At 36.3% G+C, this 72,089-nt stretch overlaps 3 protein-coding genes across 6 annotated transcripts; 2 read left to right on the forward strand and 1 right to left on the reverse strand.

The window, feature by feature from the left end:
• Window positions 1-414: 414 nt before the first annotated feature.
• Window positions 415-44,284, forward strand: LOC109074873 (cyclin-Y-like). 4 transcript variants are annotated; one of them, XM_042714071.1, is made up of 12 exons: window positions 415-878; window positions 28,587-28,661; window positions 29,069-29,089; window positions 32,341-32,375; window positions 33,490-33,513; window positions 33,841-33,944; window positions 34,995-35,030; window positions 35,396-35,453; window positions 35,543-35,662; window positions 39,549-39,715; window positions 40,888-41,050; window positions 42,352-44,284. In XM_042714071.1, the coding sequence occupies exons 1-12, from the start codon at window positions 725-727 to the stop codon at window positions 42,466-42,468; spliced, it is 1,074 nt and encodes a 357-aa protein (XP_042570005.1). In that variant the 5' UTR covers window positions 415-724; the 3' UTR covers window positions 42,469-44,284. The 4 variants fall into 4 exon arrangements, with proteins under 4 accessions (XP_042570005.1, XP_042570007.1, XP_042570006.1 ...); XM_042714073.1 differs by lacking the exon at window positions 33,490-33,513; XM_042714072.1 differs by lacking the exon at window positions 29,069-29,089.
• A 6,925-nt stretch (window positions 44,285-51,209) lies between these two features.
• LOC109049534 (gap junction delta-4 protein-like) lies at window positions 51,210-55,837 on the forward strand. The gene is made up of 2 exons (XM_019067211.2): window positions 51,210-51,524; window positions 52,235-55,837. The coding sequence occupies exons 1-2, from the start codon at window positions 51,461-51,463 to the stop codon at window positions 53,425-53,427; spliced, it is 1,257 nt and encodes a 418-aa protein (XP_018922756.2). The 5' UTR covers window positions 51,210-51,460; the 3' UTR covers window positions 53,428-55,837.
• A 1,997-nt stretch (window positions 55,838-57,834) lies between these two features.
• On the reverse strand, window positions 57,835-60,446 carry LOC122135318 (frizzled-8-like). Its single transcript, XM_042714075.1, has one exon. The coding sequence runs from the start codon at window positions 60,120-60,122 to the stop codon at window positions 58,317-58,319; it is 1,806 nt and encodes a 601-aa protein (XP_042570009.1). The 5' UTR covers window positions 60,123-60,446; the 3' UTR covers window positions 57,835-58,316.
• Window positions 60,447-72,089: the final 11,643 nt, after the last annotated feature.

The following is a 72,089-nucleotide window of genomic DNA, read 5'->3' on the forward strand; positions in this document are numbered from 1 at the left end:
AAAAAAAAACTGAAACCTCGTGTAATCTTATTTACCTTCTAAATGGCCATGTCTTGTTTATATATATGTGTTAAACAAATGTATATTTTTGTGTATATGTGTATACAGTACTTTATATACTGCATATAAACCTACAAAATATAAACATAGTCTATAATATGTTAACATTCAACACCAAAATACACTGTTTACATAATACCAAGTGTATTGTTGTATATTAAAATACTTAGTTTCATGAATACAACACAAACAGAAAGGTTCCATTCATTGATAATAGCTATGTAACCAAATCAACGTGGTTTAATTCAACCAATAAAAAGAGACAGATATGCCAGATAAAATCTATCAGGCACGCATCCATATCGTATTAATATTACAATCTCTTGCAAACAGATACAAAATGTAGCGTTCTGCGTGACGTCATGCCCTGAACCGGAAGCTGTTCCGTCTTCTCTGTCTGTGTTTGTGATTGTGAGCTCGGTGATACACTGACAGCTGAGCGATACGATGTAACAGTGAGCTCCGCGAGAGCAGTCCGCGTGGATTATGTGTTGATTTGACGAGGACGCTCGTGATCGTAGCACGCTGATGTCTCCACGCGAGTGTTGCGCGCGGGAGTGATCTTCTCGTGTTTCATCCCGTCGTCCGCGGCTGTTACGCCCATCATCTGCGGCGGGGCTCCGTCGAACAGTGGCCGTTTGTTTGTCCGCACACCGCGGGACTCATGGGGAACAGCACGTCGTGCTGCGTGTCGTCGAGCCCGAAGCTCCGGCGCAACGCGCACTCGAGGCTGGAGCCGTACCGGCCCGAACCGGAGCTGAGCCGAGAGGACACGGGCTGCAACCTGCAGCACATCAGCGACAGAGAGAACATCGACGGTGGGTGTGATCCAGCATCATCCACACACTCAGATAGCGTGCATTTATGTCCATTAATGACCATGTCGGTGGAATAACGGCGCATGAGGGTTATGTGTTCAAAAAGTATGGTGCTTTTTGGCGAGTTTACCATACTACTTTTGTTTCAAGCCAACTTTGGGTCAAGTATGGACTAACCACCAACGTTTGGGTTAAAAAATGTAATGCATTTTTTTTTTTTTTTGGAGTGTATTAGGTAAAGTACCACGTAATTTCCATCATTCACACAGTAAGGTGAAAGTACCACGGTATTAGCCCACTGTATTTCGGTAACGCCCTTACATTTTGTTAAGGAAACCACACATTGTTATATGAATAGCACTAATGCGTCTTGTCAGTGTGTTACAAAAATACCATAGTTACTGCAGTAACACTCTCGTAACTTTGTTTTAACCATCATGTCGTGCATTGATATAGTCTACAACGTGGTCTACAAAAAGTAAGGACTTTACTATGCTTGTTACCATAGTATTTAGTCTACTACATGATACATCACTATCACCACAGTGTACAATCTTGGACATGTGTCATGTACTAATGCAGGTCCCACTTTAAATTAACTGGCTGTCCTTAACCTGCATTTAAATTAATCATTTGGTACAATGCATTTATTGTGTGCATACATGTTTTTACATTGTGTGTGTGTATATATATATATATATATATATATATATATATATATATATATATATATATATATATATATATATATATATATATATATACCTGCATGTAATTACATCTGTAATTAATTTTTATAGATTTATAATTACACTATTGACCCATCCCATACACCTTAACCCACCCTTAAACCTACCCATACCACCAAACCTGTCCCTCAGTGTTAAAATCTTTCAAATGCACCATGTAATAATAATGCATGATTATCCTATTCATATACTCTAGCATTTATATTTTACTTCATAGAATTCTGTGAGATTACCATGGTACTGTAGTGTTTCTTTTTGGTTTGTTGTACTCATTTGTACCATGATAGTACCTGTTGTAATTATTTGTGATTTGTTTGTATCTATATTTAAATTTCTTTTTTGTTTGTTTTTGTAATTTCTTTACATATCATGGCACTTGAGTATGGTAATCATTCTGCATATATAACATTTTAATGTTGTTTTTCTATGTTACTTTGGGATAGTACCACTATGGTGCTAAATCGGGTGGTCTTTGATTCTTATAGTGGATTTAAAGGTGAATGCTCATTACTACAGATAGAGTTCACATGTTTATTCACTTACTGATTCTGGCAGTAGATCTGATCTGCTGGAGTGGAGAGTGGACCCAGCTATGTTCTAATGTAATTGAACATCTAGCAGAAGATAGAGGCTGATGAGAGTGTCATGTGATCACAGACAGAGCTCATGTGTACGAGGCATAGCTGATCCAGGAACAGTTATGCTCACTGCCACATGATATTCATCTAGACGTGCAGCATGTAAAATCAATAACCAACATATGATCATACTGTAGGTTGGCGCCATGGAAAGTCTTTATGTATTGGTTTGATTGAATTGTTAGATTTGTTGATTTCATGACATTGCCATCATTTAATAAAGGAACAATTAACACTTAATTCATGCATTAAAACAAACAACAACAAAAAAAAAACTAGAAATTGGTCTTTGTGATGACAAACTTTTTTTTTTTTTTTTTTTTTTTTGGTTTATATTTTTTTTTTTTTTTTTTTTTTTTTTTATTTTTTTTTTTTTTTATTAATATTTTATTTTTTTTTTATTTTTTTAGTTGTTTTTTTTTTTGTTTATATCTTTTATATATATATATTATTTGTATATATATATATATCTATTATATATATATATATATATATATATATATATATATAATAATTATTTATTTATTTATTTATTTATTTAATATTTTTTCAGGTTTAGTTTTATTTATTTTAGTACATCAAGTTAAACTAAATGAAACCTATTTTCTTTTGGGTTGGATGAAATTATTTTTTTTGGTTTAGTTTTTGTTTCAAGTAGCAAAGTGTATTATTTAATTTATTATTATTATTATTATTATTATTATTATTATTATTATTATTTTATTTTATTTTTGATGGTTTTAGTTTAAGATAACTATAATGCACTGTTTAGCTCTAAAATATCCCGTTGCCCCAGAAATTTCATTCTATTAAATAATTATCCAGTAATTACAAATGTCTGTCCATGTGCGCCCTTCTAAATTTATCTCAGGTACACTTCTGAGGATGATTTAAAGATGCATAAGTACATCCTTAAGTACACTGACACAAATACTTTTATTGCACACTCCTATGATACACTGCACATTGAGGAAGTCCCATATTTCAGAGCTAGCCCACCCATGGCAGCCTAGCTGTTGTGCCGTGATGGTTCGGGGTCAGTCTGTGCCAGTCTCCTGTGATGGGAGAGGAGCTGTACTATGATTAACACTGTCCAATGTGATTCAGACAGCTGCTGTGTGAATCAGCTTTATCCCACAGAATAATCAATATCAGAGCACCATGCAAATATAAACTGATATGCAAATATTTTATTCACTGATTAGTGTTTGTGATATTATGTATTTTGAATGTTAAATGGGAAATGGGAAATGAAATGGAAATGAAAAGTCATTTTATAGACTTGGGACTGTTTTGATGAATGAGCATACTGTAGCTGTGAGTGTTGGACATATTAAAACCAAACTGCAGTGTTGCTACTATTACCAGGTCATTTAATTAATTGGCCCCTGGTCACCCCACATGAATCATGAGCTATGAAATATAAATGTCATTTGTTACGCCTTTCAACATGCCTTTACTCATTAATATGATTCTGTACATGTCCTGCAATGCAATGTGACTCTGGCATGATTGAGAGTGCAGTACAGTAGGGCATTTGTGTTTAGAACCGTGACCCTCCAAATGTGTGACTTGAAGTCAGACATTACAGGACTCTACAGTCGACTACTTCAGTCGCATTTGTGAATGAAAACTACCGCGACTATGAAAGAATATTAGGAGAACCAGCACGATTGTCCTGATTAGTGTATTTTGCATTTCTACTGTTTTGCGAGCGTATTTTGCTTTTCTACTAGCATGTTTTGCAGCGTTGAGTATGAATCACAGACATAACTGTGGATTCCTTGAACGCAGTGTTAATCAGAATCCACTCATCGTTCAGTGAGTTCTGCAAGCTCACGAATCCTCTCATTATAGCAAACAAATTGTAGACAGGATGTAAATAAGAGATTCAGTGTGCAGTGTAGGGAGATTGGTTGATTATAATGGAATTTTGTGAGATTGTGATGAACTAAGGAGAGTGATAGCTTTTAATGATTATTAAGGGAGATTAAAATGGGATATTGATTTAATACAACAGTTCAATTAACAAGAAGTTAATATTAAGTGACTTATATTGCCTGACTATAACACTGTTGCCTGAATTTCATCAGCGAAAATAGTTTAAAACAAAGTCACAGCTGAGCCGCTGGGCATCTCCAAACACAGTGCTGCTTGGTTTATGAATGAACGTGCGTTTTTAAAGTGCCCCATTATGGATTTTTGAAAATTACCTTTCATGCAGTTTGTTACACAGCTCTAAGTGAATGAAAACACCCTGCAAAGTTTTAAATCTGAAAGTGCACCGTGTATAAAGTTATTGTCTCTCAAAAGAAAGAGTCGACTCTGAATTATTGCAAGAGTCTTTTTTTTAAACGAATCCTAAGTAGTTTCATATTGACATCAACTTGAAATATTAGCATATTGCCCGCCCACTTGTTGGTCTTTTCCTGTTGGTCAGAATGAAAATGCAGATTCATTCTTTGCCACTAGGTGCTGCTTTAGGAGCGGTAAAAATAGTGGTTTCACCGGTAACGCTGTAAACAAAGCAGCACTGCGCTCACAAACGCTGCTTTATCAGGCATTACAGACATGATGAAATAAAATTGAGACCAATCACCACAGATTAGCATCATGCAAATGAGGTGTTTGGAAAAATGAATTGTTGAACTAATTGTTTGGGAGTCGTTGAGTAAGTAAGGTAAAAATAAATGAAACTTTATTTTAGAATGATTATAATGATTTCTGAGGATCATGTGACACTGAAGTGTAATGATGCTGAAAATTCAAGAATAAATTAGATTTTACTGTATATTAAAATAGAAAAACTTTATTTTACATCATAATAATATTTCACAATATATATTTTTGATCAAATAAATGCAGCCTTGATGAGCAGAAGAAACCCCTTTAAAAACTTTAATATTGTTATTATTTCAAAATATATATTTTTTTTAATGTTAGTGTATATGTATGTATGTATATATGTATGTACGTACGCATACATAAAATACATAAGCATAGATTCAGGAACTTGATGGGTGATTTTTATAAAAATGTATTCTCAGTTGTTTAAAATATTCATGCTATTATCAAATTTTGATAAAATTATGTTTAATTTTACAATTACATCAGCAACAGGGACACATCTCAAGATGACTTATTTAACAGTTTTTTTTTTGAATATGCAAATCCGGAATGTAGGAATCAGAGTCTAAATGCATAGTTTGGGCATAAAAAAAGTCAGTCAAAACCAACACGTGTTGGATGATGTTAACTAACCCAGCAAAGTTTTCAGCTGGATGGGAGTTTATTCTCTTTACCATGCAGTGTGAAGTATTTCACTGTGTCTCCTAATCATTCCAATTGTTTGATTTTAGGGTAATTATTATATGTGCTGGAAATGTTATAATTTCAAACAATCAGGAAACACAGAGAAATACTTCACACTGCATGGTAAAGAGAATAAACTCCCATCGAGTTGAAAACCTTTGTACACACACACACACAAAAAAAAAAAGAAGGAATGAATGACACTGAAATATTTGGCTTGTCAAAAAAAAAACAAAAAAAAAAAACTTACATTCGTTGACTTACATTTGTTAACATTTGTTGACTTTTGAAAATCAATTCATATACTGACGCCAAAATAGCTGAAAGGAAACCAACATAAAAATACTCAACTCCAGAAGGTGACAATAGAGAAGTGACAAACACATTCTATTTGAAGATTCTGTTCTTAATCATCTGATGTCACATGATGGGAGTGAGCTCAAACGAGGCTAATTTTAGCCAACATTCAGGGCTCATATTTGCTCTGGCAGAAATGATATGGAGATTTGTGTTAATTCCTGCTATTGCACCAGAGCACAGGTCTGGAGATTAGTAGTGTTTTAAAATCCCTCTGGATTAGCACAGAGACACAGGCAGTTTGGGATGCACCATACAGGAAGAGAACAATGGGAGTGTTTCGATGCAAACTCTAACATGGACATTCAAAACATTTTAAAGCATATAAAAATGGCATGCAATGAATATTATGTACGTTTGTGATGACAAACATTAGTTTATTGAAAATAGACTATTTTGAAAATATATATATATCTATATGAATTTAAAAGTCTTTGCACATTTTTGCTACTGAGGTTAAAACAGAGAAGTTGACCAAATCTTAAAATTGAAATCTTATATTGCAGATGAAACATTGAATATACTCAGTGTTTTAATCCAGCCCAAGTCCAGTGTGAGATTTTGTTGCAGTTTCCTTAAAAATGCTTCAAAAGCAAATTAATTTGGGGGAGGAAAGTATGGAAGCCCGTTTCCGCCACTGAATAAAAAAAAAAAAAAAGGTAATTGTGACTTTATCTCACAGTTCTGACTTTTCTTCTCAGAATTCCATGATTAAGTCATAATTCTGAGATATAAACTCACAATTCTGAGAAATAAAGTCACAACTCGTGATATGAATTGGGAGACATTTGGTAGAAATTATGTGGAAATTATGAGATATGAACTGCGAGATATAAACTCACAATTATGACTTGTTAGCTCGGAATTGCGAGTTCATATCAGGCAATTCTGAGAAAAAAGTCAGAATTGTGAGATAAAAAGCCGCAATTACCTTTTTTATTTTTTATTCAGTGGTGGAAACAGGCTTCCATACTTTCCTCCCCCAAATTAATTTGCTTTAGAAGCATTGTAAGGAAACTGCAGTCTCGTAATTCTGACTTTATAACTCGCAATTGCATGTTATTAAGTCAGAATTGCAAGAAAAAAAAGTCAGAATTGCGAGATATAAACTCGCAATTTGCGAGAAAAGTCAGAAATGTGAGTTTTTATCTAGCAATTATGACTTTATAACTGACAATTCTAACTTAACTCGCAATTGTGAGTTTATATCATGCATTTCTGAGAAAAAAAAGTCAGAATTCTGAGTTTATATCTCACAATTGTGACTTTTCTATCTCGCGGTTCTGACTTTTTAAACTCGCAATTGTGAGTTTATATCATGCAATTCTGAGAAAAAAAGTCAACTTTCAACTTGCAATTGCGAGTTTATACAGTATCTCACAATTCTGTAAAAAAAAAAAAAAAATCAGAATTGTGAGATAAAATGATGTGTTCCCAGAGAACACGTTAGGTAAAAAAATGTTAGCCTGAATGCACTGTAAGTCACTTTGGATAAAAGCGTCTGATAAATGTAAATATAAAATGTAAATATAAAAAGTCACAATAATTTAATAATTTATTTATTTTTTTCAGTGGCAGAAACGAGCTTCCATAGGAAAGTATGAGTGTGCCTAAGCTAGACGAGAGTGAATATGAGACGCGGCGTGATTGTGGAAAGACTGCTGAGCTGCACTGCTGATGACAAACCTCAGCAGAAATTAAAGTGCATCTACATAAAATGTGTCAGCTGTGAAAACACTCTCTAATTGTTCTTAGTCACTGTCAGGCTCAGTCAAGAATGAACCCAACTCATGTTTGACATTTGACATTTTCTCACTGTGATTTTTGTCCTCTGAAGGAAATGACACACAGGAAGTGCATTGGTTTCCCTTCCTCAGGCGCGTCCGTGTGTTGTGTGCTAAATTGTTACATGTAGGAGCTGCAGAAATGTGCGGTTTGATGGGGTTTTGTGATATATTCGAAAGTCCTCCTCACTAGGACTGAGCCATTGAGCCAAAAAATTCATATGTGCGGTTTGATGGGGTTTTGTGATATATTCGAAAGATATATCTATATATCAGAATCTAATATATATATATATATATATATATATTTTTTTTTTTTTTTTAGTTTTTTTTTTTTTTTTTTTTTTTTTCTTAAATGTAATTAAAAACAGTATTATTAAAAACAGTAAAATTATGGGATATTATTACAATTTGAAACAATCTAAAAAGGTTCTCCATATTCAAAACATAAGTGGCTGAAGGAGTGATTGCAAACTTTGAGAAGTTTAATGGCCAAATAAAAAGTGTATTAAAATCATGCATGGTGTAGGTTAATGTTGTAATAATTCACAAGTCATAAATCACACACTTCTTCTTCCCCCACAGCTTTGCTTTGTATCTCTTTGCTGGTGTTTTTTCATAAATTGGTTCTCTTGTGTTTCATGTGGAGTCGGTTCTACCCACATCCTTGCTTTTATTTCTTTGCTTAATTTTGTAAGTAGGTCTGTAGACGGTCTGGCCTGAACTTATCTGCATACACATTGGCAGCTGACCTCTTTCTAAACCACTTTTCTCAGATTCACTCTTGTAGGTCAGTGGATGCCCCTCTTTCTTTACCTCCAGTTTTGTGTGAGTGAATCATGCCATACTGTATCACAGTCCTCACTATCACATGTCCTCTATAATTTTACCATACTTTTGATGCGATTAGGTTTTGCTGCAGGAAAGCAACTGATTTACTGCTCTTAGAAAACATCAAAGTTGAGCGTGACCGAGACGTGTGATGTGGCTGACATAGATTTCTGCTTTATTACGTATTGTAGCCCTGGAAACCACCTGCAATGCCAGCAAGGTGCTCTGAATGCTTTGATGACATCTGGAGTGTATTAGTTCATCAGCGTAATCCTTCCCTGTCAATGCTGATTTGTAAAATATTCTTTATATGAGTGGAAAATAGGCTACATGATCGACCAGTTAGTGACTATTTTAAGTAAGGTTTTTAATATTTTTGAAGGACTCTTCTGCTCACCAAGGCTGCCTTTGTCATAAAAAATACAGTAAAATCAGTAATATTGTGAAATAGTATTCTGATTTGAAATAACTGCTTTCTATTGTAATATATTTTAAAATGTAATTTATTCCTTTGAGTCAAAACTGGATTTTCAGCATCATTACTCCAGTCTTCAGTGTCACATGATCCTTCAGAAATCATTCTAATATGCTGATCAAGCAACATTTCTTATTATTAATGAATGTAATTTATTCCTTTGAGTCAAGTCGCATTTGCGACCATAAATATTAATTTGCGAGTGACGTTTTTGCTGAGGTCGCCAGTGGCGACTACCCGCCGAAAAGCTCCTCAGGATTTAACCGCTAAAAAAGTTTTCTCCGGCGGATGATTTGCTTCATTCTAGCAGCGCCCTGTCTGTGATAAAAACGAACTCGGACCGAAGGGTTAATACACACAACTACACCGAGTGTGGACCTGCCGCGTGTACAGCAGCTTTCAACCCGAGATCGGCCCCCATAGAGAAAAAGCCGTCTGTCAGCCAGAAGTGTTTTGTAGAGTCGGCGTGGCTCTGGCCCATTATCTTCTCACCGATGCCGAGACTGAACCGACAGAGACGCATTTCAGCCAGAATCAGCCCGAGTGTTATTGCTATCTGGGTATATATTTACAACTTATAAATTTGAATGTAATGCCTTTTTTCCTAATTGTTTTGCGATCAAATCTTTTTTGTTATGTTCACGTATTAAACTGAGACGATGCGCATCAAAGTTTTAGAGGAAAAGAGAGTTTCAGACAGTCCTCATCTCTGACGCACACAGTCTGATAAACGCAGCTCCGCTGTGCAGCGAGAGAGAAATGACGGAGACGGAAGAAGGGAAAGTGCAGAAAATACAACGTCTGTTTCGTGCACAACTTGAACAAACTAGAACAGGTAAAGCTGTCAGCTGTGTGGATATTGGCAACATCGTTAACAATTCTCGTTTATAATAATTACTAATATGGCTTCTTCTAAACAAGATCTTTGTCTGTGTTCTTTTAATGCGTGAACTTTATTATTTGAAGTGCAACTGCCGTCCAGTAACCGCAAAAAAAAAAAGCTCTGTGCTTTGTCACTTTTTAATAAAAAGTACCAGCTTTAAAATTATTCCGAAATTCATAACGAAATTAAAACAATACAGTTTTGGCGCTCCTTAATGGGGCAGGCGCGGTCGCTTTATCTCCTCATTTCAAGGGCAAGTTAACCCATTTAATCTTTCTCTTTACCAATATAGTACATAGTGAACATGAATTAACATCAAAAGGTAGGCTATTTTATAAGAGATCCTAAAGTACAACTTACTGAAATGTCGCATGTAGGAGGAGCCCAAGTGATGCTTATGCTCCATGATACTGGTACAGATTCTGTGTAATGAACAATTCTTTGTGACTGTAGATTTCAAGCTGGAAAAAGACATTTAGGTCCTACTTTAAGTGAACCTTAGTTCCCAGGTCATCTACAAGATGGATTAAAATGCTGATAAAGTCAAGAAAAGATGAGACATAAACACATGACATTATGATTGAAATGTTAAAATGTAAAATAAATAAATAATAGTCAAGAAAAGATGAGACATAAACACATGACATTTCTAAAAAAAATTTTTTGGCTCCTAAGTTTTTTCTTATAGGAGCCAATGGCTCCTTACTCAATTTTTTTGTTTAGAGCCCTGTAATGTTAATTATTAATGTTAAAAATTGTTGTACTGCTTACTATTTTTTTGGAAATACAGGACACTTTTCAGGACACTGATGCATAGAAAATTAAAAAGATCATTATTTATTTAAAATGGAAATATATTTTTAACATTGTATGTGGTTTTTTTTTAATTTTTGTCTATTTTTTTTTTTTTTTTTGTGTATAAGTGTTTTTTTTTATATATTATCTCACCCCAAACTTTTACATATTTTTTCTTGTGTAAATGACATTCACATTACATGTTGTATTTATTCATATGCTTGCACGTATTGAACTCAATTGACTAGTTTCCAGATAAATGTTGGGAAAAGATTAAAAGTTGCCCTTTACAGGAAACACATACAACTTCAGCATTGGAAAATGATTGTGGAAATGGATATGCATTGTAAAAGTGGGATCAGCAGGAGGAGGGAAGCCTGGGGCGCTGGGCAGCTCTGTTAAAAACTCGTCATTGTGCTGTACTTTCAAAGGATGAGTTTGTGAGGTTCTCTTGTAAAGCCATCTTGGGAAGATCAGTGGGTGTGGGAGAGGGTCTGCACACGTGGATATATTTCTCAGACGTAAGACAAGTCTTTCAGGCTAACCTAGATCCTGCTTTGAGGAGTTTGTCTCTTGAAATACTGCCAAATAATCAAATGTTTGTAATTTCAGTGTTTGATCTTTTGTGGGAAACCTTGTGGTCACAACAGACACTATGATAATATCAGCTGTCAAATCCATATTTGAGATTTTACCAAGGTTAGAGATCTCACTAAATAATGTTTTTCAGTGTTTGATCTTTTTTTTTAGAGCTTAGTATTTTTTTTTATTTTTTTTTAAATTGTCTTTATTGTTAATTTTGGCATTTTTTTTTATTTTTTATTATGCATCTGTTTTTCAAACAATGTTATACTCTCTCTCTCTCTCTCAAGAGAATAGCGTTTTATTTTATTTTAATGCTATTCTCTTGAGTGAAGAATCCTGAAAAAGTGTGCTGTAAAAATATTAAGCAGAACTGAAGAATCTTTTTTCAGTATTGATTTGAGTAGTGATGCTGACAATTCAGCGCTGCATCACAGGAATAAATCACAAAGTTATTGTAAAATGTAATAAATAAATCTCAATATAAATGTTTTTACTGTATTTTTAATAAAATTAAATAATAATAATTTGCTGTCCAAACATTTGAGCATTATATTATATTATATTATTATATTATATTATATTATATTAAATTATATTATATTATATTGTTTGTTAGCCCAATGTAGGTGATGTGGTTGATATGTATAGTTTCAGCACATCAAACACTGCGTCTTTTTTTTTTCAGGGTTTTTCCTGGGTCAAAATTGGTCTTCGGTTGGTGGCTGACCGACATGGTCATCCACACACAGCAAAGAGTACCCTATACCCACATGATCCGCAAGCCCAATATTGACAATAAATGTTAAATTTAAAATAAATACAAAGAAACAGTTTGTGATTTTTTTTTTTCTTATCCTATTTATTCATGAAAAAAACGATCACTGTCAGGCTAGATAGTAAAATAAAGCGATTACAACTTATTTTACATGTAAAAATCATCGATACCAAAGTATATTTGAAATGTCAAAGGTATCACAATTTATCTATTTACAAATTTATGCAATTATCAGACACAGATATTACCTGTCACTCTCACTGTCATCCTTTCTTGCACTCTTTGCAAAAAAGCTGTGATTTTTTCCACCACTGGCTTTCATAGTTTTTGAAAGATAAAACCCTTTTTTGATAGATCTGATAATTATTTTAGTATAATCATATCAATTAAAAGTAGCATTAAAACTATAGCGTTAAAAGGTGTAATAGTGTAATTTTTTTACCATATAAAAATTTAATACAATTAGCAGCTAGCTAGCAACAGCTTGCTTTGTGCTTTAATCTAGTTTCATCTCACTCCAGTCTAACTTTAAACTAAATGATTTTATAGGTAATTTACTACACATTGTCTTAGGCCTATACATACTGTGGATTATTAAGGCTAATTTTTACTAACCACTCTTCCTAAATGGGGTAAAGCACACTTACTTTCTCATTTCAGATGTGTATGTTCTTCTAAGAAGTAATGATTTTGTTATACATCGACACTGAGGGGCAGACCGATCACTTTAACCATTCGTTATAATGAATCGGCTCAAAGGAGTCATTTTGGTCGCGAATCGGACTTTAGCGGACGTGTTGTGTGGGAATCCTGGCTGTTAGGACATCGCGAAAGATTTGTCAACACACACACACACACACACACACACAACACTTTATAACTGGATAGATTTTTTTTGCGTTTATTTAAAGTTATGTCAGCTGCATGTGCGGAATGCTTGTCACAAGTTGTAAGAGAAGATAAGGCGACTTTTTTTGACTGCAATTCACACCCAGCGGTAATTCAGCAAAAATATTCTCCGAATGCACCACGTGAAACATGGATTCGGTCTTCCGACCTTTAGGATCAGGTTGATTTTGACGCGAGTGAGAGAGCAAAGACAGAACTGAAGACGGAGAGTGCGCGCGCGGGGGAGGGGCGCTGTGCTCGTTCTCTCCGTCACTCCGTCTGTAGCCTGCTTCACTCATAAAACACAATTACAGATCAAATAAGGCTTTGGCGGGACAAAAAATCGTTTTGGCGGCCGCCAAAAAAATTTACAATGTAGGAAAAACCCTGATGAGAACACTGCGTCTTTTTTTGTTTTCTCTTCTCTGGAGAGACACTGATGTAGTTGTTTAGGCAAAAGACCCACCACTGAGGGCAAGATGAATCCGAATTGAATCAGAATCAGGCTATTTGTATGCATAATCATTATGCTAATGGGATCTACTTCAAAAGAGCCAGTGTGCTATAAACAAATAAATCCTCTCAAACCACTCTCTTGGATTTGTGAAGCCAGATGACCAACATAATGAGCTGAATGGAGGAGAAATATTTTTAGCAACAGCTCTTCTAATCTGCACAGTAAACATTAGACGTATAGGCCATTTGTGCTGGTCTGCAAATCGCTATTGTAATTAAAGGAAAAGTCCACCCCAAAAAGAAAATTTGCTATGATTTACTTACCCTTAGGCCATCCAATTAGATCAAGGTCAGAATGGATTTGGAGGACTGTAGCATTACTTCACTTGCTCACCAGTGGATCCTCTGCAGTGAATGGGTGCCGTCAGAATGAGAGTCTAAACAGCAGATAAAAACATCACAATAACACAAAGTAATCCACACCACTCCAGTCCATCAGTGAATGTCTTGTGAAGTGAAAGGCTCTTCTGAATCAGGAGAGAAATATACACAGATCAAGTACCTTTTACAAGCAAAAACTGTCCAAAACCATTCTAAACAAATATGTCAGTGGATTTTTATTTATTTATTTATTTATTTATGCGAGAGGGCAACAGGGAATGGACACCTTTTCTTTTTTTGCTGAAGGAAGCGTTATTATGAATTATGAACTCATATTTTGGCCAGAAGAGACTGTTTGAATTTAAAATGCCTTGATGAATTTGTTTCTTACAAACATGCAGCTTTTTGCTTCAGAATATGCTAATTGACTGGAGTGGATTACTTGTGGATTATTGTGATGTTTTTATCAGCTGTTTGGACTCTCATTCTGACGGCACCCATTCACTGCTGAGGAGCCATTGGTGAGCAAGTGATGTAAAGCTAAATTTATCCAGATCTGTATATACGTTCACTTGAGCAAATGGCGACAGCATGTTCATCTTCGGTACTCCTTTTTAAGTTTGTGTCTGGATGAAAAACAGGCGGCTGGATCTAATGCATGGAGGGTGAATCCACAGGGGCTGTTGTTCAGCGGGTGTAGGAGTCATAGACTGGCTTCAGATCTGTGCATAAATATCTCACAACCCTTTCATCAAAGCAGAAAGACAACAGGCAGCTAAAATTTTTCTCCCTCCCAGCAGTTTTTGCAAAAATATTTGCTCTCAGTGTTTAAACACATTTGCCGACTTTAAACTCTTCAGCCTGTTTTGCTCAAGTCTGATATTCTCCAGTGACTCACAAAGATTATTCGTGAGATGTTTAAAATAAAGCCATTGAATATCAAGCATGGAGAGGTGTTAGTAAAGGAGAGGAAGTTAGTAGTAAATTACATTTATCTGAGTCTAAACTAAAAAAGAAAAAAAACCTGTTCTCAGATGATTAGTGTTTTTAGCAGGAATTATTCCCAGGACATCACTGCAGCTGCTGCATGTTGTTGGGTGAGGAGCAGCCACATGAAAGGGAAACCCTTATGAATATGCAAAAAGGAGGTGTGGCTGCTGAACATGTTTGGATCAGCTCTGATGAATTGAGATTAGAATGAAATTTAATTCGATTTAATTAAAAAAAGGGGTTAAAATGGACATGAAAGGATAATTTGAAAAGATAACAAATAAGTATAAAATAAGACGGCAATAACAAGGATGCTTGCAAATTTATATACAGTACAAATACACTTCCGTTTAAATATAAAATTTTGGTATATACACTAGCTTTCTGTTTTTGTATTCTATCTACTTGTTTTTTTGTGTGTGTATATATGTATATATATATATATATATATCTATATGTATATATATATATATATATATAAGAGCATTTATTTGAAGTATAAAATATTCTGTAACATAATGTCTTTATCTTCATATATATATATATATATATGAGCATTTATTTGAAAGTTCTTAAAAAAAAAAATAAATAAAAAAAAATATTTTAAAAATGGGAATTATTTTAAAAAAGTTTGAAAAATCTTCCCTGTGTATGTTTGTTTGTGTTATTAAATAATTTATTGATTAGTTGAAAGCTAGGCTATCTCTGTTGTACGTGTCTTCCTCCAGTGTGGAAATTGTAACTCATTCTATTATCATATTGGGCAAACTGTGTATAATGTGTAGTGTGCGTATTGTGTTGCCGGGTAATGTCAGGAAGGCAGGGTGGCGCTGGCACAGATGGCATCACAGTCAGACCTGCTTCCTTACCAGCATGACACACACACACACACACACACACACATTCTCACACACTGCAATAGGAAAACCATTCCTCAGGTTACTTGAGTATCTGAAAATAAAGCGTTCGGGATTCACTCAAGATGTCCCAGATCAGACATGGTTACCGTTAGCTGATCCTTCACTAAAACAACATAGTAACTTTATCAGGATGATATGTGCTACCTGCTTAACACCTTTGTTTTTGTCAGCTGATAGCATAATACAGCTATGTATGTATTATGTATAATAATGTTCTTCTTCTCCTCCTCCTTTTCATGAGACTACATTTTAAACTGTTTTTAAGCTACAACCACCAAACTTGGCTCAGACCTTTGATTTCAATTGCTTTATCTTTTCTAACTGATTGGGCTTATGATTTTTGTTAAATAGATGAAATTAGAAATTAAAAAAAAAAAATGTCCCAGAGAATTTCATTGAAGGGGTCAATACTTTTGTACAGTAATACGTATGTAGTATTTAAGCTATCAGTCACTAGCAAAGCTATCCTTGGAGAGCATCCTAAAGCATGCCAGCAGTGTGCTAATCATGCTAGCAACATGTTAAAGCATGTTGGCATCATGTTAAATCATGCTAACAACATTGTAAAACATGTTAGCAATGTGCTCAATCATGTTAGCAATATGTCAAAATGCCAGCAACAAGTTAAATCATGCTAGTAAGTTGTTAAAACATGTTAGCAATGTTACATAATGTTAGCACCATATAAAAATGTTGTTAATGTGTTGAATCATGCTATGGACATGTTTAAAATACATGTTAGCATCATGTTAATTAATCTTAGATTGCTTGCAAAATGTAAAATCATGGTAACAACATGGTAAAACATGTTAGCAATGTGTTAAATCATGTTTGAAACATGCTGACAAAATGTTAAATTGTGTTAATGTGATAAAACATGCTAGCAATGGGTTAAATGATGTTAGCAACATTGTATTGACTTATAGCAAAATCTTCAAACTTTAAGCTTCTCAGAAATATTTAAAACTTTTGGACAAGGCTTTGCCAAGCCGACAACAAAGTTTGTCATCAAACTTTTTTTTTACATTAAATGTCTTTTTCTTTGTATTTCTAAGCTTTCTACTGCATATTAAATATTACTGTTATTAAATATATCTTAAGTAGGGATGCACCGATCATGATTTTTCATGGCCGATTGCGATATGAATTTTTTACAAGCAAACTGGCCGATTCCGATACCGATTTCCGATTTTTTTTTTCTTTAAGCAACAAACAAGAAAGAAGAAAAGTACTCATAAACAAGATGTTTATTTGGTATTTAATAGGCCAAACTGGCTTTTGGCTATTGAAAACAATAACCGTAACCATCTGAAATGAACGTCAGTAACTGCACAGTAAGTAGCCTACATTCAATACAAACATAGATGGTACAGACATCATCATTTAGCTTTTGTTTTTGAATTGGATTGAAACTACATAAACTGGCCTTAAATGAAAAGATTAACTGTAACCATGTGAAATTAAAGGCAACAACTGCATAGTTCTACAATCCAAACAACACAATCAACACACATTCAAGAAGATGTTTCTTAATCGGCATTCAGTATTTGTTTTAGTTTTTAAATTTGGTTTTAAATAAAAAAAAAGGTATTTAACAGTGAGACTAAATAAAAGTATGCTATATAAATAAATTATTCCAAATGTTAAAATCATGTTGGTGCGAATAAAACAAAGATGCAAAGTGTTTCATTCATCCAATCAAAAAAAAAAAAATAGGGTAATGATTCACATAGGGCTGGACAATATATCGAACGATATGATCATGCGCATCTCGTCAGTAAAGCCGGTTCCATGATTAGCGGTAAATTCCCATCACCTGCTTTCAAATGGAGCTGCAGTTATTACACAGAGCCGTAGTTTCACTGAGAAGCTACGCTATATCGAGTTCATTATTGAAGATGAATCGCCTTTGATAATGAACTCGATATAGCGTAGCTTGTCAGTAAACTACGGCTCTGTGTATTAACTGCAGCTCCATTTGAAAGCAGGTGATGGGAATTTACCGCTAATCATGGAACCGGCTTTACTGACGAGATGCGCATGATCATATCGTTCGATATATTGTCCAGCCCTAGATTCACATCTATATTTTTTTACTTGAGCCAATGAAAAATAAATAACTATTGTCTCAAGTTAAAAAAATATATATAGATGTGATTCATTAGCCTAAAATGTTTTAATTGGATAAATTAAACACTTTTTTTCATTGTGCTACAGCAGGTGAATTTTAAATCAAATTGTTCGCTTCCTGCTATCTGTGCCTCAGACATGTAGCTCTGCACCTCCAGTGCTGAACGACTGCCCGTGTCCTGCGCACAGATTTTGAAATACTTCCACACAAATGACATGATATCGAATGATTACAATGTAGTCTGTGCACGCGGGCGCACTTCCGGAAAAATCGGCCGAAAAAAGAACAAAAACCGGCCGACTGCCGATCGCGTATTTTAAGCAAAAACCGGCCGGTTCCGATTTATGGCCGGTCAACCGGTGCATCCCTAATCTTAAGCTAACCTTTCTTCATTGACACACACACACACACACACCAAGCATATGTGTGAAGCTTCATTGAGCTTGTGTTGTGACCAGGCACCTGTTAACACCTCAGCACTGCACAGATTCTGATCTGGTCTCTAATGCCCTCAGCAGGTGCCGCTGGCCTGTTTTCTGACCACACGCTAACACGACTCGCAGCTGCCACACTGCACTGGCACACACTGCTGGTGTTTGGACAGCTTGCTCACCATCTCGCACAGGAAGCTCTCTGATATGAACTGTGCAGATTAATGATTGCCTTTTTCATCACGTTTTGGCTGGAAGTGTGTGAGATTGTATCGATTTATGTTCTTTGATGGCTGAGTTACCCTGATCTTCAGCTAATTTTAGTTTAAAGAGTCTAAAGGGTCTAAAGGGTCGTTCTCCTGCTTTGATGTTTTCTAATGGGGCTGTGAACCTTAAACCTACCTCATCACATGATCTCATTTATCAGTGCCCTCCAGGTGCTTACTTTCCTCACATACACCTTGGTGCAATAACTGCTTTCTTCGTGTCTGAAATGATTTTTCTGCTAATATAACCATGAGACAATACCCACAAATTAACCAACAATTTCTTATTCGTCTATTGTTATTTATGATCCAATCAAAACTTGTCTCAATCAAACCCTGATGGATAAAATCATATCACGCCCTATATTTAACTTTTGCTTGCATATACTATATGCACAAAAAAAGTATTGGGACTTGTGACCTTTACACTAACAGGTACTTTAATGGCATCTCATTCTAAATACATAGACATTAATATAGAGTTGCTCCCTCTTTTGCAGCTATAAGAGCTTCCACTCTTCTGGGAAGAATTTCTTCACGATTTTGGAGTGTTTCTGTGGGTATTTTTGCTCATTCATCTAGTAGAGCATTTGTGAGGTCAGGTATTGATGTTGACTCACAATCGCCAATTCATCCTGAAGGTGTTTGATGGGGTTGAGGTCAGGGCTCTGTGTGGGCCAGTTCAAGTTCTTCCACACTTGCTTTGTTCACTCGGGCCTTGTTTCCCTTCACTAGAAGTAACGAGACCAACCCTGAAAAACAGCCCCATGGCATTATCCCTTCTCCAAGAAACTTTACAGTTGGCACAGTGCAAACCGGTAACATTCTTCTGGCATCCATCAAACCCAGACTCACCCATCAGACTGCCAAACAGAGAAGCTTGATTTGTCACTCCACATAACACATAACTCTACTCCACATATTGGCGACTTTTACGTGTCATGTGCCTTAACACTCGGAGACACCGCTCTGTGACTTGATGTGGTCTTCTGCTACATGAGTTGCTGCTTTTTCTAAATGTCTTTGCTTCCCCATAATTCCACTTACAGTTGACCATGGAATATCCAGCAAGGAGGAAATTTCACAAACTGACTTATTACAAAGCTGGCGTCCTGTCACAGTACCGTGCTTGAATTGACTGAGCTCTTCAGAATGACCCAGTGTTTCACAGATGTTTGAAAATGCAGACTGCATGGCTAGGTGCCTGATTTTATACACCTGTGGTAATGGGTCTGATTGAAACACCTGAATTCAACACTTAAAGGGGTAGTTCACCCAAAAATACAAGTTTTCATCATGTACTCACCCTCAGGTTGTTTCATTCTTGTTTTGAGCACAAAAGGTGGTGTTTTGAAAAATGATGGTGACGAAACAGTTGACGGTAGCCATTGACTTACATAAAAAAAAAAGCAACTGTTTGATTACAGAAGAAAGAAACGCATAAAGGTTTGGAAAAACTTTGGGGTGAGTACATTATGACAGATTTTTTTTTTTTTTTTTTTTTTTTTGGGTAAACTATCCCTTTTAGGCTTGTGTTCCTATACTTTTGTCCATATTGTGCGTGACCTAGAAATATTGTAGAATCTTAAATATTGTAGAATCATAACGTGACCAAATACAGTAGATGTGTACTCATAAAGATGTACAGAGGCAGTGTTGCTGGCTGAACCATTAATAGAGAGTAAGTCCGCTATCCTTTATCGGGTGTCTCCATGGTGCTGCTGCTCAGGCGACCGGTGACAAGACAAAACTAACTATTAACACAGGCTAATTACTGCTCTCCACCCTGCTGAACATTTTGCGAACACACACAAATATACACACACATACTGCTGTTCCATTATCCATATCCAAGTTTCTACTGTCAGGATGCACCACATATTTACTTGATAACATGTAGTTATCCATGTCATTGCACGTTATAGCTTGTGAATATCTCAGTTTTTAAAAGAATGATGACCTCTTTGGATTTGCAATAAATGTATCAGAGACTGTTTTTGAGAGCATCTTGTGAATTACAGACTATAAAGTTTATGCAGAAGAGCTGTTTGAATGAAGCCAAGTCTGTCTCTGGTGTGGGAAACACAATTGACTTTTCTTCCTCACTAATGGCTGCAGTGTGTCAGTGTTCACAGCACGATCCTTTGATTTATTTAACCCTTTTTGAAAAGCACTGCTGTGTGGTTTGTATCCCAATGAAACACACATGCTCCTCTGCTCTTTTCATCACCTTTATTAAAGGAATATACCAACATGCAACTTTATGTCATCACTGTCATACAGTTCCATAGCTGTATGACTTTTCTTTCTTCTGTGGAGCACAGAAGTTTAGAAGAATGTTCAAGCTGCTCTTTTCCATACAGTGAAAACATACCGTGACCACAGGCTGTCAAATCTGTTATTTAGTGTTACTGATATATTATTATAGTATTTATTAATATTTTAAATGAATTTATTTAATTTAAACTTTTTATTTATTTAATATAATTTTGTTATAGTTTTTATTAGTAGTAGTAGTAGTAGTAGTAGTAGTAGTAAATTATTTCTGTATATCTTTATTTTTTATTTCAATTTAATTTGAGTAGTTTACTTATTTTAATAACAATGTAAAAATTATTGTGTTTTTCAAGGAAACAAAAAAAACTATTTCAGTCTTTATAATTTAGGGATTGGGTCTTTTTTTACTTGAAGTTTATAATTTTCATTTTTAGTTTTAGTTAGCACCATCAAACTCCAAGAAAAGGGGGTAAAAAATATCAAAATTCAAGTTATCACTTCTTGAATGAAAATCTGAGCTCTAAGGGTGGGAAGATGTTTGGTTAATAAAGATTAAATTGTGGTTTTGCTGCTTGGAAATATGACAGTACGCAATTGCTACCGTGACAGAGCCTTAAGTCGTCTGGGCTTCTTTTGTGGCACTTTTATGGTGACTTTTTGTTATTTTTGGAGCTCAGCGTTGTATAACTCTCCAGATTTGTTGAATAGAAAGCAGCAGCTTGGACAATCTGCAAAACTTCTCCTTTTGCAACAACATGAGGGTAAATAAATAATGACAGAAACGCATGTACTTATGATTATTAAACTATTAAACCCCTCTTTCCATGCAATCTGCAAAGCTGAAATGAGTTTCTAGCCCAATCTGTTGTACTGCCTTCTTTCAATTTAAGACTTCCCAAACCATTCACTGTGCACACAATTGAGCCATGTTTTCTTTTTATGCAGAGCACCATTGTTTACATAATGGCTTTCAATGACCAAGAGGATATGATGTCGTCTTATGAGAGGAATTGGGCTCACAGGAAGAGTGATTGGGGCATGTGGCAGGCCACAGATGGCTCATTTGCACCAGATAATGTCTCAAACAGAAATACCATCACCATCCAACTGTCTGTCCCATTAGACTTTGGGCTGAAGGTTTGATTGAAGATGCAGATGGAATCTTAAATATTTGTTATCATACTTGATTTATTGACAATCCTTGCAGGCATGCACTGAAAGAACTGTCTGTGCAGTGTAAAGGTTCAGTGAGGAAGCTCTTGATCTCCTATGTCACTTCCTGTCGTCTGAGAATGTTGTTCGCTGTTTGTGTCGAGTGACCACCCTGTGTGCTTGTGTGTGTCCATTTTAGCATGTTGAAGACCAGTGTTGTTATTGTTAACCAAAATGTAATCTCTAAAATTAAAATAATGTGGAAATAAAATAAAATATAAATATTCAATCGAAAAACTTAAACCTAAAAAAAAACAACCTTACATGAAAATGAGAAATGTTGCCCCAGTTTCATTCTGTGCCTGTAGTGCTGTAGAAATAGACACTTCACCTTTAACGCTGATGATGGAGATGGATCGCTTTGTTGATGTTATTGCCTTAATTTTGTCTGTGCTGTGTTTCAGGAACTTCTCATTTAGTTTCATTAACTGTCCACATCGTTTCAGGGGCTGGGAAGCAAATCAAGTTTTTCCTCTGTACTAGCCAGGAGAAAAAGAAATCAAGAAACAAAGACAAATTTAATGTTGCATTTCTTGTCTTCATGACAGAGATCCAAATGGAAGGCACTGGCTATGAAAACTGAATGCTGTGCAGCATATACTACTTAAAAATGAGGAAAAATAGCTTGAGAAACTGCATGCAACAATAAATGTTTCAAATTGTAGTATTCTACATGACCTGATTCAGTGGCGTCCAGTTTTTATATTTCATAGAATAAATGTAGCTTTTTACAATTTGGTTTTGGCAATTGATAGAAAAACTTACACACACAAAAAAAAAGGAAGATGAAAAACGCAAACTTAAAAAAAAAAAAAAAAACCTTGGTATTGGCAATTACCTAAAATAAAACACACTGTTAAAGTTTACCTAAAATTACTAAAACTGAAATAAATATCATTTAAAGGTAAACAAGAGAGCACAGCACAGCTCACTGAACACCTCCATTAGGCTGTGTGTGCTCTCAAATGCTGTTTTCTCAGAAATCTCACACCCTGGAGACTTTAAAGTGCAGAGAAACGTTTTGGTACAAAAAAAGACCCTCAATTTTAAAAGCAATTCAAAATTGTGTTAAGAAAAATAATTACTTACAATGGATGCGAAGCATTTCAGAGGTGTTAGAAGCAGAAATATGCATTTTTTAAGTGCTAATATTAATAATGTATGTTAATAGTAAATATTTACATTTAATAATATTTAAAGTTATATATTGTTATTAATATTATATTGTTAACAATATTTATTTTGTTATATTTTGGTTATTGTGGTACTTATTTTATCCTCAGATAAAAAATAAAATAAAAAAATAATTTAGTACATCACTTGGTGAATATGTCATTAAACAAAGAGTGTTTAAAATCCATTTATTTAATGTTGATTCTTGGTGTAATGAAATGTGTTCATGTGGTTTAAGTTAAAAAAAAAACACATTATTTTTACAAAGCTCATCGTTCTGAAGAGCGAGGTGTATACTGATTGGCCAGCTATCCAGCGCGTTGTGATTGGCTGAATACCTCAAGTGTGTGACAGAAATGTTACACCCCTCACCATACTGTGATGCAGTCTCCCAGCACGACCAGACAAAACCAGTAAAACCCATTACAAACAAGGCATTTGTTGCATCCAGTGGGGACATAATTACTGATTATAATGACTTACTGTCTTTTTATGCGTTGCGTGAAACCGGAGAAACGGCAAACAACACACGCTACTCTACACTGCTCAAAACTCGTGTTTGAATCATCAGTGGCAAATTCTTTAGTTTCATAGTTGGAGAGTCAACCAAACTCCAGGGTAATCCTAAAAGCAGCCTGGTGCTAGTGTAAGCTATTAACAAAATATATAAAATATTTTAAATATGACTGAATTTGTATTTCACATGCCAATTAAATAGAAACATTGTAAGTTACTAATTATAATGCTTACAGCCGCTACAGAAAACGAGCAAATAATATTAAGATTACCAAAGAACATCATAACTGACTTCAGTCTAGTGTGTTAATGCACTTTAAAAAACTTTCCCGTTATAATCAGTGAAGCTGTCTACATTGTATGATAAATACATCTCATACTTACATCACACGTACAGCTGCACTTTGTTGTTTATGATGAGAAAATTCGTGAGAGAGTAGATTTCCGTTAGCGAGCGTGCACTGAAACAACTAAACTCATCTGAACGCTTCTGATTGGCCGCTGCATTAGTAAAGTCAACGGAATCGTGTGTGATTGGTTGTAATGCACAACACTTTAAATATGTGGGAAAAGAAATATGATGGAACAAATAAGCCATAATATCAGTTAGATATTCTTATTATCAGGCTAGTAATATCACTACTACTACTAATAATAGTCAATATCGTCAAAAGCATCAGCCACGAGCAATTTCTCTATTGTTAATACACAATACTGTCATCTGTCGGCACCACCATAGTGTTTTGCTTTTTTATATTTATTTATTTATTACAAGGTAATGGAAAAGTTGATCTGATTTTCTGTGGTAACTGACACCATGTGACAGTGACTGAAAATGTTCTGAGAATTATGTATTAATGTAACAGACCTCAACCCTGTGGAGGAGAGGGATGTCAATGAAAAAGTGCAGTTATGTCTTCATAAAAAAGGAAGCACATATTTTTAAACTTCCTTGAGTAGCTCATGTGACAAGTGGACTTTTTTGATCTTATCATGTGGCTTTGTGTCAGTGTTTGGTAATTGCATGTAATGTCCAGGTGGCACTTTCCATTGAGGTGTGTGTGTGTGTGTGCTGAATGCTGTGGGCATGATGCATAGGGCTGTGTATCACCAGCAAAGTTACAATACGATACGTATCATGATACAGAGGTTACGGTACGATATGCATCACGATACAGGACTGCACTGAATTTCACCAGCTGTTTATTAAACACTCCATACTATAGTGACATTTCTAACTATTGGCAGAGCAGGCAGTTGACCTCTGCTTTATGAAGGACCCCCATAACTGTACCACAGTAGGCTACAATATAGGTTATATTGACATATGTTTCATGTTTACATTGGGCACTCCCCACCAGGTAGCCTACAATATTCTGATTGCTTGCATCTTGTTTTTAAGCCCATAAATAATAATGTACTCATTCTAATAAATGTATATTGTAATGTACTCATTCTAATATATTTTTAAAAAGTCATATTTACATTGCTGATAGGTAGGTTGTCATTGCACAAATTAACACTTTCTCTGTTTAAAAAAATAAATATAAAAATACAAATAATTAGAAGAGTTCAAAACAAATGCGCTGTCTTAAAGTGGAGATCGCTAAAGGGGTGTTTTCAGAAAGAAAGCGTGTTTAACCACAGTGGAGAGAGAGCGCGCGCACATGGTTGCCAGATTGACAAAGATAAGTAGCTCACTTAGTAGATATTTCCGTATTGCGCAAGTGGAAAGATCTGTTTCGGGGATTGCGTCTCTTTATATCAGGCAACCAGCTGTGTTCCTCTGCGGCCAGATTAAACCTTGTTGTAGCGTATATATTATTCATTATTCATTATTTTTTAGAAACCTCACACTTTTCTATTCAATTTTAAATGCTGTTCTTATATTCAAATTAAGCGTGGTCCACTGCTGCACACGTGCCACAATATCGATACTGGGCCAGCTGTATGGATACTCATGCGTAAGTGAGCAGCCATCGGCCGTCCTCTTCATCTGGCTTTTCTCTGCTGTTTCTTGAGTGTGTTGTCTACACACACACTCTCTCGTTTGTCAGTCTCCGCAGGGTGAATGTTGAGAGCTGTGGGCGCTGATGGCAGGCAGAGCGAGTGCTGAGTTCTGACAGACCACAGCTGCTGCTGCTGCCCTCATTCAGCTTAGAAATATTTACTGACCTCATTGATAAATATTTAACTGTATCTACTACAAACATTTTTTGTTTGTGTGTGTTTGTTTTTACTGAAACATTAATAGAGTGTAAAATACCAGATAGAGAGCTGTGTAAACACAGGCCTTCATCAGGTTAGACTCCATATTGAATTTAATGTGGATGAAGCAGAGACTGAAATTGACAAATATATTACTATTATGCATAATATAATTTATCTTTCAAAGCAATAATAATAATAATAATAATAATAATAATATGTTTTATTAAAACATAATTTTCAGGAATATCACAATTTTCCATATTTTTTTTTAATTTTTAAACCTTACAGTTTGTGCAGCAGTTTGTTTTTCCAAAAATAAAATGAATTTATCACATTTCATTTGATTACATTTTAATATTATTATAAATGAATTATGAGTCTCATTTGATTACAGTCATTTTTGAGAATATTTTTGTATTAAATCATAAAACACAGTGCAGAAAAATTAAAAGCATTGAATTTCTCATTTTACATGGCATTATTATTATTTATATTGATTTGATTGGTCAGATTTGCACATGCATGAACGATGTTCTTCACGAGGGTTTGTGAAAGCTGTAGTGTGTTTGTTGGAAGAAGCTCTTTCCTGAATGTGAGGAAGTGTTGGGCTGTTCAGATCAGACCCCCTCCGAACACTCGAGCCCCTTTCCACAATATACAGAGGGTGGGGCACAGGAAAAGAGGAAATGACTCAATCCCATTGAAAACTCTACTATTACCACACATTCTCCCATGAGTGTGCACATTTTTTTCAATAAGACACATTAATATTAGAGCGCATGTGTCCAGCTTCTCTGAGACCGGCAGCACATTCACCGTTCTCTGCTCTCCTCTCCTTTTTTTCATCCATTTTCCAACTTTCTCTCCCACGCAGCTCCATCTTTTATTAATCAGTCTGTCCGCTGCACCCCAGAGTGCTCCATACGTCTCACAGTCGAGGCTCTTGTGAGATTCAAGTGGCTCTTCGGCATAAAAGACGCCGCTTCAAAAGACTTACAGCACAATACAGTGGCCTGCTCACGTGGAACCAGGTTTCACTGTCACGAGTTTGTCACATTTGGCAAATCTCAGCACACGTTGCAGCTGACACCCGAACACTGCAGTAAAAAATAATGACAGTGTTCTTTAGGATCGGCTGTTTCCAGATTAGAGGCTGTGAACTCTGGGTTCCTTGTTTCCTGGTCGGGGTGTGTGCCTTTGCTCTTTCCTCTGATGACATCGTGTGTGTGTGTGTGTGTGTGTGTGTGTGTGTGTGTGTGTGTGTGTGTGTGTGTGTGTGTGTGTGTGTGTGTGTGTGTTAGTTGCTGCAAGTTCAAGGTGGGAATTGTGGGAAAACTGAGCAGAAAGGAAGTTTCAAGTCACTGCATTTATGATGACAAACCAAAAATAAAATAAAGATAAAATTATTCAAAATTGTATATATATATATATATATATATATAATATATATATATATATATATATATATATATATATATATATATATATATATATATATATATATATATTATATATATATATATATATATGATCTGGGTTAAAAACTGAGCAAAAATGAAGTTTCAAGTCTATGTTTTGGTAATAAGGAGAATTGTAGCAGACATGGCATGACATAAAAAATAAAATAAAATAAAATTCAAAAATGAATTTATTTTATTCATTCTGAAGATCAGTGATGAGTTGATGAGAATTGGTGGTGGAGATGTAATGAAATAAAATAATACATATTACAATAATATAAATGCAAATATAAAAACAAATCTAATATGTATATTATAGTATATGTTACTGTAAAATTAAAAAAAAAAAAACTAGTGGTGGAATAAGAGTTATAACTGTCCTTGGATCCCACAGTCATAGGTCTGCCCCCTAGTGTTGGCATAATGACAGAGCATGGTAATAACATACCACAATTTTTACGATATTGATATAATTGCTATGCAGTATTTATTGTATTGAATAATAATCATAATATATAAACAAACATGGTTTATCAATATGGTTATTTGCTTTTATATATATATATATATATATAATATATATATATATATTATATATATATATATAATATATATATATATATATATATATAAACCAAATAACCATATTGATAAACCATGTTTGTTTATATATATATATAAACACATGCCAACACAAAAACTTAATATGTAATAGTATTCCATTCTAAAGCGAAAATCAGCTGTTATAAAATATTAATTGTAAATAGTTAGATTCTTACTTTGTCAATCAACTGAAATTAAAATAATTTTAAATTGAAGTACTGAATTAAAAAAAATAAAGCTAAATAAAAATATTTTTAAAAAATTACAAAATCACATGAAATTAAAGCTTAAATTAAAATCGAAACGAAAACTGAAAATATGGAAGGTTAATCAAAATAATAATGAATACTGTGATAGTATATAAATGATGCATAAATTACACTGTTCTCAACACAGTCAGAATTGTGCTCCGTCTAATCATTTCATATATCTCTGTATTTCAATGCTGTGTGCACGTTACAAACACTCCGTGTTGTGGCTTCTCTGACTGAATGTTTCCCATCATCCTGTCAGAAATACATTATCATTTTGGGGATTTTCTAGTAATACTAGAGGAAGTGAAGCCTCAGTCTTGAATAATAAATCGTCTTTCTCTTTTTCTCTCCTCAGAGCTCAACATGGAGTACAATCCTTCGGACCACCCGCGCGCCAGCACCATCTTTCTCAGCAAGTCTCAAACAGACGGTGAGAGACTCCATGTCTTCTGACTCACAAGATGAGTGGGACGGTCTCCTCTTCAGCCTGGATGCTGGAGGGGAACGTTAATTAAAACGAAACCACGGTCAAAGGATGGCTTCAGTCTGATCCAAACGAATCAGGAGGCGACCGCACAGATGGTCCTGACTTAGTCAGAGCAAGCATCCCCTCCTCAGAGAAGACTTGTAATAATAGTTTGATTTAACACAATACCCCTGGCTGATGATACTTTGTTAACTGTCAGCTCCTTTCAGTGGGTGATATTTCCGCCCAGGCTAATCTTATGATATTCTCCTTGTTTCTCAGTGAATTGTTAGCGTAATGTTTTGTGACTCTGGTCTGTCTTCCTTGCTTTACATGCTCAGATTTAATTTGGATACCTTCTTGTTTTTCAGTTCCTTTACTCAACAAGAAAAGTACGTTTGATCCCAGCATGTTTGTCAGTGTGCTGATGTGTTGTGTTGAAGCTTTATAGATTCAAAAAGTCTATAGTTTGATTTTATGCTGCAAGCTGTTATTTGTTCAGGAATCTTCTTCGAATGTTAGCTTGCTAAGCTACAAGCTGCTCCTTTTATCTGCACTGAAGCTATGTTAAAAGCTAACAAAAAGTAGCCAACTGCTGTACATTGAAGCTGCTTAATGGGGCAACAGATTAATGTCATTAAATACAATCACAGCAGTATTTTCAGGGATTTACACTCAGTTTAATGGCATTAAGGGGATATGCATGTTGACAATGTCTGGGAATCTGTCCCATTTGTCCGGCTGTGCAGCTGTTTGTTTAGATTCATGTACGCTGTGCTGTCATCTGTAGGTCTCTAGGGCTGTAGTTTAGATTAATAGTTATAATATGGATGAAAAATAGACAGACTGCTAATATGTGAGAATAATATGTGAGTCATGAGACATACAGTAGCTTTCATATTTGTGTTTGTTTGCATGAGGGCCGTCAGTAACTGGCCCCGCCCACAAATACAATAGTGCTAGTTAAATAAGAAATGTAGTTTAGTACTTGTAGTAAAGTGAATCATTTGGGTGCTAATGGAAATGATCCCAGATGTCTCTTTTGTTGCATTCAAGTAATTAAACAAACTAAGAGATGCCAAAACAACATCAATGATAACTCTCCATACCAGCAGGGGGCAGTAGTCTGTATTCGTCATTTAAAAAGAGAAACCTACAGGCTAGGATTGCAGATATACAAACAGCGCTTCCCATTTTCAATTCAGACTCACTGACCACTTGCTTTTGTCTTTTGGTTTTCTCGCGCTCTGGTTCGCTAAGCTGATCGCCCAATCAGAGTGATCTCTCTCACCAAAAGGCTCAGCCGCCAATTTAGCATGTCCAATCATCAGAAAGTCACTTAATATTAATCAGACTATTGCCAATAGTGTGAAATACACTGCAAAAACTAGGCTGACAGGCACTTAACAACAACCCAAAATTGTCCAGCGACTGGCTGTTGGCTTGGTGTGTCACAGCCTTCTATATGTAAATGAGCTCTGTTATGATTCGGTTAACCTCATCGAGACAGATGTTAATCTATAAATGCTTGTGGGCGTAAGTTTGTATGCTTATGGTTGTAACGTTAATACCACAACAATTTCTAAAGCACACTTTTGTGTTTTTAAAAAGCTTTGTGAGAATGTTACAGTATGTTTATGGAGTAGTATATACAGTATGTGTGCATTGAACTTTGTTCTACAGAGACCAGCAATGGCAAATAAATAGAGAGGTTTATGAAGCTTTGACTGAGCAAACAACATTTGAAAGTCTAAATCCTTGGCAAACATCACCAGCACTGGTTAATAGGTTGTGCAACTGCTGCATGATAAAATTTGAATGTGCTATTGTGATGTCATTGATAGATTTACTCATGCCTGAATGGCACAATATATCAAACTCTGATTGGTGGCTTTACAGTCAGTTGGTCAAGTGTACCAGATTTTTTTTTTTTTTTTTTTTTCTAACTGCTGATACTTTGTACGCACAGCTTGCATAAGCTGCTTGAGTTATTTTGCACTTATTAGTTTGTCCAACACTGACCTAACCTGTTGTTTCACAGTCAAAAAATAAATGCAAGAGAACAACAACAAACTACTGTAAATGCAAAAACAATATATCCCTACATACATGACATGAGAGATAAAAACTGTACATTTCATGGCCATTCTCATGACTTATTAATTTGTTCCCTCATTTTAGTTCAATCATGGCCATGATTTAAGAATTCATTCCCTTGTTTTAGTAAATCATGGACACATTGTACTAATTTGTTCCCTTTTGTTCTCTTAAAGGGTTAGTTCACCCAAAAATGAAAATAAGCCCATTAATTAGTCACCCTCAAGTCATCCTAGGTGTATATGACTTTCTTCTTTCAGACGAATCCAGTCGGAGTTATATAAAAAATTGTCATTGATCTTTCAAGCTGTTTACTGGCACTCAGCGGGTGTTGCAGTGCTTCAGTCCAAAAGAAATTAAATAAAAAGCACCCATCTATTAAAAAGAAGTGTCTCACACAGCTCCGGGGGGTGAAAAAAGTCCTCCTGTAGCGAATCGATGCGTTTTTGTAAGAAAAATATCCATATTTAAAATGTAATAATCACTTTAATTTAGCTTGTGCCAACAGTTGTACACGGAAGCAGCTCCGGGCTGATGATGTATGAGGTCAGCATCGCGCATGCGCCGGTGAGTCTTTTGAAAATCCACGTTTGTTAACAGGAGCAAATGAAGCAATGTTCCCTTACTTCAGCAAAGGAAAACCAGTCTCCTCTTGGCTTATATCGAAATCCTCCAACATTCTTCTTTACAAATCCTTGTTTTGTACTTCTAATTATTGACCGTTGTTTTGATCTCTCACCTGTGCTTCCACATTCGTCACTTCTGAGCTGCGCAAAGCTGATGTCCTACGTCATCCACCCGGTGCTGCTTCCGTGTACAACTGTGATCGCAAGCTAGATTAAAGTGATTATTACATTTTATATATGGTTATCTTTCTTACAAAAACGCATAGATTTGCTGCAGGAGGACTTTGTTCACCCCCCGGAGCTGTGTGAGATGGGCGCTTTTTATTTCACTTCTTTTGGACTGAAGCACTGCAACACCAACTGAGTGGCATTAAACAGCTTGAAAGATCAAAGACAATGTTTAATATAACTCCGACTGGAAAGTCATATACACCTAGGATGACTTGAGGGTAAGTAATTTATGGGCATATTTTCATTTTTGGGTGAACTAACCCTTTAATTCATGGCCACGATTTAAGTAAAACTTGGGAGCAAATGAATAAAATAAGGGGATGAATTCTTAATTGATGGGAACGAATGCTTAATTCGGGCCCAAGATGAATGTATTTTTGGACATACAAAACATGTATGAATACATTTTTATTGTTATAAATAGCACAGACATTAACATTCAGAAGTTACTCTATGAGAGATTAACCAGTTTTTAATAAATTTTGAGAGAAACAATAGGGAAAGTTTAATTACAACACATTTTCTCTGGCACCTAAACAGTTCAACAGTTTAAGACCTCAGATTATTAGATACTTCCCTTTTTATATTACTGACATCGCTTTTATTGTTGCCCTTGTCTTTTTGTCTCTGTCTAATTAACTGTACTGACTGTTGTGCTAGTGTTTCTAATTATGCATTTCTCTTTACAGTTCGGGAAAAGCGGAAAAGTCTGTACGTCAACCATGTAAGTAGCAGCAGCCATGCCATCAACTGATTGTGTTTTCTGTTTCTCATAATGCTTGTGTCTGCAATAAAGACATCCCTTCACATGTCACAACACCCACAGAACTAATCAAATATACTCAACCACACGAGAATGCAGGAACCAGTATCGCATGAGTCTCTGGGCTTGTGTTGCATCAGTAACAGCATTGCTTTTCTGATAAACTCTTTCCTTCTATATGAATGTTTTAAAGGAATAATTCACCATCCTTTGCTGAACATTTACCCTGAGGTCATCTAAGATCTTGATGAGTTTATTTTGTCAGATCAGTTTTAGAGAAATGTAGCATTCCATCACTTGTTCAGCAATGGATCCTCTGCAGTGAATGGGTGCAGTCAGAATGAGAGATGATAAAAAATCACAAAAATCCCCAAGTAATCCTCACAAAGCCAGTCCATCAATTAATGTCTTGTGAAAAGCTGCAAGGTATTTTTTTTTTTTTTTGAATGAGAGATGATAATTAATGTCTTGTGTAAAGATGTAATGTATTTTTTTTATTTTTTTTAAATGCCAGACTAATGCTTTCGAAAAAAAAAAAAAAAAAAGTCTGAATCAGGAGAGAAATCTGCACAGATCAAGCACTGTTTACAAGCAAAAACAGTCCAAAACTGTTCTAAACAAATATGCCGGTGGATTTGGAAGTGAGAGGTCAACAGGGGATGGACTTTGTCATTGGAAGAAGTGTTATTATGGATAATGGACTGGTATTTTGGCCAGAAGTGATGGTTGAAGTTATGGTGGATTTGTTTCTTACAAACATGCATCATTTCGCTTCACAAGACATTAACTGATGGACTGGAGTGGTGTGGATTACTTGTGGATTATTTGTGGATTATTGGACTCTCATTCTGACGGCACCCATTCACTGCAGAGGAGCTATTGTTGAGCAGGTGATGTAATGCTACAGTCCTCCAAATGTGTCTCAAATTTTCAGCAATTTTTTTTTTGGGTGGACCGTTACTCTAATATGCATTTTTTTTTTTCTCCATTTCATTGGCGCATGCTATTCATACTCAAATTGCAATGAATAGCATATGTTTTGTTCCTGTTTTAATGTATTTTATTACTTTGCAAGTTAACACACATTGCGGAGTCAAAGGTAAATATTTGCCTATTGCTCTATTTAGTTTCTTTAAACTTCTGATACTGTGTCTGTTTTAACATTGTAATGATTTATTTGCATTATTAATGTTGCTTATCAGTTTGAAATCCTGCATAATACATGACTGTGTTTATGTTGTACTGGATTGGGATGCTAACGTGTACTACACACACATTAAGAGAGAATCACTCAAGTATAAATGAGATGATAATAGCTTCTCTGAGGCTGCAGGTGGCCTAATTTTCATCCTGTTTGCTGAAAGTCTCTGTGTGTTTAAGAAGAACTGATATTTTAATTTGCACTCTGAATGTCCTTGTGTTTCAGCAACATCCGTCTGGTCCAATGAGACGCAAGTACAGCTCCTGTTCAACAATATTCCTGGACGACAGCACCGTCAGCCAACCCAACCTCAAATACACCATTAAATGGTACTTGAACCCTCAGCGTAAACTGATCGAAATGTGCATGATTGGTTTATGATGGATATCTAAATGAGGGGGTTTAAAAAAAGAATTGGGTTTTCAAAAGCATGGCTGGAGCCTTTGGAAATTGGGCCTAACAACTTGTTACATTGTATCATTGATAAATAATAACCAGTACAATGAGTGAATGAGTCACATGAACGGATTCAGTGTGGAAGGGAGTCGTCTAAATCATTAAGTCCATGATTCAAAAAAGTGACTCCTGTTTTTGATTCTGAATAATTCACCAGTCAGTTCCACTGATCACATTCATCACAGCACTTTATGAATTTAGGTATGTTTGTTAGGTAGTAAGCCAATAACTATTTTCATTTTATGGCCAGTAACCAATAAATGGTCAGTATAAAAATGCTATACAAAACTTTTTGAATAAATACAATCTATATAATAATAATAATTATCATCATCAAACTAAAATGTAAAATCAATGATAAGATGTCACAACATTACAGTACAGTGTAATGATAAATTTGCTATAGTTTTAACAATGTTAATAAATTGTTAGTGTTTTTAAAGATGAGTGATGCATTAGCTGACAGCAACGGTCATTTTAATGTAAATGAGCATGCATTATCACATCCAATATTGGCCAATGGATATACAAAATGAACCAGAAAATATTGTGATAATTGATATCGTATAGCATATGGATTTATTCTTAGTAAATGAGGCCCCTTGTGGCATTAAATTCTTTGTTTATTCATTCAGGAATAGTTTTGTGAATGATTTACAAAAATCCTCTTTTTTTTTGCCTGTTTCATCATACATACTGTTGCATGTTTCTTTGATCCCATATATTTCACTGGACTACAGATTAATAAAAAAGAACAGCATTTTCTTAAATGCTCTCTGTACAGCTAGTGAGGACAATGCAAAAGCTGTGCAATACAAAGGATAACGCTATATACTACTTCTCCTTCAGCTTGAATTTAATGCTGCTTCAGCTTGTTGACTACCGTTATATCAACTTCTTTCTGCTATTTCTTCTGTTTGCAGTGTTGCCCTCGCGATATACTACCACATAAAGAACAGGTATGTTTTTCAGTTCTCTCATCAGATCAGGTGTTCTATCTATCTATCTATCTGTCTGTCTGTCTGTCTGTCTGTCTGTCTGTCTCTAAATACCTTTAACTCCGTCTTCTGTTCTGTCTCTGGCTTTGTGACTCTCTCTCTCTCTCTCTCTCTCTCTCTCTCAAAGCTGTAATACCATATAATACTTTACAACCTTCAGACTCTGTTGAAATATAACTTTTACACAAGGCTTTGGTAACACTGAAAATTTATCACAACACTCTTTCCTAGTTCTTTTATTCATTCTTTGATTAATTCTATGAATACATGTTTGGATTAGTAGCATTCTTTAATATTATTTTTTTTTTTAATTCTTCTTTTTTAAGTGTTGTGGGGGGGATGATGCTGTTAGACATTTTTGATGAAAAACTTCATCCACTTTCAGTAAGTGTTTCATTTCTGCAGCTCATTTATAAGATGTTTAATTACATCCTGAACAAGCCTGAATGTTCTAAAACTTCCTCTTTCCACAGAAATTGGAGGTGCCGTCAGACTATGACAAGCACGACCCAGAACAGAAACAGATCTACAGATTCGTCCGTACGCTCTTCAGTGCCGCCCAGCTCACAGCTGAGTGTGCCATAGTTACTCTGGTGAGTAAAAGGTCATGTGACTTGATTGCGGACCAATACAAATTCATCCATGACTATTTGGATTAGCTGGTAGCATAAGTTAAAATAGGGTTTACCATCAGTGAAGTGGATTTACCATCACTCAGGTGAAAATGGTTGTCATATTTAGTGCTTTATTAGTGGGTGCTAAGACCAGCAGCTGTCTGAGTGTGACTGGTCCTCCTCTATGATGAAATCCTTCTTTTGAAGGCTCAACCCTTCTCACTTTTCCAACCAAATACCTTCATGAGCTGTCACAAGTTCTAGACATACAAGGGGCTGTGAATGCTTGAGATGGGCTTAAGGGAAAGTGTGTGTGTGTGTGTGTGTGTGTGTGTGTGTGTGTGTGTGTGTGTGTGTCTGTGTGTGTGTGTGTGCGTGTGTGTGTGTGTGTGTGTGTGTGTGTGTGTGTGCGTGCTTGTGTCTGTGTGTGTGTTTAAAAGAGTTATAATCTATACTGATGGTCCAATGGAAGTTTAGAGAAAAAAAAAAAATGTCCTCAAAATTGTTAACTGAAATCTAATCAGTTTATTACCTCTAGATGACTGGAAGATCTGACCACAAAATCAACATAAATATCCTTATTATTACTTCACTATTCTTATATGAATAAAAAAATAAATAAAAACTAGTTGCATTATTATTATTATAGTACCAATGTTTCAGATACCCACACCAGCTGTGGTAAATTACTTTCCATATTAGTCAGACAGTCTCTTCCTAGATGATTCATGGCCAGAAAAACTGCAAAGTGGACCAGACTTAATACCTATAGTCAAACCAAAGTCTGAAACTAATAAAAACTGAGTGCAGCTTCAACATAGATATTTTGTTGGAGATCGGATCTTTGTGTCTATGAACTGATAGAGTTCTCAGATAGACAGATTGTGTGCGTTTCTTTGTTTCTAAATATAGATTGAGACAGATCGAGCCTGTTCCTTGACCTGTAGGGGGCAACAGGTGCAGAGATGCTGGTAAAATCGGATTGGCTGTTGCTTGTTAATTAAAACTAAATAATTTGTATTACTTGAAATAATAATATACATTATGCATAAAATTTTAATAATGTTGAAGCTAACCAGAAGTATATATTTAAAAATAATAATAATTATAAAAATGGCAAACTCAAAATATTTCAAATGTTAATAAATACTGTATACTTTAATTAATACTATACTGTTTAAATACTATACTGTAGTTAATACTTAAATGACACTACAGGAAACACTGCTTTATAGTAGTTTGCCCTCTTAAAATGTTTAATATGACTGAATAAAAACTGAATTATGTTTCCAAAGCTCTACCCAGGTTAGTGTTTTCTATGAAGGTGCTGACCGCTGTTCCTGGAGTGTTTCCGTAGGTTGTTGTTTTATATATTGTAGGTGTATAATTTGCCCATTTGCTGACACTAGTTCATCTTGAACAGCGTAGAGGAGATAAGCTCAGAAATTCACACAAACATACTCTCATAAGCACATATTTAATGCACAGCTGCCCACGGGAGGAGCCTGATGATGCAGTGGAACCAATTAAACGTGCAATTTATGTCTTACACTTTCTACAAACAAAATTGAATTTTTATTAGATTTCTTTCTCACTCTGGGAAAACTAATATTATTTGACATTTTTGTCCTCTACTGAGTGTGTATATGCGTTTGTGCAGCTTAGTGCTTCTACATCTTTTTTGCATCGCATACATTATGCTTTTTCATTTCATAAGGACATCTTTGATCGCCTACATCCATCAGCAGTGTTTATGAATGCTAAAGATGCCCGTGGCTACAGCATACTGTCATACACCACGTCAACATAGAACAGACTTAGGATTCAACCACTCAAGAAGTAATGTTTATGATGTTCCTTTAGAAGTACACAAAGAAATATTATTAGAGTTACTAAGGAAACCATCACTATTGCTAGTGATCATACTTATTCTTTGCCACTAAACATAGCAATAGCCTTTGACATTTTACTTGTCCAACAGAGGAAGATTACCTTGAATCATGTGGCATGTTAAAAAGAGGTGTGCTGTTTTTTTTAGCAATATTTTGTTTTGATGATTTTTTTGATTTGAAATGTGGGTTAGTGTGTAATGATGTTTTGTTTATAAATTCATGTGGTGTTGAACAGTATGTGTCAACCTCATACAGTCTCATAACAGAGAACTTTTAAACAGGGATGGAAAATTTACGAGTGCCTCAGGAAGCAATTTGATCAGAGTATATTTTTCTATTATCTGTATGGTATACAATTTGCAATGCCTAAATGTTTAGAGATATAATGTATCCGTGTGATTTAGGAGTCAATAGTACAGAGTGTATTTTTGATAATTTAGTGTGAATTTCTGCCTTCTTTTTGTTTTGTTTTTTGTTTTTTTAAATCATGAAATATAGCGAAATTCCAGAGCTTCCTATCTTTAAGATTTGCCAACATTGCTTAAAGGGTTAGTTCACCCAAAAATGAAAATTAGCCCATAAATTACTCACCCTCAAGGCGAGTGTAAAATTAAGTTAGCCCATATAAATACTCACCCTCAGGGGGTGTTGCATGCATCAGTCCAAAAGAAGTTAAATAAAAAGCGCCCATCCAGCGCCTTTGTTCACCTCCTGGAGCCATGTGAGACTTTTTTTTTTTTTTTTTTTATGGATGGGTGCTTTTTTTTAACTTTATTTTGGACTGATGCATGCAACACCTCCACTGAGTGGCATTAAACAGCTTGAAAGATCAAATAAAATTTTTAATATAACTCTGGCTGGATTCATCTGAAAGAAGAAAGTCATATACACCTAGGATGACTTGAGTAATGTATGGGCTAATTTTTATTTTTGGGTACTAACTAACAGAGGGAATCTGTCTTATTTTCAAGTATTGAAATATTTACCCTAGTACTGAATGGTCATTTTAAGTACAATCAAATCAGTGCTTCCACATTCATTTGTATAGCACTTTTCACAATATAGATGGTTTCAAAACAGCTTTACAGAAAATGCATGTTGCAATATTACAGTGTTGTTTGGCCTCTTATGAACAAGAATCTAACATTTAATCTCATTGAGGCCCAGTGAGCAGTCCAGGTCACCATGTTAAGGTGGTGAGGTGTTGGGAAGAGAACCAGACACACCTAATCCAATTTTTTGTTCATATCTCCAAGGGGCAGCATATATATTGAAAACAGCAGCAAGGGGCCTAACACAGATCCGTGTGGCACTAATGTTAGACATGGAATGTTAGATTTGCTAGTTCCACAGTTAAACAAACAAATTGGTAATGGTCAATTCTAAACCAGCTTAAGGCAATGCAATTTTCTAATTTAATGTAAGAGTATGTCATGATCTATAGTCTCAAAAGCAGCACTAAGATCTAGTAAAACTGGAGTGAAATGCAGTCTTGGTCATATACCAGAAGCAAGTCATTTGTAATTCTAAATGCTGTCTCTGTTCTATGATGGGCCAATGTTTTTTAAAGGATTTTTAAAGGATTCATGGTACATGTCTGAAAAAAATAAATAAAATAAAAATAAAAACAGATTATATTAGTGCCGTTAAAACTGAATGTTGTTTGTTTGCAGTTTGTTACCAGAGGCATCAGGTGTTTTTGTTGGTTGGCTAAGCAGATGTGTTTGTCTCCTGTCATTCATGGCCCCTGACCTGCGTGTCAGTCTTGCACAATAATCACATATTTGCAGCGATGCTGCAGTAACCTTGCTCCAGAAACAGAAATGCAAGGTTCAGTCAGAATCTTTACAGTTTACTTGATTGTCAAGATGCTTTATATCGATATTGAATGGCACCCATTAGACAAATCACATTTATGTTCAACTTATGATTTTTTTTCAAAAGAAAGCATTTTCTCTCTTTCTCTCTCTCAGGTGTATCTGGAGAGATTATTAACATATGCAGAGATTGACATTTGTCCTGCTAACTGGAAGAGGATTGTTTTGGGTGCCATCCTTTTGGCGTCAAAAGTGTGGGATGATCAGGCCGTATGGAATGTTGACTACTGCCAGATCCTCAAAGACATCACCGTGGAAGACATGTAAGTGTGTGTCTCTTGCACCTCCAAATTCAAGATAACATGACAACACTCTGAGGTGCAAGTAATTTAATATGTAGAAATAAAGGGCTACAACGGCGTTGTCGTTTTTTTTAACAACTTCCATTTGTATTATTGATCATTTGCACCAGTTTCCCAGGAAGCAACAAGTATCTTGAACACGTGATGAAAACGGTGCTTTACCTGTAAATGTTTTATGCAATATTTAAATTTTTCATACAAGTTACATTTGCAACTATGAATGGAAACAGATTTGATGCTCAGTCTTCAAACATTTCTAAGATATATGCTGACTTGAAGTTTATGTAAAACGCTATTCACAACTCATTTTTCTTTTATGATAAAATGGATTTCTGAATGAAGCAGGATAATCACTAACATATAAGGAACATGTTTTAATTGTATGTAGGGTCTGTTTAATTTTAAGAGGTTAGTATCCTCCACAAATCAAGTATTGGGCTATTACTTTAACCATTGGTGGCTTTTCTAAGGTTCTAAGCATTTGTAGAATTGGTGTTTATGATGTTTTTGTGACATTTTTTGGAAACTATATCTTATAGAGCTTAAGATACCATATATAATATCCCTAAATGTAAGGTACCAAGAAATTGAGCTGACAAATATAAAGAGTGACACTTGCAGCATGTCACATCTGCCCTTTCAACTCCTGCTGAGTACAGTTATTTTAAAGGCCAACCTGACTAAAGATTCAGTGACTGAGGCAGTATTATTGTTCTCAAAGCATACCGCAAACAGCATGGAGGACCACAGAGTGTGGGTTTGTGGTTGTCGGTTGCTTTTTTGTTGTCAGAGGCTTCGCGGTTATATTTAGCTGGTAGGTTTCTGCATGTGTTGGAATAATTATGCAGTTGGTAGGAAGGGGTGACAATAGATTGTTTATTTTCAACTTTCAGGAGTTTCACTGGTGGTAAGAAATGTGTGGATAAATAAAGGAAGATTTTTTAATATGAACAGATGATCAGGGCTTGTCGTTTGGTTTTCTTGTCAGGATTGTAGTTTTAAACATGCAAAATCAGAATTTCTTTGAATAGTTTTAACTGTCAAGGTTTTCTTTTCAGTTATTTCCGCCCACTGACAAATGTCAAAAGGAACATACGCAAAGCTAATTATTTTTGCTTTCTCTCTCCCACCAGGAATGAGTTGGAGCGACAGTTTCTGGAGCTGCTGCAGTTCAATATTAACGTTCCATCAAGTGTGTATGCCAAGTACTATTTTGACTTGCGTTCACTTTCTGAGGCGAACAACCTTAGCTTTCCCCTGGAACCTCTCAGCAGAGACAAGGCCCAGAAACTCGAGGTGAGTGGTCAATACTACTCTAGATTATTAGCACACATTATATAGCTCAAGATATTTATCTCAGATTGACACTCAAGATCTAATTCACATCTCAGTGTACTGTGGTTTCTAGGTTTTCATGAAAAGTCCAATATCTTCGCATATTGCAGTACTGAATCGGTTGTTCCAGCAAGTTCTGAAGTAAATGGCAGTAAAACTTGAAAGCTTGATTTGGTGCAGCTCTCACTAAGAAGGAATATAGTGACATGTTGCATTGGTCCATTGGTTCAGTAGCAGCAGGGCTGAATAATTACCTTGCCTGAATCCCCATGTGTGTCTTAAGTCAGCATTCAGCCTCCATGCTGCACAATTACAGTCCTGACAAGACCAGGCCTATAATGATGTTAGTTAGTTAGTTCAGTTGTGTGTGTGTGTGTGTGTGTGTGTGTGTGTGTGTGTGTGTGTGTGTGTGTGTGTGTGTGTGTGTGTGCGCAGTTGCCTTTGGTGGTGTAATAGCTCACCAGCCCATTTAGAGTCAGTGGTCTGGGTGGACAGCTCAATCAGTCAGTGGTTTGTGATTTCAGTTCTTTCATAAGGACCAGCCCCCCGCTTCCATCTTGCACTGGTCCTCTTTATACGCTCCCAAACACTATCATCTGTCATCTCAAAGTAATGGGCACAAGTTGTATCTTGTCTCAGGAATTAAACTGTTACCACTTATTTTTGGAGGTGGTGGGACTTGGAAATTTGGTTATTGCATCAGAAAGTACAAATTTAACCAATACTCTTTCTGTGACACTTCATTTTTATCAAATGTGAATCTTTCTAATTCTGTATCTACTTAATGACATTGTTAACTCTTATAAATCAGCAGATAATGACTTATGAGTTAAAAATATAAGTTAAATAATAGTAATAATGTAGAAAAAGAAAAGGGCCAAGAACAGAACCCTGGGGAACACCTTTAGTAAGGGGAGCATGTGTGTTGGAGCAGGGTGGAAAAAAAAAGTTAATAGGATGAAATATGCTACTTACTGATACTAACAGGTTTTAGATTTAAATTCAACATATTTAGCAAGGGTGCATTACCCTTTAAAAAAAAAAAAAAAAAAAATATTATTATAATAGTATTTCGCAATATTAATATTTTTAAGTGTATAAATGCAGCCTTGGTGAGCATATGAGACTTCTTTCAAAAACATAAAAAATCTTACCAATCCCAAACTTTTTGAATGATAGTGCAGTGGTAGTGTTAAAAAAAAAAAAAAAAAAAAAAAATTCACATTTTGAATGTCTGTCTCCCCTTCTCATGTTTCTCCCAGGCGATCTCCAGGCTTTGTGATGACAAATATAAAGACATGAGAAAAGCAGCCAAGAAGCGCTCAGTGAGCGCAGATAACCTGACACTGGTCAGATGGTCGCCGGCCATCATATCCTAATAATGGTGGACATTGAGGACTTTCACGAGAGACTGAGATAAAAAGACTGTCAGAAGAAGCGTTCTCTAAGAGGACACATATGTGCTTAGTACCTCCACAAGACTCTTGAGCCAGAGTGTGTCAGAAGAGTGTTCTTGCTGGTCGTATGGCTGCTGTATATACAAGAAACCCACACAAAGATCACTTTCCAACCTGTGGCTTAGAGGAAAGAGAGGAGGACACTGCTACTGCAGTTCAGAAAAACTGGAGGACGCGAATGAAAGGATATAAACGAGGGAGAAAGACACCCAATGACTGGAACCACATTCCAACAGCTCTGTCATATGTGTTTGCCATTCTAGGTGAGGAGGTATTCGTACTGTTTATTGATCTTGTATGGTTAGAAAAATTCCACCTGGACGCTCAAGGATGTGTTATATCAAGATCAAGAGCCAAAATCAACTACTTCTCAAGATATTCCATAGATATTCCTCCATTCCTTAAAGTTTTTGTTTCCAAATGGCTGTGAGCTTATTAAACTATAAAATTACCACTGTTCTTAAAAACTGTTATTTAATTTTTTATTTCTTTACGATTTATTTTAAATTAAAAAACATTCTTAATGACGGTTTATTGATCTAAAATTAGACTAACAATGCAAGTTCATGGGAAAATATACAATTTGGACCACTCTGTTCAGTCTGCTTATGTTATTGTGTAGTTTTTTTGGACCACTCTGTTCAGCAATTTTTAATACTTGATAAAGGCAGTTTGCACCATTTGTCTTATTATCTAATTGGAATGGAAGTTGACTTTGTATTTCCAAAAGGAATATGGTGTGGAGGGTTTCAGGGATATGAAGTCCCTGGGACTTTCCTTTTGAAACACAAGATTCGATAAGCCTTGAAAGAGTTAGTTTCAGTTGAAAATGTTCAATGCCGAAATGGACTGAAATTGGAAGTCTTAATACTGAAATCAAAGGTTTTTCTTCTGCAGAGCCAACATTGACATTCCATCATCAATGACCATGATGTGTATAACCTCCATATTCTTGTCGCCATTTTTTTATAAACTCAACAAATACCAGATACACACATGCTGTGCCACTCATTTCCAATTCTCAAAGCAATATGTTGTGCTCTATTCCATACAATACCTGCAGGAAAGATTGTAGTGAATATTTGAAAGGCTCCTAGTGAACTTTCAGATGACATTGAGTCCTTTTTTTTTTTCCCAATTGGTGTCTTGAAGTCAAAACATATCAAAACACAAAGGTGAGGCTCTTAGTGTGATACAGTGTTTTGCAAAGTTTTATTTCTCAATTACAATGCATCAAACCAGAGACTGAATTGAATTGGTGAGGAAGAGGAATTCCTGCTGTATCCACTGCCATCACCTGCAGTTCCTGCATTTAGCGGGAAAATGGCCTTAGATGTAGAATATGATATTAACTATTTTATCTTCCCTTCTCATTAAGACTGCAAAATGTTTTTTGAACAGAAAAGTTAGTTTTAAAATCAGTTCTTCCCAATTTAAAAGTTAAGCAAGTGTTTAATTATGCCATCAGATGTATGTGATGATTCGTTATATTATCTGTTAAGAGTAACTGAGACTTTTTCATTTGTGACACTTCATTCAGAAACACCTTGAGAATTAGAACTTCCAAAAATATCTTTTGTATACTGTACATACTTAAAGAAATTTAATTATGATCTTCATATATGTATATGTGACCGGTATTTATATTTGTTAATTCCTAAATTATGGACACAAATTTGAAAAATCGAAATATGTCAGTTGTTTTATCAGGAATAAGTAAATCTGGGCTCCAAAAGTATCTAAGCGTTGTCATTGAATATTTTTTTTTTTTTTAGTCGTAATCTTCTGTCCTCAATTTTATTTCCTGTTGAGTTAAACCTTTTTTTCTGCATAAAACAATTTAACAGTGTTATGTTGACATGAATGTAATTCTGCAATAGTTTTTTTTTTTTTTTTTAGCAGCAATGGAAAAACACAATTTTCTTAGTACTTAATACAGATGACATCAAAATGGCCACTATTTTCAAGCAGTATGTTTATTCTTGCATTAACTGTAATATTTTTTTCTAGGTGTTGTATCCCCAATGCCCCCAAAAAGTAACTTTTACTTAAAATTGTTTACTCTAAATATAGTGCACACTTTGTGTCTTTTGTGTACAATACAGTAAGTAGGCTATGTGATGCTAATATATCTGACTGGACGTACAAAGGTTATACATTTCTTGCAAAATCTAAAGAAAAAAACAAATAATAATATTATGCATGAAGAAAATTGAGCCTATTTTAAGACCATAAGATTTTATTGTCATTATGTTTAAAAAAAAAAAAGTGGGCTTAATTCTTATTCATATCCCTTTTGATTTTGTGGTGAAATATGACCCAGACATGTTTTGTGAGATTCACTCCACGAGTACTCGTGTTTAGATTACTTTTTGTCAGATACATGATACTATACAAAACGTGTAACTAACGTGTAACCCAGATGTTTGTTTTGGTTTATTTTCTAAAGATAAATGAATATTGACCAAAGTTCTTCTCAAAGAAGATCTGTTCTTTGCAAATGGCGGTGCTTCAGACTCCCTTTGTACATTTTAAGTGTTGGAAATCAGGGAAAACGTTCAAGAAAAGTGTCTTTGGGGTGACAAACGGAATCATGAATCGAAAGACTGATAAAAAAGGGATTTGAAGATTGTGTTCTATTTATTTTCTGTGAGCGTGTGAGAATGTGGCCCAGCGTTGGATCTGAAGACGGTGTTATAAACTCGAGTCCTGATGGGAGGCAGCAGGCGAATTTTAGCCGTGTGCACTGAACTCTACCTCTGCATAGAGTCTTTCTTTCTTATTTAATACCTCTCTCTTGCTCTGTTTCTCTGTAATCTTTCTCATTTTCATTGCAATTTCTACGAAATTAAAAATTCAGATCTTTCAGAACATTTATACTATAAGTGGTTTCCTGTGAAAAAAGAAAGAAAACTGCTGTAGTTGTGACTTTTTCATTTTATGTTTGGTCACTGGTTGTATGCCTGTTATTATGAATAATACATTGTTGTTGTCATTTGTTTCTGTTCAAAAGGTCAAACCCTTCTTCACTATCTGTTTTCAATGTGTGCCAAAGGCTGAATCTTATCTCTTATGTATGATCTTATTTGATTCTACTTTCCGTTCAAAGTGAACCCAGTCCGCCCAAAAGCTGGAGGCTACAATGGTTGCATGCAGTTTTTTTTTTTTTTTTTTTTTTTTTTTTTTTTTTTTTTTTCGTGAACTATGATTTTAACTGATGCTCCCAGTTCAGAAGCAATGTTTAGAAACCGCCACAAGAATAAACTTTTAAAAGTTGCAATAAAAACTGATTTGATGTGTTTTTCATGAGTCCCATCACATGATATAAGATGTTTAGAGAGGACTGGAGCGATTTTTATTTATTTTATTTTTATTTTTATTTTTTCAGGGTAGGTTATCTTTTAAAACTTGACACTTTGTAAACCACCGAAGATTAGTGTAAAACCAAAAAATCTCTATTGAAGCTTATCAGAGAATAGTTCCCATCTTTTTTATTGTTATTTCTATTGTCTTGGGGGTCAGTTTTACCCACACATTTTAATTTTCAAAATTAGCTGCACAAACATACAAATAAATAAATAAATTGACTACTGTGGTGACTGTTTGCACTTTGCACTATTTATTGCTATTTGTACATCATGTGCCTCCTGTTCTCAAACCCTTGTGTGGGTAAAATGGATTAATCGCACTTCTTTTCAGCACTGCCACAGACTAAGTGAGATAAAAAAAAAATAATAATAATAAAAAAAAAACATCCTTTGACAGATGTTCTCGAAACAAACTTTCCTGAGGTGATTCAGAAAATGAGCCTCAATTCTGAGTAAACTTTGAGTTTAAAAAAAATAAAAATAAAATAAAGTTCCTTTTCATAAGTGCATTTCATATTTTAGTGTTTGACAAGTTACAGTTCAGGTTTTCTGCTTTTTACCTGACTTGTGTTTTTCAAAGTGTCATTTTTTGGCAAACTTCATGGAAAACAGTGGGGATCAATGTAATTTAGAGGATAGAATTCACCATAATTTTCAGTCCAAAATCAACTAGAAACCACTGATAGAGAAAAAACACATTTGTGCACTAACAACGGTCTCATAAGTATTGTTAGAAGAAGCACCATTCAAGTCTTGTTTTAATGAATAGTATTCCATAAATACTGTATATAAAATTACATTTTCTGTTCTTTGCTTGTAGATATGAAATGTTGGAGCTAGAAAGTTTTGATGCATTTTCTTTAAAACCTGTCAAATACAGCCATAAACTGCATTGCACACCATTTTATGAAATAAATAGTTCAATGACATGTCCAGAAATAAAGCATCAACTATACCAGCAAGTCGTTGGTCCATGCGTTTCCATCCCAAGTCTTCAGCTTTGCACCTCTAAATGTGTCCCTGGTGAACTACACCAATGCTGGTTACCTTAAAATATGTCTTTATCCAGAAGAGCCAGCCTGCTAATCTAATTACAGACCTTTTATAGGGCACTCATTGAAATATTTGGAAAGTCCAAATTTCAACCCTGTAGTGTTATTGGAGGTTATTACAAGACTTTTGAACTTTAGTGACTTAAATAATAATAATAATAATAATAATAATAATAATAATAATAAGTAATTTTTTATGTTTCAAATCAGGGTCAATAAAGTTACCATATATGGTACCATATATATTTCTCCCAAGAAATCTATATGTTTAAAATATAAGACACATATATAAAATATACATAAAACATATATAAACTTTACAGAATATTTATTTAGGAACTTTTTTTTTTTAGGAACATTTTCTTTGATGAACTAAGGTAATTTGTTTTTCAAAAAGTGGTTATATACAATATACATTAAAACTTATATAAGCTTAATAGGATATTTATTTAGGAAATTCTTTTCTTTTATTTAGGAACAATTTTTTGTTTTATTTTATTTATTTTTTTCATGTGTCACAATTCCAGTCCAGTCATAACTGCTACATGGTACTTGATAAAGCAGTTGCGATCAGCATTGAGGCACAGGGGGACCTTACAGACCCTGCAGACCAAGTTTGACCTCAATATGTTCCCCTTACTGCTGCAGTAAGGTACTTGCAGGCATGGGCGGCGCTAGGGAGGGGCTAGCAGGTGCTTTAGCACCCCCAAGAAAAACAAAAGCACTCCCATAGCACCCCAAAGATTTTTTTTCCTGGAACCAATTATATACATGCTGTAGCCTATTGTATTTAATAATTAAGATGATTAAAAAAAAAAAAAAACATTTGACTCTTTATACGCTGAAATTGTTTGTTGAATTAAATAAATGATTTGTTTGTGTCTGTTTCTTTTTATTTATTTATTTATTTTTATTTAAAAAATGGAGCGCTTCCTTGTGCTAAGTAGGCCTGCCCCCGAATAAAGATTTTTCTAGTCAACTTGTCGCACGCTATATTGAATTGATTAATATAATAATATATTAACCATTATTTAATTTAGTCCTTTAGTATGGTGTTATTTTTTGGTTTTTTTTTGGCTATAGTCTACTCTGGGTTGCGCATAAAGCAATCAAAGCATCGGCAATGTGATTGTGAATGTGTTGGGGGAAAAGAAGACATTTTAATTATTTATTAATAAACTAGTGCTTTCTGAGTCAGTGTCGGGTGTAAGGATGAAGTTGCCGAATGCCAACGCTGTGACTCGCCATCTCCACATAGATGTACCTTTAATAGAAATAAATGCACCTTTTCATACGGACTAAAAAATTAAGAATAAATTACAAAACCGAGTAGATGAGTTTTATTTATATTTAGTTTATTATTGATATAAAAAATAATAATAGCATGTTTTGTTATATTTAATTGCAGGACTCCAGACTGTGACCATTTTTTCTGCCTATAGTGACTAAATTCTGTGAGTGGTCGCACCATCCCATTGATCAACTCATAAGCGCTGCCATTTCTTTTGCATACGAGAAACGGCAACTCATTTGAACTGTGCAGTGCTGGGAGTGTAGAGCCTGGTGTATACTCGCCGCGTCAAAAATTACGCAAATATTGAGGAACCGATGGATGGTTTTTACGCTAAAGTAAAGTAAAAGACTTCTTAAACCAGAGAAGGAGAACATGTTGGTATTCTTGTGGGGGAAAACATGCAAGCACTGTCACTGGCAGCAAGTTTAGTTTTACTTTTCTTTTTGTTTTCATTTTGAAAACTTATCTGTGCTGTTTACCTCACATTATGCTATGGGGCCTCTCTTTTATTTATTTAATTTATTTATTTAAATCCTCAGTGTTTGCTAAACGTTCTGTAATTTATTAGACATTATATAATACAGCATGTGATGTATGCCATGCTTCATCTTATTTGTTTTTGTTAATAAACGTTTTATAAGCTATTGTCTTATTGTATCTTGTTTTAATGTTGTTGTGCTTTTAATGAAAAATAACAATGAATCCATTGTTTTCTTTTAATCTTAAAATGTGAAAGGTGTATAGATGTAGCCTAAGCAAAACAGACAATTATCTTTTATTGTAAAAAGTAACAAGATCGCAAACTCGAAAGTGAAAGCATCCGAAGCCAGGCTTATAACAGAGCAAAAGAGGGACTCCCGTTCACAAAATTCAAATCACAAATAATACTACTGATGCAAAAGAACGGGTTGAATGTTAACCACTTTCGTTTCCATATAGACCTAACTATACGCTATGATTAAAGTTCATCAGCATGCACTGATTAATCCCATGTTGTAGCAAAAAAAAAAAAAAACGTGTGCTCTTGTGACCAACTGAGAAAGTTGGTTGCAAAAGAGCGACCAGTGGGAAGAATGAGTCTGGAGCACTGAATTGCCCAGGATCCCATCATCACTGGTGACGGAGCCATACATGCCATGAAGGACAGCCTTGTTCTCCATATCCTTGATGGATTACAATGGAGGCTTGCCTATTCTGTTCTCCCTGGCTGTCCCTGTGTACCTGAAGTTTTTGTCTTTGAGGTACCACACTATATCCAGGCTGGTGAAGAAGTTGTCCGCAAATATGGCTGTGGTGGTGGATGAGGACATGGTGCTGGCCAGGATGGAGATCATCTGGCTGGTGACACCCATGGCTTGTTGTTCAGACTTCATGGGGACACCGTGGGCCTCCAGCATAGTTTTGCCCTGGTATAGCACCAGGCCATGAATAAAGCCATCTTCAGAATCCCTGGCAAACAACTTAAATCCCCATTTGTCTGGCTTGTTTTTGATGTAATGTCTCAGGTTGCCAGCTGTCTTGCCTTTGTAGGCAACCATAACCTCACCCACAGACTGCTTGGGTGTCTGTGGCTCACTCCTGAAGGCAGGAACCAGGAGGCTGAACAGAGGCCAGACTTTGAAGAATCTGTTGATGGTGCCAGGGATCTGGGTGTTGTCATTAAAGTGGACAAACCCTCTCATCAATGCAACTTGAAGGACCCTGGTCTCCATTGCCCAGTAGTCATCAATGGAAGGCAGCTCAGAAATCCCCATGTAGAGCAGGATAGCCACAAAGTTCCTCATCTCATCTTCAGTGGTGGTGAAGGTGGTGTTGACGTCCTTCTGGGTTGCATACAAGTTGGTTCGGTACTGTATGTTATATGCCTGATGACATGGGAGCTGATAAAGGGATGCAGAGATGAAAAATATTTAGACTGTAAACAGTCATCTGACATACAGTATCTGTTCCCAATCACCACAAATGTAGTAACTGTATTTATGTGTTGAAAAGAACAAATTTGGTTAGACTTGCAAATGCTGTATGATTTGCATTATCTCTTTCATTCAGGCATAAAATGTAACTGTTGTTCGCCTTCAAACTTTTAAAAACAGGATGCAATTTGCTGGACTCCTAGTGTAATCAATCTCATAAACGTTCCCAAAAAAAAAAAAAAAAAATAATTTCCATACTGGACTTCCCAAGACATTTTAATAATAATATTTATGCGGAAACCAAGAGTGTATGATGCAAAATAATTCTCTATCTTACAGAATTAATTTAGGTCCACTACAATTTCCCTCTTAATGTGTTAAAAAAGGTTTACGGTAAGTGTTCACTACCCAAGCAGCTGCCAATATAGTTTGCGTACCTGTAAGCCTCCATTCATTAGAACAAGTCCTTCAACCCCTCTGTCCAGATGTCCCTCATTCAGAGGTCATTTAAACAGGGCTAAAAGCTTCTAGAGATTCCACTATGATCTCCTCTGATCCCATGATATTCAGTCATGTCAAACACCTCAAGGACAGAGCTAAAGATGGGCTTCTTTTTAATAATGTAATAAAATTAGAATCTAGTGCATCACTAACAGAAGCCAACCAAAAAGCTCCTTGTAGAGTTCAGATCAAAAGTTTAATTAATTTGCTGAATGACCTCAACACCCAACAGAACACTTAGATACAGTATCCTAAAATGTTCAAATAAATGCACCACGTTGGATTCTACCGCATGTGATCTTGTGTGTGTGACACTGTGATGTGTTTTTGATGTTTTTTATATGAGATGTGAGAATTTAATATGGTTATTTGATGCCTGATCCAGCTAGTTATTCTCCTGTAAGGACAAACAGAGCCCAAATATCACAGCAAGGCCTGCATGCCGACATGCCTTCGGTGGGTAAGAATAGCCTCACAATGGAGCTCACATCTCTCGTCTTCTGTTGTCTGAGAACAGTTGTTGTCAGGACAGAAGCAGAAGTAAGATGGGAAACCAAGTTGGTGGACGCGTGAGTCGTGCTGTTGCGGATTTCAGCTGACCTGCTTTGTAGGACCTGACCAGGAGTTTGAGTGCTTGTAAATAGCGCTTATTTTTAATGCCTGCTTGGACTGAGTTTAATACAGACTGTAAAATCTTTTTCTTGTCTGGAATCAAGTGGGCTGTGAGTTGACCAGTAGGATATTCTGTGCAGCAGTCTCCAAGCTTGGAGGCCTAAATTTGCTGGCATGGCTAAACAGACTGCATCTGAAACTATATTCATAACATTGAACCACAACATCACCCTTATAGGTATGTGCACACTTGATATTTTATTTTAATACGCATTCATAGAGTGGCTCCAGATAGTATTTGAGCACTTAAGTGCAAAACTTCAATATTTAAATGACTTTGTTTTTGATTAACAAAACACTTGTGTAACTGAGTTCATCCACTAAAAGTCACTTTCAGACCAATTCCTTTATTTAAAATATGCCACTTATTTTTCCTTAGTTATTTATTTTGTATCTTATGCAATGAAATTTGTACATTCTGAACTGTCCAAATATATATATATATATATATATATATATATATATATATATATATATATATATATATATATATATATATGCATTTAAAAAATGGCACTTATTTTGTATCTAATGCAATGAAATGCAATGCAATTTGTATCATTATAGTAATATATATATATATATATATATATATATATATATATATATATATATATATATATATATATATATGATTTGATTTTATATGTTTTTTATTTGGAGAGATGATGTGTTTATTGTATTGTTATTATTGTGGTGTTATGGGTCATTGGGGCATATCTTATATGTTGTCATTAAAGTAATATCAATGTTCCATTCATCAAAAAAGTACATGTCTGGTTTATTCAATTAACTTGATGATATTAAGTCAATTTCCAGATCAATTTTAAAGGCACATTATAAATGATAAGTCAAACTGACAAAGAACTGTGTGCTTTTGCTCCTTAGGGAAAGCATGGCTCGTCCTGGTGATATTCCTAAGGATCCTGGTCTTGCTGTTTGCTGGTTATCCTCTCTACCAGGATGAGCAGGAAAGATTTGTATGTAACACCATTCAGCCCGGTTGTGCCAATGTGTGCTACGACATGTTTGCCCCTCTTTCCCTTCTCCGATTCTGGCTGGTGCAGCTCACCACCCTGTGCCTTCCCTATGTGATGTTTATCACCTATGTGATCCACAAAGTGACTGCTGATAGCAGAGCTTCTGAGTCCATACAAGCGGACTCTATCTATAAGATCCATCAAGAATCATTCAGAAAATCATCTCTTTGTAAGACCGTTGTTAAAGCTGAGAAGGGGCGGGTGCAGTACTTCACAGGAGCCTACATCTTGCACCTGTTGCTTCGGATACTTGTAGATGCTGGATTTGGAGCTGCACATTATTACTTGTTTGGCTTCCACATCCCCAAACGATTCATGTGTCAGCAGCCACCTTGCACAACAATAGTGGACTGCTACATCTCTAGACCCACTGAGAAAACCATTATGTTGAACTTCATGTTGGGGGCAGCCACTTTGTCCTTGTTGCTAAATGTGTGTGACCTAATCTGTGCCATCAAGCGCTCTGTGAGGCAAAAAAGCAAAGGAAAGATGCTAGTAGAGAAGATGTATGCAGAGGAGCAGTACTACCTGTCAGGGAACGAGAATCAAAGTGTGGACGCCAGCATCCCGCCCACTCAAGATGTGATGGGGCCGGGAGGATTCCGCAAAAGAGGGACCAGAAATTCAAGTGGCGATGAAGCTGCTTCCGTTTTTTTGGACGATGACCCTCAACCAAACTCACCAGTTGGAGGAATGCCTACAATTGCTGGAATGCCTGGCTCCAACAACAATGACGACAACAGCAGCTACCAACCCAACCAAGAAGAGGGGATTTTAAGAGAGGGCAGTGAAGTTGCACTGTATCCCAGTGAGCCTTTGGGGACTCCTAGATCTATAAGAGTTAGCAAACGCAGTCGTCTAAAACCTCCACCACCTCCACGAAGGGACAAACTAGGTGCTCAAGGCGCAATTGATGTCTCGGGAGCAACAGCAGTGTGCACTAGAAGATTAGGGCAATATACTCTGGTAGAAATGACCACCGGTGAGGACATACCAACTTGCATTGGAGATGGACAAGAGAAGAGGTCGGAATGGGTTTGACTGTCTAGCCAGATGACTAAGAATTAGGCTTTTAGCTTTCATTTTGAAGCATTGTAAGAAGAAAAGTTGATTGGGACTTGACTGGAACAGAGTGACGTGATTAGAATGCATTTCTTGGAGAAACAAGGTGAAATGAGAGGTATTATTAGATGTCAACGTCATGGATAAATGCCAACCCTTGGATCAGCTACGCCCATCAGTATCCACCTGCCACTGATGTTTGTGTTAGCGCATTCTGTCTTTCTTTCACAGACCAGACGGGCCTTGACCTGCCTCGCCCCTGCTACAATCAAGGGACACCGAAGGCCTTTCCAAAAACAGGTCTGTTGCAAACACCCAGGGTCTCTGAGGTTAAGCTAAGACTGACATACTTTCTGCTTCAGTAAGGTCGGCCGCCAAGCAAGAACAACCCAGAGGGTATGAAGGTGCTTTAAAGGACTTCTAAAATCCTCTAGCCTGCAAAATCTCAGGAACTGTTGATTGTCAGTCAACAGCAACCCATCATAAAGCAATTACTGGCCAGGCTGCTTTCGTATTTATGGAGGTAGCTTGTAACACTATTTCAAGGACCCGCTGGGGTTTGGTTTGAAGCTTTAGAACAAACACTTAAAATAATCTGGTGTAACACGAGAGCAAGATTATGTGCGCCTTTCAGACTCTCAGAAGCATGCTGCAACATGCGAACGATTAGGCATGTTAGCTTTGGACAGTCACCTAGACTGTACCCCTCCTGTCCTCACAATGCCAGTTATGTGTCTCATTAAACACACCAGGGACTTCTGGGATTGCCTATTTATGAAGTTTCCTTATACATCACTGATGATGATTTGTAGTTTTTGTCTTTTCTTTTGCTGCTAGCAGCTAGGGATCTTTAATCTGATGTCAAATGGTTTGGATTCATTGCATTGTTTTAATTTTATTACCTGACCAAATCACACTTCCTTTTAAAAGGGCAGAAAACTATTAGTGATATTTCATATATATCACATCTTGAAACATAAACGTCTGTATCTCAAAATGCCATGGATTGAGTTTCACTTTAATTGCATTTCAATTGTGATGACAACTGCATTTCAAATGGAAAACAGCTATTTCCACGATGATAACTAGACCCCATTCATGTGAGTTCATGTGACCACAGAGTAACGTATTACTTGGAGTCTCCAGTAATGGGCTGAGGAGTCAAATCTGCTGTTTTTGATTAGGAAAAAGTGTACTGTCGATATACCACCAGAAACAGGCTTGGGAAAACCTGCCATAGAGTAACAAATGTAACATCCTATTAAAAACTGACAAATCATGCCCTCCAGTGGACAGACATGCACACAACTCAAGACTGAAGATGGACAATTCTTCACTACTGCAAATGTTTGCACTTCAGTGTCCTGTTACATTTGCATTTGTTATTTCAACTGAGTGTTTTTTGACATTTCTTCAGGACACTCAGGGCATGTATGTTTAATATATATGTTTATATAAATATACTGTTTGCATGTAGGCTATCTGTAGGCCTACTGTAATATTACAACTTCACTGTAACCATTCTAAACTATAATTTACCTTTCACTGTATTGTATTGCATAACATTACCAACCAGGAAGGCTAATGTTGTTTATAAAGACACAGTTTGCCAGTTATCATGTCAATTCTTTTTGAGTGTGAGAACGGTCCTTTAATTCTCAGACTTTTTATTCATGTGTAATTTATTGTCCAGACCGCTGCTCAAGAAGTACGTGGACGGTGTGTCACGTGGTATCTGTTACTTTTCTCAGCACTGTTGAGTAAAAACAAATCACAGTAATTTGCGATTACTCGAGGTTTTTGTTAATTAATTTTAGAGAAATTAAATTTTCATGTCAGGAAATAATTTTAAAGATGACTTATTTAGTTTAAAAAAAAAATTCAAATATGGCATAAAACGTCCAGAAATTGGATTGCTATTGATTTTGCTTTCTGAGCACCAGCACTTTCTTGAGAAAAGCTTAGACAACGTTTGTCACTTAGTGGTTTCTAGTATGTCTGTGAAGCGAATTGAATAACCAGGTAAAATACTTCTACTAGCACAGTTACATCACAGATACGTCTCTTTGACATGATATCATATGTCAGACGTTTAGATGTCTTTAAGGTGTTTGATTTAGAATGACATCTTAAAGTGTATATTGCATGTTAGAGACCCAGTGAGTCAATGTATAGAAAATTGGGTAGGAACTAGATTTTTCTTTTAAAATATACTTATAAATACGCTACTTGAGGCTTCTGGGGTCGTTTTTGTGTAAAAGTTTAATAATCTTGGCCTATCCCTGCTCTCTTGGCCATATAGCAGGCTCATAACTGTATGGCTGTGGTCCATTATACGAGTATCAATAAACATTTACAATTTCCTCAGCATCTTAACTGTCATTGCGATCCATTGTTTTTCAGTTTAAATTGACTGCACTCCCTCCCGTTACATCACTCCTGGTTTTAGCGATTTTCAGATGCGGAAGTATAATAATAAAATAAAAATGAAATTTTTTTTTTAATTAATTGCCTTGATGTTGTTTTGTTCCTGTAATGTACAATTTAAGATATTTTGCAGACAGCGTACGCTCTTCTGTGTCAGTCGTGAAAAGAGGTGCGCTGATTCTTTCAAATCAAAGGATAAATATACGTAGAAAATGTATCCTTGTGGCGCGGCTGACACAGAAGTGCGTACGCTGTCTGTGTACAGCTCAGATTCGCCAAAATGGAGCTACGCTGATGTGGATTGACACAGAGGAGAGAAAATGATGAATAAAGTCGTTATTTTTGTTTTTTATTCGCGTACAAAAAGTCATCGCTTCATAATGTTACGGTTGAATCACTGATGGCAGATGGACTATTCTGACGATGCTTTTCATACTTTTCTGGACCTTGTTATTTACTTGGCAGTCTATGGGACAGTCACAGGCCTCCCGGTTTTCATCAAAAATATCTCAAATTGTGTTACGAAGACAAACAAAGCTTTTACGGGTTTGGAACGACATGGGGGTAAGTGATTAATGACAAAATTTTCATTTTGGGGTGGAGTATCCCTTTAACATTTCCACACTTTCTTAAAGGCTATAAACGTATCTAATTTCACACGCAATACACTTAATGTCCGTGCCTACTGCTCTCAGTGTATTTTTTTTTTGGGTTTGTGTATACTTAATTACAGCTACAAACTAATTGGTAGGTAAAAACAACTAAAGTACGTATCTGACAATATATAGTTATTACAATATTTGCAATTAGACGTTAAAATCCTATAAGTTAAGCTTGGTAAATAGTAACTGTAATTGTTCACATTGACCGCTAGGTGGAGACATAATACAGCAAAATAAGCAGTTAACGTTGTCAGAAGTTTGATTGGAATGCACTCTGAAATCTAAATTACTTAAAAAACAAATATATGTTTTAAATAACATGCTTTTTATTTTATTTTATTTTTTCATTAAGGACTTTATACTGATTTCCATTTGTTATTACCTTCTCTTTTAAAGTATCATGAATCCACCAAAATGTTTTGTGTGTGTAAAGGTATTGATGGAAATACAGCAAGTTATTTTTTAAAATGCTAACAGGAATGGAAAAGCTTATTTAAAAATAAAATATCCTTATGAAATGTTTAAACTAACCTATTGTATCAGAATATATCAGAGCAATTAAACATAAGCACTCTTGTATCCTTATATGAAATGAGTTGACTGATTGGTTTAGTAGTATGCAGACCATTTTACATTAGCTTATAATACACAGAAATATTGCAACAAGACATTCCAAGTTAGATTACAAAGAAATTATTGACATGTAATATGAGACAAAACTAACCATTTTGCAACAATTTCAGTGTCTTTCTTTGTTTCAGAATCTCCACTGGAGTTTCACAAAAAGGCTCTGAGGATTACGTAAGGGGCCACCTGTAGATTTTCATTCGACATTTTGATAGTGTTAAAAAAAAATTCTAACTGTCACAGGTTTTATGACAAAACATGGCTAGGGCCCCGAGCTTCAAATAATTTCTATAACATCGATCAAAGGACAACAGTCTCAAATTAGACATAAAAAAAAACCTTGGCGCATCAGTCTAAAGGTTCTGTCTACATGGCACCTTTATTGTAGACTTTAAAAGAAAGATCAAAGTTTCCTCTGATGAAAAGGACCCGTTTCTTGCATTTAAACCCCGTTCCCCAGCCCTCTTTTAGTCAATTAAGTAGCAAGCACGTGAAGAGTTCAACAATTATGGAGATTCTCCAAGACAAGGCCCTTGTCTCTAATTAGGCCTCAGATAAGCTAAAAGAGTTTCTCCCACAAAAGCATCTTCAGTGGGAATGACCACAAAGAGCCGATGCGGAGCACTCATTACCAGAAGAATCCTCAGCATTAAAGCAGCACTTTAGGAAATTCAGATTCCTCAAAAAGATTTTATTGTTAAAATAAAAATCATATTTGCTTTTCGTGTGGCATCTACACTATATACAAATTTACAATAATTTTATAAATCATCTTTTATACACCATTTACAAGTTTGTATAAATACATTTCACAATTAAAAAAAAAAAAAAAAAAAAAAACAAAAAAACAAACAAACCCGTATATGATTACAATAACAATAATAGGGCACTAAAACATTAAGGCTTATTTAAACCATCTTTGATCGTTCAGACAATTCAAAACTTTTCTTTCAACAACGTGTAAAAGTAAATGACACGAAATGCTGCAAGTTGGGGACATGTGTTACTCCACTAGGAAAAATGTAATGCCCGAATTCTCCTTAAGAATGACTGATGTCCATATCAATAGAATGGAATTGGCGAGACGTAATTGTTTCTGCATCGCCGCATTGTTTCAACCAGTTCGTCCGCTAATAGAAACCATCAACAAGCTTATTTGTAAGCAAACGACTGAAAGACTAAGAGACCCCCCACCCAACAATTAATAGGGTTTTCTTTTGTCACCTGGGACAAAGGCATCTGCTTGGGGCAGGACACCGAGCTGGCGGTCCCGGACCTCCACGTTAATCCCGTGCTCACGTCACTGTACATGGAGCCACCGGATCCCTTGCTGCCCCAGCAGCAGCGCGTGCAGAAACTCCTCCAGGACTCCAGGGTCTTACCGGACCAGGTCCAAACTCCAGAGGTGATGCCCACCAGAAGGCACATGAAGTATTTGAGCATGAAGACGGCATAGTCCGGCCTCTTGACCCCCTGCTCCAATAAACACGAACAGTTATGAGTGATCTCCCAACTCTGTCTGTTATGCTGCTCGTAGAAGTAACACGCCACGATGATGGTGGCGGGAACCGTGTAGAGCACCGTGAAGATCCCGATTCGGAACATCAGCTTCTCGAGTTTGTCAGTTTTAGTGCCACCTTGCTTAATGACACTCCTGATCCTAAACAGCGACACAAATCCGGCCAAAAGAAACATGGTGCCGATGAATAGGTAGATCACTAGCGGCGCCAACACGAAGCCCCGCAGGTTGTCCAAATCCTGGTTGCCCACATAGCAAATCCCGGCGACCGGGTCGCCGTCCACCGAGCTCAGCGCGAGCACGGCGATGGACTTCATGGACGGGATGAGCCAGGCGGCCAGGTGGAAGTACTGAGAGTAGCCCGCGATGGCCTCGTTGCCCCACTTCATGCCCGCCGCGAGGAACCAGGTGAGCGAGAGGATGACCCACCATATCGAGCTTGCCATCCCGAAGAAATAGATCAACAAAAACACAACGGTGCACAACGCGGGGCCGGTGGTTTCGTAGTGAATGTGCTCCACGTCATACCCCCGGTTACACGCCACTTTTTCGTGCCCGGCAATTAATCGCACGATATACCCGATCGACACAAACATATAACACGCCGAGAGGAAAATAATCGGGCGCTCGGGGTATTTAAAGCGCTCCATGTCGATCAGAAATGTAGCGACGGTGGCGAAGGAGGATATGAAGCATAACACCGACCAGAGTCCGATCCAGAAGACCGTGAAAGTCCGCTCGTCCTGGGTGAAATACGGGTTGTGGCACGGCATGGCGCAGTTCGGGATCTGACCCGTCTTGACGCGGTTGTACAGCGGGTGTCGGTCGCTGTTCACCGCCACCATCGGCGCGCGACACTGGCAGCCCGGCTCGCAGGGTTTACTCGCTTTGGGTCCAACGCCCGGTCGCCCGCTTTTCTTTTTGTGTGGATTAAAAGCTTTGCTGGGGTGGTTGGTGGGTTTGGACAGCACCGGCGACACTGTGGTGGAGTCGGTTCGGTTGTAGTCCATGCACAGTGTGTCTGGTGCTCCCTGCGCGGGCAGCAAATCGCACCTCATGCGGTCCGGCCAAGGGAAACCGTACTGCCGCATGAGCGGGGCGCAGCCCGCCTTGGCTCGCTCGCATACGCTCCGGCACGGGGGCAGGGGTTTCTTATAGTCCTCCAGGCATATGGGGGTGTACATGCTGCAGAGGAAGAACTTGAGATCCGGGGAGCACTGGATCTCCACCAGAGGCCAGAACTGGTGCACCTCCAAGCCGGCTTCATCCTGGGTGTCGTGGTTGAACTGGTTGGGCATGTAGGTGTAGTTGTAGCCGATGCCCTTGCACAGAGGAACGGCTATCTCCTGACAGGTGATCTCCTTGGCCGTGGTGCCGCTCGACCGGGGCAGCAGGGTAAGCGCGAGGAACAGGTAAATCCCCAACAGGTAGCACTCCATTCTTCCCCCTCCCCCTATCAACACAAACAACGCAGCGCTGGAAACAGTTCAGATCTTGAAGAGCAGACCCATCTCCGCTTCACTTGTTTGGCACGGAGTCGCGGTTGGGTTGCATACCAAGAATAAATAGCCCTCGGTCGCAAGCGTCTCGTATTCCCTTTCCTTGTTCTCGCTCGAGCGATTTGTTCCAAAATAAAGCCGCGTTTAAATAGTCTAAACTTCTGTTAACCCAAAAAAAAAAAAAAAAAAAAAAAAAGGGTCCAGGTGTAAACGCGTATTCTACATTCGTGCTGCTCACAAGAGTCCTTCTCATACAAATCAGCGCCGTGGAGTGGGACGCACCGAGTATAAAAGACAGCCGAGCGGACACGCCCCCCATGCGCCGAGCGCCAATCACAAAGCGGCGAGGGCGGGTCGCTGGATGTGTCAGTCACGTTTGCTCAAGGTGTAAAATTGCATAAGATTGTTTTTGACAGGAAACACAAATTAGATCAAATATACAAGTCTATGCGTAAGGCGGGAGATCACATATAAAAGAAATTTAATTTCCAATGTATGGTTTTAAGTTATTTGATCTTTAGTAGACGTATAATAGTAGTGTATAATATGAAATGTCAGATCTGATATATTGTGCCGAAATAGGATGCAAAACTAATTTCTAAGATATATCAGACAAGCAACTATTATTATTATTATTATTATTATTATTATTATTATTATTATTATTATTATTATTATCTTTGTCTTTCTTAAATTTTCTAATAGAATTTATTTAATTTTGTAAATTGTGTATATTATTTGTGCTGTAAAATGGTCTAAAGTTATTTTATTTATTTATTTAATAGCAGGACATGAACATGATTTTTGATACAAATTTATATCAATGCATAAGGTAAACATCAATATGGCTGGTGTAAAATAAAGTGTAAATTTCGGGGGATTTGACTGGTCAAAATGTAAAATATAAATATAAAAATGTTTTTTTTTTTTTTTTTACTTTTTAGCTCATTGCATTTCACTTAAATATAACTGTGGTGTGACAAATAATTTTTTGAAAGCACAAATATATATGTGGTCATAAAACTGCATGTACAGTATTCATAAACAACTTTAAAAATGTTGTTAAAATAGTTTTAGGTAGGTTATAGCATGCCACACTGCATGTAAACTACCCATATTCATATTAACATTCATCTGTTTAATTTATTTATTTTTTTTGGCTTTGGGTCCAGCTGCAATTTCACCATCAAATGTTTACCGTCTGAGTCTCATTATTTCAGCCTATTATTTTATGAAACTCTGCATAGATAGATATAATAAAGCAAGAGTCCATCTCATCGGGCCCCCTATGAATTGGGGTTAATTTGTGAATGATAAGGCCCGGTGGGGGGTCGTCCTGCTGCTGGAGCGGGGAGCTGATGTTTTAATGGAGGTGTGGATGTGCTGAGCTCCTGCAGAGGATGTAATTACTGCAAACTCAAGAACAAGCAAAGCAGTTTGTCAAACAGTGGCAGCGGACAAGCAACCCCTTCCCCCAACTCATTATCACAGGCCGTCTTAAAGGAAATGCAATGTAATATTAAAAACCATAAACCAAATGATTAAAGAGCTCCTTTACAAATTCTTTCATGTTCAATAGCTACAGAAGGAGTTTTTTTTAACAGATTTTACGTTCAATCTCTTTGAACTATTGTTTGGTGCCTTAAAAGGCCCATACATCCATCAGGAGTAATTACATTTACCTAAATTTAATATGTATAAAGCTGTTGCCTCTGCTACAACTGATTTCCATTACAAAGCTGCAATGACGTTATGGGACATCACAAACCTCAAACCTGTTGCGCTGGTTTGTTTTTCTTCTCTTTGAGCTCCGATATCTCAATAATTATTTTACTCCTTTCTTTAGGGAAACTCGCAGGGATTTAGGAACAGGTGTGCCCTCTGAGGCTTGTGGCAAATGCGGGCAGATGAAAAGTAGAATCGCTTTCACTGATTATGTCCATTATTCCCCCAACCATATTGATTAACAGGAAGATAGAGCACACTCTAGTCTCCAGCAGTCGGAGCGTAACCTTTTACCCTGGCTCTATCCCAGCTCCGGCCGGGCTTGGGTTACATAGTGGCCGGGCATTCCAGAGTACAAATGGAATTAGTGCATCTGTTCAAAAGTTAATTTGCAAATCACCTTTGAATGAGTCTTTAGATAGAGCTGATATGGTGGCCATCAGCCAGAATAACACGCCTTCTCATGTATCAGGCCTAAAGATTATTTTTGCACTTATTATTATTTCTAAAGTGTGGATTATGAAGCTTCAGATGGGAATTAATTTATTAATTAAAAAAGAGAGTTTTTAAATAGTATTCCAGTAATACAAGGTGGAGCTCTACGTGAATTTCTTTTGTAGTTTTTCTACAATCTGTTCAAACTGTTTTCTGACTGTATTAACCAAATCTAAAAGTAAACGTAATTAAATGATTTTTAAGATCTATTTACAGTGTTTATGGCATAAAGTTGAATGTTTTCAAGATATTGAGAACATGTTCTCATCTGGCTCCTAAACTCTGGAATAGTCTTCCTGATAACATCCGGGGCTCAAACACACTCTCTGTTTAAATCTAGATTAAAGACACATCTCTTTAGCCAAGCATTCACACAGTTAATTACACTAATTATTTTCCATTTGCCTTTCTGTTCCTACCACGGGACGCCCATCTTGAGGTAACTAGAGATGGGATCCAGCCTCGTAGGAAGACTTCAGATGACCCAACGCCTGTGAAGAGATGATGCTGACCCCTAAGAGGACCTCAGATGACGCCAACTTGAATCGACATGCACAACTGCCAAAATTTCTCTATATTGTACTCATCATGATCACACTTGTCATAATCGCTTTAATGGGCTTCTGCCTAAAATGAATTCATGTTAGCTGACTATGATTCTTTTATCTTGAACTGTTCATTTGTGAAATGAACATTACTCTTGGACACATTCGCTTCTGATAACAGATCACTCTAAATTGTAATGTAGACACATGTATTTTCTGTAAAGCTACTTTGAAACGATGTGTATTGTGAAAAGCGCTATATAAATAAATTTGAATTGAATTTAAAATAATAATATATTTTCTGTTTGAATAGATTTAAAATAAATGTTTCTAGAGCAGCACATCAGCATATTAGAATGATTTCTTGATAATGTGACACTGAAGACTGTTATTTTAAATTGTAATAATATTTCACAATATTAATTTTATTTTTCTTCTGTATTTTTGATCAAATAAATGCAGCCTTGGTGAGCTTAAGAGTCTTTTTTTAAAACATTAAAACAGCTTAATTATTCCAAACTTTGACCACTAGAGTACCTTCCTATGAATGCAATAGTAAATGCAATATCTTATTTATTTATTTATTGGACAAGTTCAATTATGCCACACATGATGTGGATGGAGCTTAATTTGTTTTAAACTTGCAACATTCCTTTAAGGTGTGATTATTAGTTTTCCAATTTTCACTTAACAATAACAGCTTCAGTAATCTTGTTTCCAGTAATCACCTCTCGATATAGGAATCCTAATGACATTGAACATGTTAATGAAGCACTGTCTGTGTGTGTAATCCATTAGCATAGTATGTATTGATTGGGTACACAGTGTGATTACATCTGCAGGAATCTTATCAGGGATGTTTACGTTTCATTAAGACTTTCAGCCAGACTAATATGTGTATTTGCCCAGCCCCGTGCACTTTAGTACACTCAGACCAGAGAAAACATCTATCTGGAATCTGTCTTGGTTATAAAGAGTGGGAAGGTGTAAGATATGAGAGAGAGTCAGCCATTAATGTGGGCCGCTCAGTGGACAGGTAATGATTCACTGTGAACTGCTGCTAAACTCAGATTTATGGCTCATACTGCAGTTATTGAGTGACAGAGAGCATGTGAAAATTCTTCTTCAGGGCTAGTTGTCTTACAGCTGATTTACCCGAGGTCAAGAGGAGAAACTATTGATATAATTAAGCTGTCTGTAGCCGTCTGTCAGTGTGAGAGAACATGCATTTCCCCCTCTACCAAATCCTGCATCTCAACTAGAAAGTAGCTCTGTTTTTTGCTTTCCAAAACATGCATCCCAGAATGCGCTGCAAGTTCAGTGAAAAACATTATGAAAAAGCCCCACAAACTGATACATATGTAGATTATAAATACTCTTTATAAACTGTTTGACTAAATTTTACGCAATATTTGTGTACAGAATGCGTATTTCATTAGGCGCGTTTCCATTACCTTTTTAAATGCAAAACTGAAATTGCGAATTGAAAATACGCCTAATGGAAACGTGTCAATTTTGCAAAAATTTCTATATACAGTATCACAAAAAAGTTTTTCAGGCAATGCGAAAAAGGAATAATTCGCAATATAAATGTTTTTATTTATTTTTTTTCTCCACATTCACAGGTCACTTGGCGTATGTAAAGTCATAATATCTTTCTTCAATGTACTATCTGTGGTGCAGTGTGGCTCTGATACAGCCACCAAAGCTGATTGTGGCCACTCTAGTCAACGTTTGTGTTTATTCCAGCCACACCACACATGTTTCTGAAGCGCCTCTCTGTGCTGCTTGTGTAAAGATACATGCATACACCTCCTTTAAATAAATGTAGCCAAAATCCATCAAAATCCCACCAAAATCCACTGAAGGTTACGTTTTAGTTGCATAACATTGTTTAATGGAAATGCCGTCATTTCGCAATACTTTTTCATTTACATTTATAATATATCGCCAAAGTTTTGCTCAAATCTGTAATGGAAATGTGCCTAGCTTAGCAACATGCTCACACCAAGCTCTGAAATCAACTGTCAGTCAATGTTTCCATCCAAAGATGCAAATTTGACTTCCATCCAACAATTCAAAGAGAACAAAATCGCCACTTCCTGATAAACTGGCACTAAATATCTCTAAGAAAACTAGGAGAAGCCACTGAATATAATAATTTTCATATGTAATAAATTACTTGTGCTTCAGAGAGTGCAGAGGTAACAAAACAAATAAAAATAAAAAAATGCGGTCATTGGTTTTAGAAGTGGATGCTGCTGTTTGGGAACACAGTCATGTAAGATAGTAATTAAACAGAAATACTTTGATGCCAGATGCACAAAGTTTTAGTACGGGTCAAGTTAGTTTGATGTATGTTTTGTTGTTTTTAATTTTACTTTCAGGTTTTTCATTAGGAATTAAGCAACATGTAGATGTTGTGAATGAGATCGGTCCACTGGTTAGTCAAGTTATCCCGTCTCATAGCGAAAGTCACATGACTTTTTGTGCATGGTGGAATATATTCCGTAAATGTGTTTCCATCGTAGTTTATGTGCATTTTTTTCTTATTTTTAAAAAATGTATCCTACTTAGTTGTGTGCATACATTTTTTTATGCGCATTTTTAGAATTTATGCGCATCTTGGTGTTTCAAAATCCAAAATGCACATAAAAATAGGTGGAAGGAAACATAGCTACTGAGTTGAATCTGCTGTTTGCTTTGCATAAAGAGTGCTACTGAGTTGAAGACAAAAAAAAAAATGCTTTGCGAATTTACATAAAAAAGACTGTAATAAATGTAATATAATAATATTGGTTAACGATTGGTTACCTTACCATTTGCAATAATAAAAAAAGGTAAATGGTATAACATTGCATTTCATTTTTAATATAAAATTTTTTATATATTTATTTTTTCAAATAATTTACAGTGAAAAGCACCATTTATGTAGAAGCATTGGCTGTTTAATGGATGGGCCATTTAAACCTGGTTCAAAATGTTGTTTTTTTTATTTTACCACTTCTATTATTATGGTGGTTATCAGTACATTTGAAAGTCTAAAATAAACAGGCACTAATATGCCATTGCATATAATACCTCATAAAACTACTGTCACATTGTTTTTTTGCATTGGTTTGCCACTTGACAACCGCACCTAGCTCCTGCTCATAACCACTTTTAACGAAACACTGTCACATTGTTTTATTGCAGTGGTTTTTTGAGAGTGACGCATGGTTTATTAGGAAATTTTCTTTAAGGGAGTGTTTAGGAATTGTTTTGCTACTCGTTTTCGCAGCCCCCCGTCCTCATCAGCACTTGCTTTCTTTGGGCTTGGCAGCTAATCAGTTGCAGGTGGGCCTGGAGCCCCTCTTGGGTGCTCTGAGGTGGTAGAGCGCGCTCCCTGAGTGTCCCCTCACCTTAACCCAACCCTGCTAATCAATCCACTGCTGAGAGCACACGAGACACGACATCCTTCTCATAGATCCACTCGCTGTGTCTGTGTACCTCAAATCAGCAGGTTATTATACATACCACAGAGCTTACAGCAGCAAAAACCACGCAGCATAGAGTGAAGAATGACAGTGTTTTGACATAAAGTTAGAAATGTTTGTAACCTCTTGTTGCAATTGAACAGTTGAATAATGTTAATTCATATGATTACTGAATTATGATTATTGCAGTGATTATTGTTACTAAGAACAGTTAATTACAGTAATACTGAGTTTCTGATGATGATATATGTAATTATGATTATTGCAGTGATTATTGTTACTAAGAACAGTTAATTACAGTAATCATATCCTATATATATATATATCTATATTAGAATATATATGTATATGATATATATATATATATATATGTATATATATATATATATATATATATATATATATATACACTATATATTCATTTTGTGTGACCATTTGTGTGACACTGTTGATTATTACCTTTAAAAAAAAAAAAAAAAAACTATAAAAACCCATTAATTAAAAAAAAAAAAAAAAAAAAAAAAAAACTATATTACATTTATGCCTTTAGCAGACACTTTTATCCAAAGTGACTTACAGTGCATTCAGGCTAACATTATTTTTTTTACCTAACATGTGTTCCCTGGGAATCGAACCCACAACCTTTTGCACTGCTAACACAATGCTCTACCACTGAGCCACAATATAATATATAGAAGAATACAAGTATCTGTTTATCTGAACTATGGTGCATGAGGTTACGGCACTTTAGGTTCAAAGGTTGACTCCTGTTACCAACCATTAGAAGAAATAAACATTCAATACCATGAAAACCAAATCATAAATATGACTGTTATTCTTTAATTGTTTAAAATGTGTCAGTTGATTATTATGCCTTTAGAGACTGAACATGCCCTTTTAATTAAATATATCTTCTATTCACAGAACATTTAGATATAACTTGTCAAGTTAGAGCACTACATGTAATCCATATTTTTCCAAGTGATCAGCCAAATATCTTTTTCCCTTCTGCTTTCTATACAAATAAAGACTCAGTGTTTATTTGGCATTCACAACCCATTTACCTTTCATAATGTAATGCATTTCTGAGCAAAACACAATATTTAATGAGACTGTAGGACTTGGTTTTATCTGGTGTGAATTTGGTCGGTCTTGCAGAATATGTGCTCCCGACTGGAATTAGATCTGAATGTAAATGTGGTAAAACAATGTCCAAATAGCTATTAGTAAACATTATCTGATAGCCTGAGGAGCCTAGATAAGAAACCCACTAGTCAATGTCACTAATGTCACTAACTAGATGGCTGGTGGATGACTAGTCAACCATCCTGACTAGTAGACCATCTAGCATAAATGACCCAACCCTTTTCTCAAATTACTCTTTCTGTCTGTCTTCATTTCAGAGCAGCAGAACGGTGGAATCTGTTGAACTGTGGACATGCTGATCTGAGGGAAGACAAAGAGAGACACATGAACGGACAGATAGAAAGAAAGGAAGCCAAGGAGGAAAAACCACCAGAAGTTGAGGCAGCAGCAGCAGCAGCAGAAGCAGAAGCAGCACGAGAAACATCAGGAAGGCTTGAAGCAGACGTATAATAAGACGACCTCGCAAGGCGTAACACATGCAGGCGTATTTGTTTTCTTGCTTCATTCTGTCAAACCTTTCCTGCTCCGTGGGCAAGAACCTCCAGCAAATCCACCCTGGGCCCCCTCTATTGCTCATTAGCAAGAAAATTAAGAGATGTTTATTTACACACTAAAAGGGTGAGTGGGTAAACAGGGGGGCTTATTTATGAATTTCCCCTTAACGTTGAGTGCACTTGACAAGTTGGATAAGAAGTAATTGATGTGAGTATTCAGGCTGTGTTTGAAGTCTGCACGGGGATCTCTGCCGAGGGTTGAGGTGCCACGTGGCTGCAGGGTGATGGAAGTAAAGTAACGTTTCCAGTGACGCGAAGGCAGGGGGCTCAAGATAGGCCCATCCTTAGGAGACCCATAATCGCCTACGATCCTGTACCGTTTTACCCAGGAGATGAATCCACCTCTGGATTTCTGTTTCGTTTTCTACGCCCACATCGTCTCGAGTGGAAGCTTTTTGATAGATCTGGCATCTTTTGAATAATACATGCTCTGGATAACGACTAGCACAAAGACCCATTCAAGTATTGTTGATATGACTGTCTCGCTCTCATCTTTTGCTAATTGCCAGTAGCTGCGTCTTACAGCACGGGTGCTGATGAGATGAGAGAAGAAACGTTATAGATTTACTCTACGTTATTGCTGGGTGAACGAGGGTTACTGAGTAAAGGTGTGAAAGGAGGAAGAGAAGGAGCAATAAAACTTGCCAGGGTGGAGAAAGTTTACAACTTTAGATGTATTTCTCAACCTTTGAACGGTAGGAAAAATAAACGTTCACCTTCAGGTTCAGTAAGCATGACAGTCATGCATTACCGAGGTTTGGTTGATTGGTTCAAAACCAGTTTTAACAAAACAGACTGCTTAACATTTACAAATTCATTAAGCATATGAAGCATTACGAATGAGGAATACTAAAACACAATGGATGCATTTATTTATATATATATATATATTGTCCATATAGTGAGGATTTTTTAACTAATTCAACCTGATGTAATTTGACCATAGATGTACCCAGATATTTAAGACTGAGAGTACCAAAGGTCAAATTTTATAATGTAATAATGCCATAAAATAATGCCATAAAATTCCTTTAATAATTCAAAACTACATATTGACCCATACAATGTGAATATTGGAGGGTTGTTTCCCCCTCCACCATATCTATAGTTATGGCCCTGAATTTGCCCCGGTGAATGCACCACAGGGAACTAATATAGCCTAGGGACACCCTGATTTTTTCACTTTTTAATAAATGCTACATTTCAGTATCAGCGTGATCATGAAAGATTAATGAAACACACCCCACTCTGCACTGAGAAAGTACAAAAGAGACAAGAACATACAAGATTAAAGCAGACTGCTTCAATTTCACCCTATGGTAATTTGGCGGATGATACTTAGGCCATTACAATTTGCATAATGACAAATTTGGCTAAATTTGGTTAGCAAATGTCAGTGGCTTCCTTTGAGTGTTTTAATATGGTGTGATTTCATCAAACGAGAGGAGAGAAAGTAATAAATGACATATTTAAGACAACAGATCTTATCTTTTAGAGATACGATGTGGCCCCAGCAGTCACACGTCATATCTTTGTGTATTTATTGACTTGAACTAAGGGCAAGATTGTCTGTTTGAAGCAATGATATGTCCTGGGAGCATTAACTGTGTCTGTGGTTGCGGTGAGGAATCAAATTAAACCCTCAAACCCCGACTGTTTTGCCTCATGAAAGATATTTAAAACATAATTCCAAGCTTATACGAGCATTACATATATCACAATATATACAGTTTTAGCCAACACAAACTGTTTTTTTTTTTTTCGTCCAAACCCTGTTCCAGACTGGTAATACGCCACTAATACACCAATAAAACACATTTATCTTCAATCTGATCAGATCTCTCCATATATATGTCCAGAACAAATAAAAAATAGACTAGTTACAGAACCCTCCCTTTTCATTTATGTGCTACACCTATCATATATACACATACATATATATAACATTTTGCTTCCATTCCTTTCCCAGCCTTTCTTTTATTTAAAGCAATAGTGCACCCAAAACTGAAAATATGCTAAAGCATATTACTCACCCTCAGGCCATCCAAGAAGATGTAGATGAGTTTGTTTCTTCATCATTTTTTTGAAATAAACAAATCCATCATTAAGATATTTTAACTTGAAACTATTGCTTCTGGCTAAAACCATAATAATAATATTCATTTATCCATAATATTGCTTTGCTACTGGAGTGGTGTGGATTACTTGTGGATTATTGTGATGTTTTTATCAGCTGTTCCGACTCTCATTCTGACGGCACCCATTCACTGCAGAGGATCCACTCGTAAGCAAGTGATAAAATGCTAAATGTCTCTGATTCTGTTCCGATGAAGAAATCAACTCATCTGCATCTTGGATTCACTGATGGTGAGTAAATTTTAAGCAAATTTTCATTTTTTTTTGGATGAACTATTCCTTTGAACTTATTTAAACACTTAAAATTACTGCATTTAGTATGTACACTGAGCACACCATACATTCCCTGATGAGCACTGGACATTACTTAAACACGGTTATACAACTGTTTAAAATGTTTAATATGGGATAATGCCTTCTGTTTCACTCACTGTTTTAAGGAATATCATACATTGTAAACTATATAGCATTCATTATTCCATTTCACTTTGACTTTAATGAGATTTGCCCTACACAAAAAGTGTGCTCAGTAACTAAAAGTGTTTCAGTTACAATGCAGTGTACACTTGCTGCACTCAGGTTCAAAACCACAGGCCCACGAGCCGTCAGCGTAGCAATAGAAACTTGATTGACGGCGAACACGACGGATCCACTCAGGGGCCCCTGGCCCGCTCTATGTGTGAGAGCCTTAAACCTGATGATGACCTAATCCAGTTTGGAATGGCTGCAGGCAGTGTCCTGCACTAGAAGGGGTCACAGAGAAACAAAGAGCATTCAGGTACAGAGCGAGACGCTCTCCTGCTCTGATAAGAAGGGCGAAGAGGCTAATGTACAACAGTTTGCATTGTTAGCACTGAGCACAAAGATGAATGGAGCAGAGGGGCTTTTTTTCTGCTGTGGAAAAAGGGTGACGGAGGTGATTGACAGGTGCGTAAACACTCCAAATCCGAATAGACATTCCAGAAATTGCTAACAGTATTGAAAATATGCCATACGCAGCAGCAATAATCCTCTTTTGTGTCTACGAAGCTAACGCTAATTCACTTCTCCTTCACAACACCCAACAATTCACCCTTTCATCAAATAGGATTGCAGAAGTCTTTTCAGAAACACACACACACACACACCAAATAACAACATAATTCCGCACCCTAACTTGTTGTTTACAGAGTTAGCATTAGCGACACAAACCACGGTGAACATTTTTAAATGCATAGATGAGCTGGGATTTGTATGTGGTAGTTTGTTTTGTGCTCAGACTGTAGTCAAAGAAACCCCGGATTACTTTGTACATATCCAGTTACACAAAAGAAACAAATTAGCTTTTCAGTGTGAGCCGGAGGAACCTTTCTCAATCTTACACTGAGGAATGAGTTTTTGACTCCCGTGCATGTGAATACAGGTGGAATACTGCCCTGCTGTCGCTCCAGCCATCAACCAGTATCACCCGCAATGCCTGCAGGAAAATATCACTCATCAAACATCAGTGAAGCGGGGAACGGTCACGTGCTGTGATGCTAGCCAAGCTTGGCCATTTAATGAGGGTCAGACTGATAAAGTTCACGCTGCTGTTTTGGAGTGATAATGTGTTTCAGTTCTTATGAGAGACATGTTATCATGTCGACTGCAGTCAAGGAAGTGTTTTGCATATATAAACAAAGTGTTTAAAGCACAGTAGCAGACAATGAAGGTATTTCCGTGTCCATAGTGAATCACTGATCTGGGACAATGAGGATGGGACATATTTTTTCTTTACTATATATTTACTCTTCCAGCATTGCTATGAGTTAGATAGGCCTATATAAACCATGCTTATCTTGTAACTTTTTA

Source organism: Cyprinus carpio, chromosome A24 (genome assembly GCF_018340385.1).
Source record: "Cyprinus carpio isolate SPL01 chromosome A24, ASM1834038v1, whole genome shotgun sequence".
In the NCBI taxonomy this organism is placed as follows: Eukaryota; Metazoa; Chordata; class Actinopteri; order Cypriniformes; family Cyprinidae; genus Cyprinus; species Cyprinus carpio.

Coding starts and splice junctions, on each gene's coding strand:
- LOC109074873 (XM_042714071.1), top strand. CDS start 725: ATGGGGAACAGCACGTCGTGCTGCGTGTCGTCGAGCCCGAAGCTCCGG. Junction 28,662..29,068: donor CAGCAAGTCTCAAACAGACG/GTGAGAGACTCC, acceptor CTTGTTTTTCAG/TTCCTTTACTCAACAAGAAA. Junction 35,663..39,548: donor AGTGTGCCATAGTTACTCTG/GTGAGTAAAAGG, acceptor TCTCTCTCTCAG/GTGTATCTGGAGAGATTATT.
- LOC122135318 (XM_042714075.1), bottom strand. CDS start 60,122: ATGGAGTGCTACCTGTTGGGGATTTACCTGTTCCTCGCGCTTACCCTG.
- LOC109049534 (XM_019067211.2), top strand. CDS start 51,461: ATGGCTAAACAGACTGCATCTGAAACTATATTCATAACATTGAACCAC. Junction 51,525..52,234: donor CCACAACATCACCCTTATAG/GTATGTGCACAC, acceptor TTTGCTCCTTAG/GGAAAGCATGGCTCGTCCTG.